Here is a 66430-nt window from a genome sequence, read left to right as displayed (position 1 = left end):
CAGTCTATATATGCAGTAAAGCATGCTTTTTTATATGCACTGTGGAACCTAAGGGGTTAATCCTGTGCATTGTGTAAAAAGGCCGTTTGACCCTGTCTTCTCTGATCCTCCCCTTCTTTTACTGTCCCCAATCCATCTGCTGACAGAACAGAGCCCTAGAAGGCACTCTGCACATGCTCAGTTTGGTGTGTATTGCTAGAGATTTTTTAAAATTTTTTGTTTGAAGGATGCATGTGATCAGCACACGGCCAATCAGCACTGTCCAAACAGACAGTCAGGGGTCATGCAGCCTCATAGGCAGTCAGAGTAGAACAGTGGCAGGATAACACAATTGGTAATATGGGAAGTCATTACTTTGCAAAAAAACTCACCGATTTCAGGCACAGGGGCACTCCTGGGTCGCTCTTATAGAGCTGCTCACTCTTCCTCTGCGGCTGCACAGAGAGTCTCCTTTCTTGCTGCTGTGTATTTGCCATTCGCAGTACTGGTCCTGGGAGCACAACAACAATATAATTACTTTTCTATTACAGCCAAGACACTCCACCTGCTTATCTATATCTCAGCACTTACACTGCTGCAGGCCTCACAGTCACATAGGGTTGCCACCTGTCCAGGATTCACCCGGACAGTTCGGGTTTGGAATCTTGTGTCCAGGTTTCAGTCTGCCTGAAACCCGGACACATTATTTAAACTGGGCTTTGACTCCCCAAGTAACTGAGATACAGTGGAACCTTGGATTATGAGCATAATCCGCTCCAGGAGAATGCTTGTATTTTAAATTGAGTCAATGGAAATAAAGATAATTTATTCTGCATTGACTTCTATTGCATGCAGTACCACATGTGGCCAGAGGTGGGGGCACCGAAAATACTCTGGGATAGCTCGGCTAAACTCGGAAAGCCTTCGGGAAGGCTCAGAAACACTCGGGAACTGAGTATTTTTTGAGTGTTTCCGAGTGATTCTGAGTATTTCCAAACGGCTCCGAACGGTTCTTGTTGCTTGTCTTTCAAAATGCTTGTTAACTGCGTTACCCGTTAACCAAGGTTCCACTGTAGTCGCACAAAAATCTGTTGCCATTTGGGAGCTGCAGGTCGCTGTCTGGGGGGGGGGGCAGGTTTGGCATCACTGGGGGGAACCATGATGTCAGAAAGAGCAGTTTGGCCACACCCACATTTTACCGCAGCGAGCTACATTACCACCACTCTCCTTGGGGCACCCAAAGGTGTCCCAGGTCTTTTATAATCATATTGTGTATACCACGAAAACTAATGTACCCTGTGCCGCTAAAGTGTTCGGGTTTGGCTTGAAGAAAAGGTGGCAACCCTACAGTCACAATACTCCTCGCACAACTGACAGTGACTCTGGGAAAGAATCAGAGGCATGTCTTGACAGAGTTTTGCCCAATCCACACCTAGTCTGTGGTGACACGTGTGGGTCTTGGAGCACCAACCGCAGCTCTGATCTACCAGGCAGGCCAAGCAGGAAAGGTAGATACAGTCTTCAGAGCGATGAGGTTCCAGGAACAGGAAAGAGATCTCCTATACAGCAAGCAAAAAGAAGTAAATAGTGATTCAATATAGCAAAACCTTGTTGAAATCGAGGTTTTGACGTCCTGATCAGAGGTGTGGCCCCCACTTTTATTACATAATTCCCCCTTAAATCACTGGTGTATTTTTAAAATCAGAATGTTAAATAAAGTTTAATATAATAAAAGAGAAGTATGAGTTTCCTTTTATTTTGCTTACTCCTATTCCCTGTGAGCTACTAATACATAAAAATCTTTCCAATCCTCTGAGAAATGCATCCTTTCTGTTAAAATCAAGGTAAATACTAGTGGGAGGAGCTACAGCCTTCTCATGCTGACAGTCTTGTTGGGATCCATCCCCATTCCTTCTCCTGACTCTGGTGTTGTCTGATCGCTCTCTCAAGAATTCACACAGCACAGCTCCTCTCCCCTTCCTGCCCTCACAGCACACAGCTCAGATCAAATTCTACAGACACACTCTATCTGCACACTGTGTATCTGGATGATATGCAGCACAGCTGTTTTTAATATAGGAACTTCACAGTTCAGAACTGCAGCATAGCATGCAGCTACACAGTGTGTAGCTAGAGGATGCCTGTAATAGAATCCATCTGAACTGTGTGCCTTGTGAGGAGGAGGAGCTGTGCTGCCTGTGCCAAGACTGAGAAGGAGCTCAATGGGCACAGAATCCATGGACGATGGAGGCAAAGCCCTCCCCAACACCCCCCCCCCCCCCTAGATCCAGCCATGTCTATGCCATGTATGTATTTTTCCACTTTTTTTTGCACAGAAACAGCACAGTGCCTGAACTTGTGTACTACTCAGGTGTGAGCATGCTCACTAAGCACCACCACATCTCCTGGTGGAGGAGGGACAAAATGAGGGGGGGGGGATTGTTAGAGTTGTAACCGCCCCCTCTAAATTTTCAAACAGCAAACGGATCATTACTGGGACCTACATGACAGATAAGGGGTTTATTTACTAAAGGCAAATCCACTTTTGTGGAAGTGCAGTCGCTGTAGATCTGAGGGGGGTATGCAAGGATGATAAAAAAAACTGCATATTTGCTTGTACATGATTGGATGATAAAATCAGCAGAGCTTCCCCTCATTTCAGCTCTAAAGCGACTGCAATTCCAAGTGCACTTGTGGGGCAAAGTGGAGTTGCCTTTAGTAAATCAACCCCCAAGTATCCCTGCTGGAAAAACAAAAGCAGGGAGGAATGAAATAACAGCTGATTCATGATTGTGGTAATATTTGGTAATTATTTAGCCTATCCCATACTTAAAATAAAGCAGGAGAACACAACAGAGTTAACCTGATACTCTCTATTGCTGCCTGATGGATGTAGTATTAATAGATGTACATGACGGGTGAAGGTAGAATCATTCTTAGATCTGACCATGTAGATCTATCAGCTGGTTCATACTGATGCGGTGCAGGAAACGCAGCGATTCCTGTGCCTCTCCCACACCGCATACCAATGGCGCTGTGCTTATGCGATCTGTTGCAGGTGTCAATTAAAAGTTATCGACTCCCCAAAAGCAGGCCACAAAGCGCAGCACGTTTTCCTGTAATGGATTGCATAGGTGTAAACATCCCTGCGATCCAGTTCCAGTGCGAACGAAGAACAGCAGCCCACACTTTAAAGGCTAAGTTCACCTTTGGGACATGTTACCGTGTTACACATGTATTTGATTGCAGGCACAATGCTCTGCAGGCTCCTCTGGGGAAAAATAATAACTGTACATTTCTTTCCTGCATTTATTATTTTTTCCTTAAAGGTGAACCTGGCCTTTAAAGAGGAAGTAAACCCTGATGAGTTTACTTCCTCTTTCATTCCCTGCAAAGGCAAAGCATAATGGACTACTATGCATCGCATAGTAGCCCATTATGTGTCACTTACCTGACACAGGAGCCAGCGAAGTCGCCGCTGTCCCATGTAGTCCGCCGCATCCATCTTGTTGGTGGGGTCTCGCAGCTCTGCCGCTGTCATTCGGCGAAGCCGCGATGACGTCACTCCCGTGCATGTGCACGGGAGCCGACACGCGCGTCAGCTCCGTCGCTGAGAATGCCGCGCTCAGTGTGCCTGTGCGCCGCTGTCTACGGCGCATGTGCCGTAGACAGCGGTGCCCGTTTTCGGGCAAATATCTCCTAAACCATATAGGTTTAGGAGATATTGCTTGGACCTACAGGTAAGCCTTAATCTATGCTTACCTGTAGGTCAAAGTGGTTTGTAAGGGTTTACAACCACTTTAAAGATTGGGTAACGTCAAATGCTGAATGCTTGTAGTATGTACTGTCAAACTGCATAACTGGCCCCAACAAATCACTGCTGGAAGATGAAAACAGACATGCTAGTTAAATTATGACTTGTTTACACTCTGATTATATAAGTTCATGAGAAAGAAGGACAGCAATGAAAAAAGGACAGTAAAGCCTAGTACACACTGGCCGAATGTCAGGCAACATCGGCCAGTTTAATAAAAACTAGCCAACATTTGTCCCGTGTGTATGGCGGACGCATCGACAGAAGCCTTCTATCAGACGAGTGTTTTGGTGAGGGGCTGTCCCCCTGTCAGAACACAACAGCTCAGTAGGGGAGATCACTGTACTAACATTGTATAGTTAGTACAGCGGCTCTGAGCTGAGCTGTCAGGTTTTTTTCATTCAACCAAAACCTGATAGTGTGTACTAGGCTTTAGCTACTTCGTTTCTTATGAAGGGAAAAGGACATCAGCTTACACTTCCACCATGGACGCCTGTACGGTCCCATGTCAAGCTCAGTTCACTTGTGTGTCCATTTCCTGTATTATTGAGATAACCTTCAATCTGCACTGCATAGCGGCTTCCACGTTTTGCATTAGGAAACAGCCGCTCTCCACTGTTTCTCTGCAGAGCCCGCCTCTCCTTATTCTGGTGTACTGACCAGCGGCCCACTTCCTCCTGAGGAAAGAAGGTGAAACATGGCAACGATTTCAACTCGCAAAGTAATGGCAGAGTCATAAAAGGAGTAAAAAAAATTCAATAATGACATTAACTCAAAACAGATGTTTCAGTTACTAGAGAAGTCTTGCGGTCAAAGTCATCTATTGGCTTTGTATATCTCTTGGTGACTTTCTTTTCAAAGCAAGGAGACCTCCATGCTATAACTTCAGACACTGCACCTCCCACCTAACTCTGCTGTCTCACTCCTCCTACTGTTATCTCAATGTCAGATAGAACTGGGAAAGCAAGACCTAATTGTAATAGATCTCAATAAAATCAGTCTGTATATGCAGTAAAGCATGCTTGTTATACTCAATGTGGAACCTAAGGTGTTAATCCTTTGCATTGTGCAAAAAAGCTATTTGATCCTGTCTTCTCTGATCCTCCCCTTCTTCCACTGTCTCCAATATACAAGATCTCCTGATATTTACAGAGCTAGGGGACAAGCTGCACACGCTCAGTTTGGTGTGTATTGCTAGAGAGTTTTTTTTTTTTCTTGGGGGATGCATGTGATCAGCGCAGGGACAATCAGCACTGTTTAGACAGAGGGTCAGGGGTCCTGCGCTCTCGTAGTACAATTGTAGGAGAATGAAAACTCCACGATTATCTTTTACCAGACACTGATAGAAGTCAAAAGACTGCTATATACTGTTGACGAGAAAAGGTATTTAGCACTTTATATTTACTAAAATGATTGCATTTCCATGTTCTGTGTACTGTGGGAGAGCAGATATAGTGAATGCAGGGTCCTGGGTTTAGTAACACTTTAACTCTAAAATAAAAGTTTTGGATGGACTAATTCATTATTTACTGCGCAAATGAACAACATTTACCATTAAGAAGAAACAATGCAGAAAAAGATGCAGAGGACAACACATAAAATCCTGAAAGGAATTACTAAATAGTGTAGGTAGGAATATGCCAAGTGCATTAACTCATAGGAACCAATAGAATTGTTATTTTACTGACTTCCGTAAAGAGAAAGCAAAGAGTAGAGATGAATGATTTATACTCTGAATGTCTAAGGTTAGATGTGTACCCCAAGGGTCAGTATTGGTGCCATTACTGTGTCTGCAGATTGCACACGGCTAAGTAGTGGAAAGAAGTCTCTACAAGATGTGTCTGACTTACAAGCTAAACAGGATGGTTTAATGTTGATAAATGTAAAGTTATGCACTTTATAGATAAAAACAGGCATGTTTTATGCAATCTAGGAGTAAATCCAATCTGGTTGAGTCAATGATGGAGAAGGATCCGAGTGAGCCGGTTGATCATAGATAAATATACAGTTCACAAAAAAAGATTGCAAAACTGAGTTACTATGGGGCTTCCGATGTCGGCTGCCACTCCTGCTCCCGCCTCAGCAATGAAGCCGATGCTGACAGCTCATTGTGGGACCGAACCAGAGTGGCTGCAGAATAGGTAAGTATAGTGATTTTTCTCTTTAAAGGGTTAGATAGATTAGGCTTAGAATGTGGCAGAGAGTAGGTTTAGTGCTAGATAGATTTTGAATAAACCTCCAATTTAACCTCTATATACAAAAAGACTTCTTTACAGTAAAAGCTCTAAAAATGTGGAATAGAATTCCATGGGATCTAGTTTTAGTCAAATAAGTAGATTTCTACAAAAATAAGGCTGGATGTGTTTCTAAATGCACAACATATGACTAACTATTAAAAATAATAAGAGAGATAACACTGTAGACCAGCTGTTGCAAAACTACAAGTCCCATCATGTCTCTGCCTCTGGGTGTCATGCTTTTGGCTGTCAGAGTCTTGCTATGGCTCATGGGACTTGTAGTTCTGCAACAGCTGGAGGTCCACTAATTGCATATCCCTGCTGTAGACTGTATAGTATCTGATTTCCTTTGAAGGATCAAGAAGTAGTTTTATTCCTTTGATTTTCAACCTGAGCAATCTGATTGGCTGCTAAGGGTTAGTGCACTATTGCACCTCACTGATATTTATATTGGTTTATTGTGACTAGCACTTACCAGTATCTGTGTGCTGCCAGGGTACCGCCCGAGGCGGTACCCTGAAAGCGAGCCCAAATGGAGACACGCTCAGGGGAGGAGCCTGTGCTCAGCATGGGGTATATGAATCCTTTATACACCAGAGAAACATCCATCTCTGTGCTGGGACTTAATGTAATGGTTGTACTGCGCACAATTGACACCTGCAAAAAGTAAAACAGGCTTTTACCTTGATGAAACTTAACTTATAGCAAGAAGCATTAGCTAAACGACACATTCCACGTGGCAACTCAAAGTGGCCAAGGAGAAGCCATTGGATGGCCACTGACAATGTGACTTCTACACATTCACACAGGATTTACATAATCTGCAGAACCTTGATCTATTCTCGGCATGTTAAGAATGAGTTGGGATGTACATTCCACAGTGCACAGGGAAAACAAAAACTCCAAGGCGTACAAGGCAAAGTTCTTTTTTTTGTATGAAAACAATTTTGTATGTCTCTTCTGCCAAAAAACTCTAGCTCCTTTCTATTTTTTACAGCAGGACTTTAGTTCAGTTTATAGCTTTGCTTACATCCATGCTGCTTCTCTTCTACATACAAAAAAAAAATGCTAGGACAAAAGCATCTCAAAAGCACTCACTTTTTATTAATTTGACTTGCTTCTGAATATGATGCCTCCATACATGCATTCTAAAAGTGTAAACAGAAATTTAGATCCTTAACCACTTGCTTACTGGGCACTTAAACACCCTTCCTGACCAGACCAATTTTCAGCTTTTGGTGCTCTCACACTTTGAATGACAATTACTCAGTCATGTAACACTGTACCCAAATGAATTTTGTGTCCTTTTTTTCCCACAAATAGAGCTTTCTTTTGGTGGTATTTGATCACCTCTGGGGTTTTTATTTTTTGCGCTATAAATGAAAAAAGACCGAAAATTTTGAAAAAAAAACGCATATTTCTTTGTTTCTGTGATAAAATTTTGCAAATTATAATTTTTTTTTCATACATTTTGGCCACAATTTATACTGCTACATATCTTTGGTAAAAATAACCCAAATTTGTGGATATTATTTGGTCTTTGTGAAAGTTAGAGAGTCTACAAGCTGTGGTGCGAATCGCACAAAATTGATCACACCTGATGTACTGGTGGCCTATCTCATTTCTTGCGACCCGAACAAGTCAGGAAAGTACAAATACCCCCCAAATGACCCCTTTTTTGAAAGTAGACATTCCAAGGTTTTTACTAAGATGCATGGTGAGGTTTTTGATGTTGTCATCTTTTTCCCACAATTCTTTGCAAAATGAAGATTTTTTTGTTCTCACAAAATTTTCAATGTAATAGGTTATTTCTCTCACATGGCATGTGTATACCACAAATGACACCCCAAAATACGTTCTGCTACTCCTTCTGAGTATTACGATACCAAATGTGTGAGACTTTTACACAGCCTGGCCACATACAGAGGCCCAATATTGAAATAGCACCATCAGGCGTTCTAGGAGCATAAATTACACATTTCATTTCTCAACCACCTATTACAGTTTTGAAGGCCCTGGAGCACCAGGACAATGGAAATGCCCACAAAGTGACCCCACGTGGCACTGACGACACGTGGCACTGACAGGTGGCACTGGAGGCAGATGGCACTGGAGGCAGATGGGGCTGGCAGATGGGGCTGGCAGATGTCGCTGGCAGATGGGGCTGGGGCTGGCACTGGGGCTGGCACTGGCAGATGGTGCTGGCTATTTGCTCTGGCTAATTGCTCTGGCAAATGGGGCTGGCAGATGGCACTGCAGCTGGCAGATGGCACTGGCGCTGGCAGGTGGCGCTGGCAGGTGGCACTGGGGCTGGCGGCACTGGGGCTGGCGGCACTGGGGCTGACGGATGGCACTGGCGCTGGCAGGTGGCACTGGCGCTGGCAGGTGGCACTGGCAGGTGGCACTGGCACTGGCAGGTGGCACTGGCACGTAGCACTGGCACGTGGCACTGGGGCTGGCGGCACTGGGGCTGGCGGCACTGGGGCTGACGGATGGAACTGGCGCTGGCAGGTGGCACTGGCGCTGGCAGGTGGCACTGGCAGGTGGCAGGTGGCACTAGCAAGTGGCACTGGCACTGGCGGCACTGGTGGTGGCAGGTGGCACTGGCAGGTGGCACTGGCGGCACTGGCACTGGGGCTGACGGATGGCACTGGCAGGTGGCACTGGCGCTGGCAGGTGGCACTGGCAGGTGGCACTGGCACTGGCGGCACTGACGGCACTGGGGCTGATGGCACTGGGGCTGACGGCACTGGGGCTGACGGCACTGGGGCTGACGGATGGCACTGGCAGGTGGCACTGGTGCTGGCAGGTGGCACTGGGGCTGACGGCACTGGCGGCACTGGGGCTGACGGCACTGACGGCACTGGGGCTGACGGACGGCACTGGGGCTGACGGGCGGCACTGGGGCTGACGGGTGGCACTGGGGCTGGCAGGTAGCGCTGGCAGGTGGCACTGGCGCTGGCAGGTGGCACTGGTGCTGGCGGCACTGGCGCTGGCGGCACTGGGGCTGACGGCACTGGGGCTGACGGCAGGCGCTGGCGCTGGCAGGTGGCACTGGCGGCACTGGCACTACTGGCAGATGGCACTGGGCTGACAGATGGCACTGGCACTGGGGCTGACACTGGCACTGGCACTGGCACTGGGGCTGACACATGGCACTGGGGCTGACACTGGCACTGGGGCTGACACACAGATCGCTCTCCCTCCTCACACGCTGTCTCTGTGTGAGGAGGGAGAGACACGGCAATGGGAGATGATCTCATATGTTTACATATGAGATCATCTCCCATTGGCAGCTGCGATCGCGCTGTGAACGGCCGCTTTGATTGGCTGTTCACGGCGATCTGTATTTGCCTGTCTCCGGGAGACACGGCGAATACAATACTTCCGCGATGCGTGCCCCCGGCGGCGCGCATTGCGGAAGTAAACACCAGGCCGTCCAGGGACGGCCAGGCGAATGAACCCGCCCGCTCTAAGGCTGTCATTCGGCTATAGGGCGGGTGGGAGGAGGTTAAAGGGGTTGTAAAGGTAAATGTTTTTTCACCTTAATGAATTCTATGCATTAAGGAGAAAAACATCTGACACTGCCTGCACCCCCAACCTTCCCGTTTTACTAACCTCACCCCTCGAAAATCCCGCGCTCGCCCCCGCCGCCCTCTTCACCGCTCAGTGTGGCCGCTGATCGGCTGGAGTGGATGGATGGAAAGCAGCGCAGCCATTGGCTCACACTGCTGTCAATCACATCCACTGACGTGGAGCGCCGGGGTCGGGACCATGTGATACAGCGAGCGGCTGTAGCCGCCGGCTGTATCACGGGAGTGCGCCCGCAGATGCTTCTCACCATGCGAGGGAGCTCGCATGAACGTGAGAAGTACCTGCGGGAGGAAGCAGAGACAGCCGCCGAGTATAACATGTTTGTTATTTAAAAAAAAAAAAAAAGTTTACTTTACAATCCCTTTAAAGTGGATGTAAACCCACCACTCACCCAGTATAAACTAATGGCACAGCATTAACTAATTATAAATAAATAGATATTATAAATATATATATATATATACACACACACGCCTGCATGCATCCCTACCTTGCAAATGTCACTCCCTTCAGCAGTAGGAGCCCCACAAAACTCTGGAAACGGTAGGTGGGTCTCTTTGCCGGAGCTCAGTGGGCGGAGTCGTGATGTCACAAGACCCCACGCACCTCTACACTCTTCTCTTCCTGAGTCTTGAGTAACATCCATTCAAAACTCAGGAAAGGCACCACATGAATTTCATACATATGCGGGCTCAACTTATTTTTCTTTTTCTTATTCTTTTTCTCAACCCCACACCATTGGATGGCGGAAGCGATGTCAACAGTCACTTCCGCCCAATGGTCTTAAAGGTAAAATGTATTTTTTTATTTTTTTACTGCATTTTTGTGTAAATGTACATTTAGGAGGTCCTGTCATGCTTTTTTTTCTATTACAAGGGATGTCTACATTCCTTGTAATAAGAATAAAAGTGACCCAAATGTATTTATTTTTTTAAAGGACAGTGTCAAAATAAAAAGTAAAATAAATAAGAAAAAGAAAAATAAGTTGCGCCCGCATATGAAAACAGTGTTCAAACCACACATGTAAAGGATTGCCGTGTTCGGTAGAGTGAGAGCAATAATTCTAGCCCTAGACCTCTTCTGTAACTCTAAACATTCAACCTGTAGAATTTATGAAACATTGCCTATGGAGATTTTTAAGGGTAAAAGTTTGTCGCCATTCCACGAGCGGATGCAATTTTGAAGCGTGACATGTTGAGTAGCAATTTACTTGGAGCCAAACAAATTGGGCTAACTTTACTGTTGCCTTAATTTTTAATTCAAAAAAGTGTATTTTTTTCCCCCAAAAAAATTGTGCTTGTAAGACCAGTATGACAAAGTATTGCAACGATCGCCATTTTATTCTCTAGGGTGTCTAAAAAAAAAAAAAAATATATATATATATATATATATATATATATATATATATATATATATATATATATATATATATATTAGTGCCTTGCGAAAGTATTCGGCCCCCTTGAACTTTTCAACCTTTTGCCACATTTCAGGCTTCAAACATAAAGATATACATTTTTTTTTTGTGAAGAATCACCAACAAGTGGGACACAATTGTGAAGTGGAACGAAATCTATTGGATTTTTGAAACTTTTTTAACTAATAAAAAAATGAAAAGTGGGGCTGCAAGTCGCTTGGGGTATGTCTCTATCAGTTTTGCACATCGAGAGACTGAAATTCTTGCCCATTCTTCCTTGCAAAACAGCTCGAGCTCAGTGAGGTTGGATGGAGAGCGTTTGTGAACAGCAGTTTTCAGCTCTTTCCACAGATTATCGATTGGATTCAGGTCTGGACTTTGACTTGGCCATTCTAACACCTGGATACGTTTATTTGTGAACCATTCCTTTGTAGATTTTGCTGTATGTTTAGGATCATTGTCTTGTTGGAAGATAAATCTCCGTCCCGGTTTCAGGTCTTTTGCAGACTCCAACAGGTTTTCATCCAGAATGGTCCTGTATTTGGCTGCATCCACCTTCCCCTCAATTTTAACCATCTTCCCTGTCCCTGCTGAAGAAAAGCAGGCCCAAACAATGATGCTGCCACCACCATGTTTGACAGTGGGGATGGTGTGTTGGGGGTGATGAGCTGTGTTGCTTTTACGCTAAACATATCGTTTTGCATTGTGGGCAAAAAGTTCGATTTTGGTTTCATCTGACCAGAGCACCTTCTTCCACATGTTTGGTGTGTCTCCCAGGTGGCTTGTGGCAAACTTTAGACGAGACGTTTTATGGATATCTTTGAGAAATGGCTTTCTTCTTGCCACTCTTCCATAAAGGCCAGATTTGTGCAGTGTATGACTGATTGTTGTCCTATGGACAGACTCTCCCACCTCAGCTGTAGTTCTCTGCAGTCCATCTAGAGTGATCATGGGCCTCTTGGCTGCATCTCTGATCAGTCTTCTCCTTGTCTGAGCTGAAAGTTTAGAGGGACGGCCAGGTCTTGGTAGATTTGCAGTGGTCTGATACTCCTTCCATTTCAAAATGATCGCTTGCACAGTGCTCCTTGGGATGTTTAAAGCTTGAGAAATCTTTTTGTATCCAAATCCGGCTTTAAACTTCTCCACAACAGTATTAGGGACCTGCCTGGTGTGTTCCTTGGTCTTCATGATGCTCTCTGCGCTTTCAACAGAACCCTGAGACTATCACAGAGCAGATGCATTTATACAGAGACTTGATTACACACAGGTGGGTTCTATTTATCACCATCAGTCATTTAGGACAACATTGGATCATTCAGAGATCCTCGCTGAACTTCTGGAGTGAGTTTGCTGCACTGAAAGTAAAGGGGCCGAATAATTTTGCACGCACCACTTTTCAGTTTTTTATTTGCTAAAAAAGTTTAAAATATCCAATAGATTTCGTTCCACTTCACAATTGTGTCCCACTTGTTGGTGATTCTTCACAAAAAATTAAAAATTTATATCTTTATGTTTGAAGCCTGAAATGTGGCAAAAGGTTGAAAAGTTCAAGGGGGGGGCGAATACTTTCGCAAGGCACTGTATATACACCACCTGTGTTGCTGTCTGTTTTTAATTGTACCTAACTTATTTTTTTCCATCAGAACGTTCAAACTGTCGTGTAGGTCAGATTTCAGGCACGTATGGTTGGTGGGGCACCCATAACACCTTCATCACTTCTCTGGATGATTGTTGAGTCAACAACTTCTTGCCTGGACTTCACCTAATCACCTATCAGCAGCCACGCAACGAGTCTCAGCCTGACCGGGTAACAGCAATGATCTCATAGCTCTATGATGTGTGGTGATTTGTGGTGCGTGCAGGAAAAAATGTATAATCTGCATTTACAGTGCCTTGCGAATGTATTCGGCCCCCTTGAACTTTTCAATCTTTTGCCACATTTCAGGCTTCAAACATAAAGATATAAAATTTTAATTTTTTGTGAAGAATCACCAACAAGTGGGACACAATTGTGAAGTGGAACGAAATCTATTGGAAAATTTAAACTTTTTTAGCAAACAAAAAACTGAAAAGTGGTGCGTGCAAAATTATTCGGCCCCTTTACTTTCAGTACAGCAAACTCACTCCAGAAGTTCAGCGAGGATCTCTGAATGATCCAATGTTGTCCTAAATGACTGATGGTGATAAATAGAATCCACCTGTGTGTAATCAAGTCTCTGTATAAATGCACCTGCTCTGTGATAGTCTCAGGGTTCTGTTGAAAGCGCAGAGAGCATCATGAAGACCAAGGAACACACCAGGCAGGTCCGTAATACTGTTGTGGAGAAGTTTAAAGCCAGATTTGGATACAAAAAGATTTCCCAAGCTTTAAACATCCCAAGGAGCACTGTGCAAGCGATCATTTTGAAATGGAAGGAGTATCAGACCACTGCAAATCTACCAAGACCTGGCCATCCCTCTAAACTTTCAGCTCAGACAAGGAGAAGACTGATCAGAGATGCAGCCAAGAGGCCCATGATCACTCTGGATGAACTGCAGAGAACTACAGCTGAGGTGGGAGAGTCTGTCCATAGGACAACAATCAGTCGTACACTGCACAAATCTGGCCTTTATGGAAGAGTGGCAAGAAGAAAGCCATTTCTCAAAGATATCCATAAAACGTCTCGTCTAAAGTTTGCCACAAGCCACCTGGGAGACACACCAAACATGTGGAAGAAGGTGCTCTGGTCAGATAAAACCAAAATTTAACTTTTTGCCCACAATGCAAAACGATATGTTTGGCGTAAAAGCAACACAGCTCATCACCCTCAACACACCATCCCCACTGTCAAACATGGTGGTGGCAGCATCATGGTTTGGGCCTGCTTTTCTTCAGCAGGGACAGGGAAGATGGTTAAAATTGAGGGGAAGATGGATGCAGCCAAATACAGGACCATTCTGGATGATAACCTGTTGGAGTCTGCAAAAGACCTGAAACTGGGACAGAGATTTATCTTCCAACAAGACAATGATCCCAAACATACAGCAAAATCTACAAAAGAATGGTTCACAAATAAACGTATCCAGGTGTTAGAATGGCCAAGTCAAAGTCCAGACCTGAATCCAATCGAGAATCTGTGGAAAGAGCTGAAAACTGCTGTTCACAAACGCTCTCCATCCAACCTCACTGAGCTCGAGCTGTTTTGCAAGGAAGAATGGGCAAGAATTTCAGTCTCTCGATGTGCAAAACTGATAGAGACATACCCCAAGCGACTTGCAGCTGTAATCGCAGCAAAAGGTGGCTCTACAAAGTATTAACGCAAGGGGGCCGAATAATTTTGCACGCCCCACTTTTCATTTTTTTATTAGTTAAAAAAGTTAAAAAAAAAACAATAGATTTCATTCCACTTCACAATTGTGTCCCACTTGTTGGTGATTCTTCACAAAAAATTAAAATGTTGTATCTTTATGTTTGAAGCCTGAAATGTGGCAAAAGGTTGAAATACTTTTGCAAGGCACTGTATAGATAGATAGATATATATGTAGATATAGATATATATAAAAATGTTGGGGTGTTCTAAGTAATTTTCTAGCAAATCCACGTCACTGGATTTGATTCACAGCAGCAGGAGCCAATGGCTGCACTGCTATCATTCTATCCAAACAAGAGCAGGGACCCCATGGAGAGAGGGAGAAAGCGTCTCTGCCGACAGAAATACAGGGCCCAGGTAAGTAAAATGGGGGGCTGCCAGGTCTTTTTTCACCTTAATGCATAGGATGCATTAGGGTAAAAAAACACAAAGGGTTTACAACCCCTTTAATGCATAGATAAGCCAATTTTAGTAAAATATAAAAGATGATGTTACACCAACTGAATAGATACCAAACATGCCACGCTTTGGAATTGTGCACATTCGTGGAATGGCACAAAACTACAGTACGTAAAACTCTCCATAGGCGACGCTTTCAATTTGTTTACAGGTTACCAGTTTAGAGTTACAGAGGAGGTCTAGTGCTAGAATTATTGCTCTTGCTCTACTGTTCAAAGCAATACCTTACATGCATGGTCTGAATGTCGTTTACACCTGCGGGCAAGACCTACGTATGCATTTTCTTCTGCGTGCAAGCACGAGGGGACAGGGGTGCTTTAATAAAATGTTTTCATTATTTTTATTTATTTTATTCTCATTTTATATTTTTACACTCTCTTACATTTTTTTTATTTATTACTTTTATTACTATTAGAAGAAATGTAAACATCCCTTGTAATATGCCTAAGGCATGACAGGTCAATAAGACCCCAGATATCTCCTCTACCCTGTAAAGCATGACAGCAAAAAAACCCGAAAAAAACCATTGGTCTCTGCTTTAAATCCGCCAGCGTTGGAAGTGACATCACTTCCGCCCTCCCAGGAGCATAGAGATGGTCGTGGACCAATCCGCAATTCCACGATTTACAGTAAATGCAGATTATAAATTTTTTCCTGCACGCACCACAAATCACCACACATCATAGAGCTATGAGATCATTGCTGTTACCCGGTCAGGCTGAGACTCGTTGCGTGGCTGCTGATAGGTGATTAGGTGAAGTCCAGGCAAGAAGTTGTTGACTCAGCAATCATCCAGAGAAGTGATGAAGGTGTTATGGGTGCCCCACCAACCATACGTGCCTGAAATCTGACCTACACGACAGTTTGAACGTTCTGATGGAAAAAAAAGTTAGGTACAATTAAAAACAGACAGCAACACAGGAAATCCCACACAAGAAAAGACAGTACCTGAAACTGGCATACAGGTTTCATTCTGCACACACCAGCCAAAGGAGCGTGGGACATGGGAGAAGGTGGTCAGGTTGGAGCTGAACGCCAGACATGATTGACAATCAGAGAGGAGTCTCGCCAGACCTAGGCAGCTCTTGTCTGGGCACTGCCAAAAAAACAGACACAGATTAGGGCAAAGATAAATATAGTAAGGTTCATACAACCACTACACTTGCATCAAGATGTAATCCAAAATCCAATCTAGGATTCCTTTATTCCACACTGGCCTCCACTGATTGAGGCAACTGAAACGTTTAATTGATCATTGCTCACTTGACTAAGTTTTGATTAACCACTTGCCGACCGCCGCACGACGATGTACGTCGACAGAATGGCACGGGCAGGCATATGGGCGTACATGTACGTCCCTGCCTTCCCGCGGGTGGGGGGCCTGATCGGGCCCCCCCGGTGCCAGCGGCGGTCGGTATCCGTTCAGGAGCGATCCGGGATGAGGGGGCGGCCATTCATTCATGGCCACCCCCTCGCGATCGCTCCTGACGAATGGAAGTGCAGCATTACATCACTTCCTCTCCTGTAATGTAAACACAGGCAGAGGAAGTGATGTAATCTCTCCTCGTGTCGGACTTTTTCGTTCCGGCACCGAGGAGAGAGGATCGGTGAGTTGCACCTAACACTACACTAACAGTAGAACACGCCAGGCACACTTTTCACCCCCCTTCACCCCCCGATCACCCACTCAATCACCCCTGCACCCCCAGTCACAGTGACACCAATTGCATTTTTTTTTTTATTATTATTGCATTGGTGTCATTTGTGACTGTAATAACTGTTAGGGCAGTTAGGGTTAGCCCCCTTTAGCTCTAGGGTACCCCCCTAACCCCCCCCAATAAAGGTTTAACCCCGTGATCACCCCCCGTCGCCAGTGTCACTAATAAGCGATCGTTTTTCTTATCGCTGTATTAGTGTCACAGGTGACGCTAGTTAGGCAGGTAAGTATTTTGGTTCGCCGCAGCTTTTTATAGCGTCAGGGACCCCCATATACTACCGCATAAAGCCCCCTGATTGCCCCCTAGTTAACCCTTTCACCAGTGATCACCATATAACTGTTACAGGTGACGCTGGTTGGTTAGTTTTTTTTGTTTTTTTGTTTCAGGGCACCCGCCATTTATTACCTAATAAAGGTTTAACCCCCTGATCACCCGGCGGGTGATATAAGTTTGAGGGTCAGATAAGGTCTGCGTCGCCCCAGGCAGCGTCAGGTTAGTGCCAGTACCGCTAACACGCACGCTCAAAGCATACACCACCCTTAGTAATATAGTATCTGATCAGATTTATATTAGCGTTGCCAGCATTTTAGGTTTCCCAAAACGCATTGTTAGCGGGATCAGCCCAGATACCTGCTAGCACCTGCGTTTAGCCCCTCCGCCAAGCCCAGCCCAGCCCAGCCCACCCAAGTGCAGTATCGATCGATCACTGTCACTTACAAAAGACAACACACATAACTGCAGCGTTCGCAGAGTCAGGCCTGATCCCTGTGATCGCTAACAGTTTTTTTTGTAGCGTTTTGAAACAGTCGCTGACAGGCTAGGTGCTTTTTTACCTGTGAGTCTCACTAGTGTACCCCTAAATTTAGAGCCCAAAATGGCAAAGCGAAGGTACACTAGTGAAGAGGCCTACACGTTTCTGAGCATGACAGATAGTGAAGAGGACGTCACTCATCTGTCAGATTCAGGCTCAGAATACGATCCTGTAGAGGACAGCGGCTCCATGACAGATATCTCTGGCGACGGAGATGAGGTCCCTGTTAAGGGCAGGTGTACCCGATCCCGAATGTTTTCTGTTTAGGTGGAGGAACCGCAGGTCACTCGTATGGAGCAGAGACGTACTAGACCCGCTCATCCTTCTGGTGAACTGGCAAGCACCAGCGGCCTAGTACACCCTGGACGTACATCCAGCACTGCAGTAACACGTGGTGACGTGGCGAGTCCCATAAGTGTAGTTCAAGCTGGCGAGGTGGCAAGCACAAGTAGTGTCCCGCTGCCACCAAGACAAAGACAAAGACAGGCCCGTCGTACCCATAGTGCCCTTCCTGCAGAATTCGCCAATCCTAATTGGGTGCCCACCACTTCTGCAGAACCCGTACTTCCCCCATTCACTGGCCAACCTGGCATTAACGTGGAAACAGTTGATTTTACGACACTTGACTTTTACTCACTGTTTTTCACCGAAGATCTCTATAGATCTATTGTGGACCAAACCAATTTGTACGCTGGTCAACACATCGCCACTATTCCCCAGTCCGCCCTTGCCAGACAATGGAAACCAGTTACGGTTTCCGAATTTAAAATCTTTCTGGGCCTCTCCCTCAACATGGGCATAACCAAAAAGAGTGAGTTGCGGTCATATTGGTCCACTGACCCAATTCACCATATGCGCGTGTTCTCTGCTTCCATGTCCAGGGCACGATACGAGCAGATTTTGCGGTTCATGCACTTCAGCGACAATGAACTCTGTCGTCCTCATGGAGACCCTGAATACGATCGGCTCTACAAAATTCGGCCCCTCATAAACCACTTCAACCAACGTTTTGCAGACTTGTTTACTCCCCATCAAGTTGTCTGCGTTGACGAGTCCCTGATTAAGGTTTTCTGGTCGCTTGTCATTCAAACAATACGTTCCCAACAAGCGTTCCAGATACGGGGTCAAGATGTATAAGCTCTGTGACAGGGCCACAGGCTATACACGTAGTTTTATGGTTTATGAGGGTAAAGATAGTCACGTAGAGCCGGAGAACTGCCCTGACTACATAGGAAGCGCTGGCAAGATAGTGGGACATGGTGTCACCCTTATTCGGAAAGGGGTACCACTTGTACGTGGACAATTATTACACAAGCGTGCCACTGTTTAGTCACTTGTTTGATCAGCAGATTGGAGCATGTGGCACCGTGCGACCTAATAGCCGGGGCTTTCCCCAGCGGCTTGTAGAGTCCCGTCTTAGGCTGGGGGAGAGAGCCTGCTTGCGCAGTAATAATTTGCTCGCTATGAAGTGGAGGGATAATAAGAATGTTTTCGTTCTTACCTCCCTTCATGCAGACACAACGGTTCAAATTCCTACGGCGACTGGTATTGTGGAGAAATCCCTCTGTGTCCACAAATATAACCAAAATATGGGAGGGGTGGACCTCAATGACCAGTTGTTGGCGCCGTATCTAGTTGCCGTAAGGCCAGACGCTGGTACAAAAAAGTGTCTGTTTATTTATTCCAATTGGCTATACTGAATGCTTATGTGCTACACAAAGCTTCAGGACGGACTGGATCCTTCCTTAAATTCCAGGAGGATATCGTCAGAGCCCTTCAGTATCCAGGCGGTGCTCCACCTCACGTTCCCCAACCAGATGCAGTAAGCCGGCTGCATGAGAGGCATTATTCTTATGTCATCCCGAGTACCCCTACCCAACGAGCCCCCCAAAGAAAATGTTGTGTCTGCAGAAAGCGCGGATATAGGAGTGACACCCGTCGTTATTGTCCCCGCTGTCCTGACAATCCTGGTCTTTGCATTGGTGAATGTTTTGAACGCTACCATGAACTAGTTGAGTTTTAGAGTAGGGTACAGCATTGCACAGGCTAGGCACACGTTCACAGGGTCTCCCAAGATGCCATCGCATTTTGAGAGACCCAAACCACTGGAAACGTTACAACAGAAGTGTTAAAGTTACATAAAAAAGTGTTTAAAAAAATAAAAAAAAAGGAAAAAAACAAAAAAAATATAAAATAAAAAAAACAAAAATAGTTGTCGTTTTATTGTTCTCTCTCTCTCTATTCTCTCTCTATTGTTCTGCTCCTTTGTACTGTATTCTATTCTGCAATGTTTTATTGTTAACCATTTTTTGTTTTCAGGTACGCCATTCAGCTGTAGCGTGGATTTATTTATCTTGACAGCAACAGCGTTTGCTCTCACGATACGTAAAGCCGCAACTCCAGCACTGTCAGAGGTGATTTCACCACCACAGTTAAAAAAGAGCATATATGCCGAAGCATGGGGGCATAAGGGGTGTAGGAGCGATCTGCTCCTACCTTTTGCGGGAGGATGCCCCCATGCTTCGGCATATATAAATGGGGCATGTATGCCCACCATTAGAAGTGGGTGGATGAAGGGAGGTATTCTAATGGTGGGCATACCCACCGATCAATATTTTTTTTTCGTTCAGCCCACAGGCTGCATGAAAAAAAAATTACAATATATGCCCAACCAGTTCCAGCAACATACTGGTATGTTGCTGGACTTTGAGTGCTTATACCAGAATGATGCCTGCAGGTTTAGGTATCATCTTGGTATCATTCTTTTCAGCCAGCGGTCGGCTTTTACGTAAAAGCAATCCTAGCGGCTAATTAGCCTCTAGACTACTTTTACAAGCAGTGGGAGGGAATGCCCCCCCCCGCACCATCTTCCATGGTTTTCTCAGGCTCTCCTGTCCCAACAGGGAACCTGAGAATGCAGCCGGTGGTTCCGCCAGCTGACCATAGAGCTGATCAGAGACCAGAATGGCTCCAATCATCTCTATGGCCTAAGACACCGGAAGCTACGAGCATTTCATGACTTAGATTTTGCGGGATGTAAACAGCGCCATTGGGAAATTGGGAAAGCATTTTATCACACCGATCTTGGTGTGGTCAGATGCTTTGAGGACAGAGGAGAGATCTAGGGTCTGATAGACCCTAATTTTTTCAAAAAAGAGTACCTGTCACTACCTATTGCAATCATAGGGGATATTTACATTTCCTGAGATAACAATAAAAATCATTAAAAAAATATATATAAATGAAAGGAACAGTTTAAAAATAAAATAAAAAAGCAAAATAAATAATAAAGGCGCAACGTCGAACGCAAGCGTTGGTCTGGTGTCATATGTAAACAGCAATTGCACCATGCATGTGAGGTATCACCACGAAGGTCAGATCGAGGGTACTAATTTTAGCAGTAGACCTCCTCCGTAAATCTAAAGTGGACACCTGTAAAGGCATTTAAAGGCTTTTAAAAATGTACGTAGTTTGTCGCCGCTGCACGTTTCTGCGCAATTTTAAAGCATGTCGTGTTTGGTATCCATGTACTCCGCCTAAGATCATATTTTTTATTTCATCAAACATTTGGGCAATATAGTGATTTTTAGTGCATTAAAATAAAAAAAGTGTGTTTTTTCCCCCAAAAATGCGTTTGAAAAATCGCTGCGCAAATACTGTGTGAAAAAAAAAATGAAACACCCACCATTTTAATCGGTAGGGCTTTTGCTTTAAAAAAACACTTCATGTTTGGGGGTTCAAAGTAATTTTCTTGCAAAAAAAAATATTTTTTCATGTAAACAAAAAGTGTCAGAAAGGGCTTTTTCTTCAAGTGGTTAGAAGAGTGGGTGATGTGTGACATAAGCTTCTAAATGTTGTGCATAAAATGCCAGGACAGTTCAAAACCTCCCCAAATGACCCCATTTTAGAAAGTAGACACCCCAAGCTATTTGCTGAGAGGCATGTCGAGTCCATGGAATATTTTATATTTTGACAAAAGTTGTGGAAAAAAGACATTATTATTATTATTATTTTTTTTTTTTGCACAAAGTTGTCATTAAATGATATATTGCTCAAACATGCCATGGTTATATGTAAAATTACACCCCAAAATACATTCTGTTGCTTCTCCTGAGTACGAGGATACCACAAGTGTGAGACCTTTTGGGAGCCTAACCGCGTACGGTACCCCAAAATCCAAGCACCACCTTCAGGCTTTCTAAGGGTGTAAATTTTTGATTTCATTCCTCACTGCCTATCACAGTTTTGGAGGCCATGGAATGCCCAGATAGCACAAAATCCCCCCAAGTGACCCCATTTTGGAAAGGAGGCACCCCAAGCTATTTGCCGAGAGGTATGGTAAGTATTTTGCAGACCTTCATTTTTGTCACAAAGTTTTGAAAATTGAAAAAAAGAAAAAAAATATACATTATTTTTTTCTTCTTCATTTTCAAAAACAAATGAGAGCTGCAAAATACTCACCATGCCTCTCGGCAAATAGCTTGGGGTGTCTACTTTTTGGGGGGTTTTGTGCTATTTTGGCATTTTATGGCCTTCGAAACTGTGATAGGTAGTGAGGAGTGAAATCAAAAATTTACACCCTTAGAAATCCTGAAGGCGGTGCTTGGTTTTCGGGGCCCCGTACGCGACTAGGCTCCCAAAAAGTCCCACACATGTGGAATCCCCGTACTCAGGAGAACCAGCAGAATTTATTTTGGGGTGTCATTTCACATATGCCCCTGGCATGTGTGAGCAATATATCATTTAGTGACAACTTTGTGAAAAAAAAAAAAAAAAAAGTTTGTAATTTTCCCGCAACTTGTGGCAAAATATAAAATATTCCATGGACTCAACATGCCTCTCAGCAAATAGCTTGGGGTGTCTACTTTCTAAAATGGGGTCATTTATGGGGGTTTTGTGCCATCTTGGCATTTTATGGCCTTCAAAACTGTAATAGGTAGTGAGGCGTGAAATCAAAAATTTACGCCCTTAGAAAGCCTAAAGGCGGTTCTTGGCTTTCGGGGCCCCGTACGCAGCTAGGCTCCCAAAAAATCCCACACATGTGGTATCCCCGTACTCAGGAGAAGCAGCAGAATTTATTTTGGGGTGTCATTTTACATATGCCCATGGCATGCGTGAGCAATATATCATTTAGTGACAACTTTGTGAAAAAAAATAAAAATAAATAAAAGTTTGTAATTTTCCCGCAACTTGCGGCAAAATATAAAATATTCCATGGACTCAACATGCCTCTCAGCAAATAGCTTGGGGTGTCTACTTTCTAAAATGGGGTCATTTGTGGGGGTTTTGTGCCATCTTGGCATTTTATGGCCTTCAAAACTGTGATAGGTAGTGAGGAGTGAAATTACAAATGTATGCCCTTAGAAATCCTGAAGGCGGTGCTTGGCTTTCGGGGCCCCGTACGCGGCTAGGCTTCCAAAAAGTCGACCACATGTGGTATCCCCATACTCAGGAGAAGCAGCAGAATGTATTTTGGGGTACAATTCCACATATAACCATGGCATGTGTGAGCAATATATAATTTAGTGACAACTTTGTGTAAAAAAAAAAAAATATTTTTTTTTTGTCATTATTCAATCGCTTGAGGCAAAAAAATAAAATATTCAATGGGCTCAACATGCCTCTTATCAATTTCCTTAGGGTGTCTACTTTCCAAAATGGGGTCATTTGGGGGGGTTTTGTACTGCCCTGCCATTTTAGCACCTCAAGAAATTAGATAGGCAGTCATAAACTAAAAGCTGTGTAAATTCCAGAAAATGTACCTTAGTTTGTAGATGTGACAACTTTTGCGCAAACCAATAAATATACTATTATTGACTTTTTTTTTTACCAAAGACATGTGGCTGAATACATTTTGGCCTAAATGTATGACTAAAATTGAGTTTATTGGATTTTTCTAATAACAAAATGTAGAAAATATCATTTTTTTTCAAAATTTGCGGTCTTTTTACGTTTATATCGCAAAAAATAAAAATCGCAGAGTCAGTCAAATACCTTTAAAAGAAAGCTCTATTTGTGGGAAGAAAAGGACGCAAATTTCGTTTGGGTACAACATTGCATGACTGCGCAATTACCAGTTAAAGCAGCGCAGTGCCAAATTGTAAAAAGACCTCTGGTCATTGACCAGCAAAATGGTCCGGTCTGAAAGTGGTTAAAGCAGACAAATGGCAGCATCAAATTAAAAAATAAACTCAATACTCTACATTATTTAAACTTGCACTTAGGCCTCATTCACACCATGGTACAAAGACAGCATTTCTGCATGCGTTCTGCAAGGGCACAACAAAAACCAAAACAATGGTTTTCTTTGTGCCCTGTTCACACCACACAGTGTGGATTTTTTCTGCACAGGAAACTGCAATGTGTATGCAGTTTTCTGCAGGGGAAAAGAACTGACATGACATCAACATTGGTGTGAATAGGTCACATAACATGCACATTGAAAACTGGTGTCAACATGCATAAAAACTGATGTAAACTGATGTCTCTGCAAGTGAAATATGCGCAGTTCTCCCATCAGTTTTCACACACTTATGGCGTGAACGAGCCCTTAAAGTGGAAATAAACCCTCCTATCATTTTCAGCCAAGGAAGCTGCCATCTTGGCCTCTATTTAATCTTCAGCTGCCATGATGCTGCACAAGTGATCAGTTATGACACCAGCCATTGGATGGTTTGACAGTTTGGTTGAGAGCACAATCAATGTGACAGTTACATTCCCAGCATATGCCAGAAATTTAAAGTGGTTGTAAACCAAGCCTAGATTAAGGCTTACCTGTAGGTCCAAGAAATATCTCCTAAACCTACATGGACTACAGGGGACAGCGGTGACTTCACTGGCTGCTGTGTCAGGTAAGTGACACATAATGGGCTACTATGCGATGAATAGTAGCCCATTATGCTTTACCTTTGCAGGGAGACAAAGAGGAAGTAAACCCATCAGGGTTTACTTCCTCTTTAACCATTTTTTGAAACTGGGTTTACTTTCGCTTTAATAGATCCAACATTTCTGAGCTACCCAACTTCTTTTTTTATTTAACTTAATAAATACGTATTGAAAGTAATCCATTGGTCCAAACAAAAATTCCAGAAGATCATACAACTTGCCTCATATATATTATGCCACCACTAGAATTCATAACATGGCATTAGGTGACCAAATAATAACAAAACAAGTGAAAGACCATAAGGAAGAAAAAAACTGGTATCATACAATTTTGTTAGGCTGAGGGGTCTGGCAGCTCGTCTGACACCAGGTGCATTCTGGATCCTTGGAACAAATGGTCTCATCCGTGTACATGGAGCAGTAGTCTAGGTGATACTATAAATCCCAAAAAATTGTTATTTATGCATATATATATATTTATGGTCGGAGCCCTCCGCTGTAAGAGATATGAAAGAACACATAAACACATCACAAGACTAACAACATAAAATAGACCTGAATTGTGCACTTGGTCTGCTGTAAGGTAAGCCCTGGTGAGCTGGGCGGTGAGCCCTGGTCTGCTGGGCGATATGCCAAGAGAAGGCCGCATACCTTAAGAAAGTAAATGGATGTTTCTGTAGAGAAACGTGTTTTAAGTGAAGTACTCTGAGAAGGGAAATGGGTGGGTGGGTACCTTGCACTGGAACCGACACAGACCGCTGTGGGTGGTCTGATTATATACCCTCCGGGCTCCTCCCATAATTACGGGCCACCATACTGGCCCTCTTATTTATGGTCGGAGCCTTCCGCTGTAAGAGATATGAAAGAACACATAAACACGTCACAAGACTAACAACATAAAATAGACCTGAATTGTGCCCTTGGTCTGCAGTAAGGTAAGCCCTGGTGAGCTGGGCGGTGAGCCCTGGTCTGCTGGGCGATATGCCAAGAGAAGGCCGCAAAAGATTTGGTTTAGGGAGGTAATTATTAATTTATGTACAACAAGACACTACGGGCAAAGTTGCTGAAGGCTCAGGACATTTCCACTTGTGGATTGGAGATGTATCGAGTAAAGCAGGTGGATTCCCGCCTGCCCATCTTTGATCGCGTGGACTGGGACCCCATTTCGTGAGGCTGCTGATGCTGCTCCAATGCGAAAGAATGTCCAAGAAAATGACCAAGGTCCTGGCCTAATTTGCTTAAAAGGAACCTGACGTGACTAATGAACTGGTTGCTGCCTGGGGTACTAATCGGGAACGGTAGTAATGGGCCGTCCTGCGAGGGATCAAACATATGGGCCAAAAATTGATCTAGGATGGACACGGGCACCAGGCTTTGAGAGTTTGGAAAGGTTTGATGTCAACCCCTGGACCGGACTATTGTGTTTTGGACACCCTGAGGAGCAAGATGAAGTAAGTCTGATGGCATGTGAGGTGGCGTCTACGTAACACTTTACAACTGGGATGGTGACAGTATTCACTGGGGCGTAAGAAGCTGTAGAAAGCCAGGTAGATGGCTGCTTGAACGACCAGGCTGAATTTAACCAAAGGGGAATGTGACAGGATGAAAGACACGTCTCGGAATATGGCGCTGGTGACGGGTAGCCGTTTGATACTGATTTGGGGTCATTGCCTGTGAATACCACACAACATGGTCTTGACCGTATGGACGGCAAACAAGACGGTTTGTTAGGATCTCATAAGGGGATGAAATACTGGATGTCAGCTGAGTGGGGTCTAAGGTATTGTGTGACAATGCCAACTGTGTGTGGTGGCATAATATGAAGACCAGGATGTGATGGAGAACTCTTGGTATTGCTCTGGGGTTTGAGGCTAGTAACCTGACATAGAACCTCTAGGCTGCACGGTAGGCCTTCAGGGTGTTGTGAGATGGTGAAAGATTAATAAGGCAGGTAGCGTCGTGAAAGTGTTGTTTGAATCCGAGGTTAGCTACGACCAGTGTGGGATAAGAGACATGGTCGGGTCGGTTCCAGGTTCCTGCAAAATAACGAAGCAAAGTTAACGGGTAGTGCGTCGGCCAGATTATTGCGTTTGTCTGGGATGTGGACACATAGGACGTTAGATTGGTGCTGTGGGCATAGTGGCACCAGCCTGCGCAGGAAGGCCACGATGGCAGGCTACTAGGACCTCCTTTATTCATAATACTGGCTGTGGCTTGGTTGTCTGTGGCGAACGTCACTGTTTGTCCTGCCCAGTTGTTGCACCAGACTTGAGCTGCTGCGACAATGGGGTAGAGGTCGAACAAAGAGGAGGACTAACTGAACCCAGGAATCAAGAGGATTTCTGACCGCCATGGCCCTATCAACCCAATTTGGCCAAAATTGAGGCGAGGACCTGTGGAGGCTGTGGTGACCATGACTACCTGAGATGAAGAGAGATGCTGAGGGAATACACATTGGCATGCCATTCCAATTTGTGAGAAATTCGACTCCCATGGGCAGATCTACTATAGCTGGCACATCTTAATTTAAGGATTTAGTCAGGGTCTTTACCTGGAAGAGAAACACTAAAAGATGGGAGGTAAAGGATCCCCTTGAGTCTGGCTGCTGCCTTGGCTGAAAATGAGCGGTGATAGTCAAAGGATGGGCACCCTACGTACTTGTGACCTGCTGCATGCAGATACGGGTCCAATTCTACCCTCCTGTTGGGGTTGCTTTGCCTAGCATGTCTCTGACTGTCCCCATGGCCAGCACAAACTCTGTGACAGTGAGCTTGCGATTAAGTAAAGGGTCTCTGGCCTTCAGGATGACAGAGACATCTCCCCGCGAATATGATTTGTTCTAGGCCAAGTTGTGTACTGCTATGAGGAGGGATGCTAAGTTAACATCGTTGTCATCCAAGATGTCCTCCTAGATGCCCTGCTAGGGCAAGGTGTGCAGGGAAGACGATGGTGCAGAAGTTGGGTGTATCTGTAAGTGAAGGTACGGGAATGACGGTGGTGACTGGAGCTGGTAGGGGCACGGCTGGGCGTACCTCCAGGGCTGTCACTCTGCTTGGACTTCGGCGACTGCTGTTGACAGTGTGATTACCCAGGAGTGCAGCTGAGTAGTCGCAAAGAAGATAGACTGAAGTGGTGCCTGGAAGGGCTGCCACTGGCGGTGGAAACAGTAGCCTAAAGGCTTGGTTTCCTGGCTGCGGCAGGGTAGGATTTACTCCTGCGACACCGTTCTGCTAAAAAATATATATATATATTTTTTTTTTATTGGTCCAAGCTCTTGTGAGACTGTAAACCGCCGCTTGCTGAGCCCGTAAAGGGTGATGGCAGGGCTGAGGCAAAGTCCTCACCGTCTGCGACATGGCATCAACTAAAAGCAAGGGGGGGGTGCGTATGTTTGAGGTAAGTTGCAAAGGTAGGAGGGGATAGTTGCATTTGGGTAGATAAGATGAAAGGCGGAAGGAAACAAGAAGAATAGGACAAGGAACGACAGCCATAGTGACAGTTGGTTTGCGTTCGAGCGCTGTTGAGTGTGACTTTAGAAAACTCAAAAGAATGCGTGACAACCGAGGTGAGCCAGGAGATGACTGGCTAGGTAACCGATAGCTCGGGTGTCAGTCTGTGCTCGGCACAGACTAATGAACCAGAGCGCCCCAGGGCGGACTGGGGTGGGTAGCTGAAGTCTGGTATACTAAGTAGGAATGTTGCGATCTGTAGTTAATTGACGTGGGTTCGGTCTACTAATGCTTGCACTGCCAGCAAGTATGGAGATTAGGCGACCTTGTCTGCGTATTGAAGGCTTGTGCTTCGAAAACAGAGTGAAGTGCACAGAAGTATGTGACAGTTGCTAACGCCTCAGGAGCAGGTCAGATTCTGTACGTGAAGTATACATATGTAGTGAAAGAGTGTTTAAGAGAAAGGGGGAATCCCATTGAACTAAACACCTGACTTTATGCACTAGTTGTGAAGTCGACTGGTTGGGGTCGAGAACTGAGTTGACTAGGAGCCTGTAGTAAGGTGACATGAGAATTTGTTTTGACAAGGGGGATTGCAAAGCTGGCCCCCTGGTGAAGATGCAAGCCCTCGACAATGGGTTTTTTTTTTTTGGGAGATACTGTCCAAACCTGGTGCAGGGTGGACTAACTGGTGTTCTAACTGGCCTAAAAAGGGGAAAGCGACAGGGAAAATGATGAGCAGCCGTGTTGCTACTGGAGACGATGAGTGGCAGTTTGAGCCAATTGCTGAAATGCTTGCAGCGATTGCAAGGAAGCGGCCTTATTTGAATTATGAGGTGAGAATAAATGAATGGATGAATGAGGTGAGCAGCTGTGTTGCTACTGGAGATGAGTGGCCGTATTAAGCTATTGCAGAGATGCTTGCAGCGATTTGCAAGAAAGCAGCTTTATTTGAATCTATAAATTAAATTATAAGAGTGTAGGAATGAGGAGGCTTTGTTGAAAGTCGAAAGAAAAGGTTATAGAGGAAATGTGATTATGTAGGAATGACCGTGCGCGACACTGAGCAAATTGGTGGAGAAAATTGTGTATGATCATGTATGGATAGACTGAGAAAGTCAAACGTAAGTACTGCTGAATTCGTACTGTTGATGTGACTAGTTTGAACAGGGTTATAGCTATGGAATAGTCTGCAAAGATTTGACTTATTTGAGTCGGTGATGCAACAGGATTCGGCTTGGTTGTTAGAGTTGCGTTTGGCAAGGACTGGAATCGTTGCGCCGATGCTGCGACTTAGACTCGAATCCTCCGTAGATGCGACTGAGAGGCTCGTATATGGGATCCGACCGTATAGCTGCGGACATGGCTGGGTTCGGATTGATTGAATTGTGATGGTGGTTGAAGGGGCTGGTGATTGCCAATGATCCGAAACATAGAAGCGAAGTTGCAACTAGATTCGAATCGGCCGTAGATGCGAGGTGACTACAGGGCTCGTATGACAGATCTGCCCGTATTGCCGATGATATGGCTGGGTTTGAATCGATTAAATGGTGATGGTGGTTTGAAGGGGCTTGTGATTGCCAAGGATTCGAAACATAGAAGGGAAGTTGCGACTAGATTTCGAATCGGCCATAAGTGTGAGGTGACTACGGGGCTCGTATGACAGATCTGACCGTATTGCCGATGATATGGCTGGGTTCGAATCAACTAAATGGTGGGGGCGGTTGAAGGGGCTTTGTGATTGCCGAGGATCCGAAACATAGAAGCGAAGTTGCAACTAGATTCGAATTGGCCGTAGATGCGAGGTGAGTAAGGGGCTTGAATGTCGGATTTGACCGCATCGCCGTGAAGTGAACAGCTCGAGTAAACTCGCGTTGGGTAGAAAGCATGAAATACATGAAAGATGACAGAAAGACTTACGGTGGCGTAAGTGCGACTTTTGCAAAACGAACATGATAACGTAACTACTAGAGTTTAGAAGAGCGGTAACAACAAAGTCCTACCTGTGACAGCGAGTGTGTAGCGGTCCGAGCGTGGGACAATCGATGAATATATACGACCAATCTCGAAAGTACAACTACGTGGACACGCAGTGAGTTGGCAGAGTCAGCCTGTGCAATGCATTTGACACGAATCAGCTTAAAAAATGTATGAGATGAATCTGATATAAATTGGCAGTAAGGAGTATCTGATACGAATTGGTTGTAGAGTGTATGCCATTCCTTACTGTGAAACCAAAGGCCTATCAACCACCCATCCCCCCCAGGCTAGTCAAGTGCAGGAAAAACATCAGGTGGGTTTAATTACACCTCAATCAGCCACAGAAACCCATACAAACAATACCTGTTTATCTCAAAAAAGGATGAGAACAGTGAATCTTATAACCAGTGAAGCCTATGGCGAGTGATAACGACCGACAGCGACTCGGAGGCTTGGATCTATGAATGAATCGTATGTTTGGTAGAAGGAATTTACGAATGTACTATGCCTATGCCGAAAGATGTCGGGACATGAGTGTCAACAACTCAGAGGTAGGTTTTCCGAAAGGGGTGCAGGATAGTAAGCATGATAAGCAGCAAGTTTGCACATGATATGAAAATATTCGGATACTACTTATCTGCGACCATGAGCGGGAACCGCCGACGAAGACCACGAATGAAGAAGCCGAAGTGCACCTGCGATTGGACGCACAGATAGTCGACCGAGAGGGAGCTGAGAAGAGTCGGCCACTTGATGTGCAGTACCTTGCACTGGAACCGACAGAGACCGCTGTGGGTGGTCTGATTATATACCCTCCGGGCTCCTCCCATAATTACGGTCCACCATACTGGCCCTCTTATATATATATTACATAGTTACATAGTTAGTAAGGTTGAATAAAGACACTAGTCCATCCAGTTCAACCTGAGTGAGTGATTACAATTGTCCCTATCCCTGTACATTGCACACTCACATCGGTCCCTACCCTCAAGGAGCCCACAATCCAAGGTCCCCATTCATATACCAGGGCCAATTTTGGACAGAAGCCAATTAACCTACCTGCATGTCTTTGGATTGTGGGAGGAAACCGGAGTACCCGGAGGAAACCCACGCAGGCACAGGGAGAACATGCAAACTCCAGGCAGGTAGTGTCGTGGTTGGGATTTGTGGTTGGTGGTTCAATCAGGATAAAGCAACTCCTTTACGGTAGTAATGATCTGGAGTGCTCACCTAAGAGATGGTGGGCCAATCAGGATGAAGTGACTCCTTTTCTGTAGTAATGCTCTGGAGTGCTCACCTGAGAGGTGATGGCTCAATCAGGATGAAACGACTCCTTTTCGGTAGTAGTGGTCTGGAGTGCTCACCTAAGAGGTGGTGGTTCAATCAGGATAAAGCGACTCCATTTTGTTAGTAATGGTCTGGAGTGCTCACCTGAGAGGTGGAGGTTCAATCAGGATAAAGCGACACCTTTTCGGTAGTAACGGTCTGGAGTGCTCGCCTGAGAGGTGGTGGTTCGATCAGGATGAAGCGACTCATTTTCGGTAGTAATGTCTGGAGTGCTCACCTGAGAGGTGATGGCTCAATCAGGATGAAACGACTCCTTTTCGGTAGTAGTGGTCTGGAGTGCTCACCTAAGAGGTGGTGGTTCAATCAGGATAAAGCGACTCCATTTTGTTAGTAATGGTCTGGAGTGCTCACCTGAGAGGTGGAGGTTCAATCAGGATAAAGCGACACCTTTTCGGTAGTAATGGTCTGGAGTGCTCGCCTGAGAGGTGGTGGTTCGATCAGGATGAAGCGACTCATTTTCGGTAGTAATGTCTGGAGTGCTTACCTGAGAGGTGGTGGCTCAATCAGGATGAAGAGACTCCTTTTCAGTATTAATGGTCTGAAGTATATTTTTTTCTAAGCATTTTCTACTTTTAGCAGAAAATAACAAAAAATATAGATACTGGTATGCATACCCCATGATGTTTTCAGGGCACCTGGAAAGAAGGGTGTTACACTATTGTGGGTGTTGTTCAGCATACCTGTCTCCAGGGGAGAGCAGCTCCGGTTTTCTGCCTCATCCTGTCTCCTCTGAAGTTGTTCTGTGAGCAATTTGAGCCTCTCCGCCTTCCTGACGGGATCGCCTTCCACGGGATCGACGTCATGATGGCATGGTGGTGGTGACTGATGCTGGTGTACCTGAAAAAAATAAAAATGTTTAATAGAGATAATAATAATAATAGCAATATATACAATAATAATACGATAGCAAAATATTTTAATAAAAAACACTTATATTCGCAGGAGACACAATCTGGTCATTTTAGTGACTGGGTATACCGGGCATAATTCTCAGCATCTGTTCTTATTCTGTATGCATGGACTCTCCACAGTACCACTTCTCTTGTCATGTATCCTGGGTGTTTTTTTCAGTACCATACTTACCTAGGTGGATGTTGTATCTGCCCCTCGGCGCCTCTACACTGAGAACCAATCGATCAAACACTGCCGATCGCTCAGCGACTCCTTTTCTGGAGTAATGCTCTGGAGTGCTCACCTGAGAGATGGTGGTTCAATCAGGATAAAGCGACTCCCTTTCGGTAGTAATGGTCTGGAGTGCTCACCTGAGAGGTGGTGGTTGAATCAGGATGAAGCGACTCCTTTTCGGAAGTAGTGGTGGAGTGCTCACCTGAGAGGTGGTGATTCAATCAGGATGAAGCGACTCCTTTTCGGTAGTAGTGGTCTGGAGTGCTCACCTGAGAGGTGGTGGTTCAATCAGGATGAAGCAACTCCTTTAGGCTGGGTTCACACTGAAACAATGCGGGAACGCCGCGAATCCACGGTGGGTTCCCGCATCGCATGCCTCCCACCGGCAGTTCACACTGCCCTATGCGGACTGCTGGGAGTGTCAGTGAAACCTTAATGACACCCCCAGATCAGTTCGCATATCGCAGTGCGATCTGCAAACTCGGACAGGAATCGGATAGCATGGTGTGAACACCCATGCGATCCGATTCGGCTGCGGACCAAAAAAAGGGTCCTATGCGAGTTTGTGGCGGGTGCGATGCGAATTCATCCATACTATCTGTATGGCTGATCTCGCATCGCACAGAGATCGGATGTGATTTGCACTGCAGTGCGTTGCGAATCACATCCGGGTCTCCTAGCCGCAGCAGTGTGAACCCAGCCTTAGGGTAGTAATGGTCTGGAGTGCTCACCTGAGAGGTGGTGGTTCAATCAGGATAAAGCGACTCCTTTTCGGAAGTAGTGGTCTGGAGTGCTCACCTGAGAGGTGGTGATTCAATCAGGATGAAGCAACTCCTTTTCGGTAGTAGTGGTCTGGAGTGCTCACCTGAGAGGTGGTGGTTCAATCAGGATAAAGCAACTCCTTTAGTGTAGTAATGGTCTGGAGTGCTCACCTGAGAGGTGGTGGCTCAATCAGGATGAAGCGACTCCTTTTCAGTAGTAATGGTCTGAAGTATATTTTTTTGTAAGCATTTTCTACTTTTAGCAGAAAATAACAAAAAATATAGATACTGGTATGCATACCCCATGATGTTTTCAGGGCACCTGGAAAGAAGGGTGTTACACTATTGTGGTTGTTGTTCAGCATACCTGTCTTGGGGGACAGGTTTTCTGCCTCCTCCTGTCTCCTCCGAAGCTGTTCTGTGAGCAATTTGAGCCTCTCCGCCTTCCTGACGGGATCACCTTCCATGGGACCGATGTCATGATGGCATGGTGGGGGTGACTGATGCCGGTGTACCTGAAAAAAATAAAAATGTTTAATAGAGATAATAATAATAATAGCAATATATACAATAATAATACGATAGCAAAATATTTTAATAAAAAACACTTATATTCGCAGGAGACACAATCTGACAATGTCACTCGGTCAGCTCCCAATACAGTAACGTTTTCAAACAACTGAAGTCCGGTTTGAACCGATTTGCAGCTCACTGTGACATCACACACCTCATACCAGCCGCCACATTTCAGACTTGGAAACTGATAGATTTAATATTTAATTAAACGGTACTATGGTCATTTTAGTGAGTGGGTATACTGGGCATAATTCTCAGTATCTGTTCCTATTCTGTATGCATGGACTCTTCACAGTACCACTTCTCTTGTCCTGTATGCTGGGTGTTTTTTTCAGTACCATACTTACCTAGGTGGATGTTGTATCTGCCCCTCGGCGCCTCTACACTAAGAACCAATCGATCAAACACTGCCGATCGCTCAGCGACTCCTTTTCTGGAGTAATGCTCTGGAGTGCTCATCTGAGAGATGGTGGTTCAATCAGGATAAAGCGACCCCTTTTCTGTAGTAATAGTCTGGAGTGCTCACCTGAGAGGTGGTGGTTCAATCGGGATAAAGCGACTCCTTTTCGGAAGTAGTGGTCTGGAGTGCTCACCTGAGAGTTGGTGATCCAATCAGGATGAAGCGACTCCTTTTCGGTAGTAGTGGTCTGGAGTGCTCACCTGAGAGTTGGTGGTTCAATAAGGATAAAACAACTCCTTTAGGGTAGGGATGAGCCGAACACCCCCCAGTTCGGTTCGCACCAGAACTTTCGAACGGACCCCAAATTCGAACAAACTTTAGAACCCCATTGAAGTCTATGGGACTCGAACGTTCGAAATGAAAAGTGCTAATTTTAACGACTAATATGCAAGATACTGTCCTAAAAAGGGTTTGGGGACCTGGCTCCTGCCCCAGGGGACATGAGTCAATGCCTAAAATGTTTTTAAAAATGGCCGTTTTGGCGGGAGCACTGATTTTAATGACGATTAAAGTGAAAAAAATAGTGAAATATTCCTTTAAATATGGTGCCTGGGGGGTTTCTGTAGTATGCCTGTGAAGTGCCACGTGTTTCCCGTGTTTACAACAGTCCCTGCACAAAATGACATTAAACGGAAATAACACCATTTAAAACTGCTTGCGGTTTTAATGTTATATCTGGTTCCTGCAATATGGTTGAAAATCATTGAGAAAAATGGCATGGGTAGCCCTCCCTGCCCATTACCAGCCTATTTGGGTCTTGTATGCATATTAAGGGGAACCCTGTACCCATATTAAAAAAAGGAAATGCGTGTGGCCCCCAGGCCCTATATACTCAGAACAGCAGTATGCAGGCGGTGCAAACAAGACAGGGACTGTGTAGGTTTGTTGTGTTAAGTTGAATCTGTTTGTAATTTTCAACTGGTACATTTTTAAAGTGTAGCTCCAGTCAAAAAAACTATTTTTAAGCTTTTTGGAAAACATAGGGAAGGGTTATCACCCCTGTATAATTTATTTTGTCGTCCATCTTTTTTCATCTCACTTGCTGTTGTCTCCTTCCGTTTGCAAGTAGGAGATGTTTGTAAATTGGATGTTTGAAAGTAGGGGCCTGCCCTATATGCTCTGCAGAAATGGCGGAACAAGGTGTTGGTTTTGCCACAACATTGTAAGCCCTCAAAGTGACTCTTGGTGGGCGCTGGAGCGCCCTGCTCTGAACGATTATATCAAGAATTGTAATTACATGCCATTGTTGAACAGTGGTAGAAAAATTGACCTTTGGTGGTTGTGGTGCTGGTGCCACAACACTATAAGTCCTCACCGTTACTCTGGGTGGGCACAGGAAGGGGCCCTCCTGTGAAATATTATATCAAGAATTGTAATTACATGTCCCTGTTAAACAGGGGCAGAAAAATTTGGCCTTAGGCACTGCTGCTGGTGCCACCACACTGCAACCTCTTCCATATACTCTAGTTTTATTGCAGGAATTAGCCCTGCTGCAAAGCATTGCATCAAAAATTGTACTTAAACGCCCCTGTTAAACAGGGGCAGAAAAATTTGGCCTTAGGCACTGCTGCTGGTGCCACCACACTGAAACCTCTTCCATATACTCTAGTTTTATTGCAGGAATTAGCCCTGCTGCAAAGCATTGCATCAAAAATTGTAATTAAACGCCCCTGTTAAACAGGGGCAGAAAAATTGGGCCTTAGGCACTGGTGCTGGTGCCACCACACTGCAACTTCTGCCATATACTCTAGTTTTATTGCAGGAATTAGCCCTGCTGCAAAGCATTGCATCAAAAGTTGTAATTAAACGCCCCTGTTAAACAGGGGCAGAAAAATTGGGCCTTAGGCACTGGTGCTGGTGCCACCACACTGCAACCTCTGCCATATACTCTAGTTTTATTGCAGGAATTAGCCCTGCTGCAAAGCATTGCATCAAAAATTGTAATTAAATGCCCCTGTTAAACAGGGGCAGAAAAATTGGGCCTTAGGCACTGGTGCTGGTGCCACCACACTGCAACCTCTCCCATATACTCTTGTTTGATTGCAGGAATTAGCCCTGCTGCAAAGCATTGCATCAAAAATTGTACTTAAACGCCCCTGTTAAACAGGGGCAGAAAAATTGGGCTGATGGCATCAACCAGAACCAGAAATGTTCTTCCAACATATCAGCGGAGGAGGAAGAGGATAGACAATCAACATAACAGGACAGTCACTCAGCATCATCATAGGCAGTCTTGAAGGGATGTGATATTTCAAAAAAAATTATTCTGTTACATCAGCTTCAGGTGCTTGGTAGCTGTGGGTGATCCAAGACTGATTCATCTTGATGAAGGTCAGTCGATCAACTGATTCGGTGGACAAGCGCACCCTGTGATCGGTAACAAAGCCACCAGCAGCACTGAAGGTGCGTTCCGAAAGAACGCTGGATGCAGGACAGGCCAGTAGCTCAATTGCATACTGTGCAAGCTCTGGCCAGTGATCCATCCTCAAGACCCAGTAAGCCAGAGGATTTTCGGTGGGAAAGGTGTCCAAGTCTGACCTTGCCCCTAGGTATTCCTGCACCATGTAAATCAGACGCTGGCGATGGGTGCTGGAACCGATCATACCTTAGGGCTGCGGACTAAAAAATTGTCTGAAAGCATCAGTCAGACGGCCACCTTCTCCACCGCTCCTTCTGACCGATGCCTCAGCAACACGTTGTCCAGGACCAGGAGTTTGTAACCTCCCAGTCTCTGGGAACGCGTTGCACAGACCTTTCTGCAAGGCCTCCCGGAGATGTCTCATCCTCTGCTCCCTCTGCGATGGCAAGATAAGGTCGGCAACCTTACCCTTGTACCGTGGATCAAGGAGAGTGGCCAGCCAGTAATGGTCCCTCTCCTTGATCCGAAGAATACGAGGATCCTTCCGCAGGCTTTGCAGGATCAGGGAGGCCATGCAGCGTAGGTTAGCTGAGGAATTCGGTCCGGAGTCCTCTGGGTCACTAAGGACAACATGATCCGCAGCTACCTCCTCCCAGCCACATACAAGTCCACGTGTTTCTTGGGACTGTAAATCATCCCTACAAGACTGCTGCTGCTGCTGCTGATGCTGATGCTGAGTGCCAGCCTCCACCTCCATGCTGACACAATCATCCTCCTCCTCCTCTTCCTCCTCCTCATCCTCTTCCTGTGTGATGGGTGGTACAGCAGGAACACTGTCTGGATAAAAGGGGCCTTGAGAGGCAAGGAAGTCCTCCTCTTCCTGCCTCTGTTCTGCCTCAAGTGCCCTGTCCATTATTCCACGCAGCGTATGCTCCAAGAGGTGGACAAGAGGTACAGTGTCACTGATGCATGCACTGTCACTGCTCACCCTCCTTGTGGCCTCCTCAAACGGTGACAGGACAGTGCATGCATCCCTGATCATGCCCCACTGGCGTGGTGAGAAAAAAACCGAGCTCCCCTGACCCTGTCCTGGTGCCGTAGTCGCACAGGTACTCATTGATGGCCCTCTGCTGCGTGTGCAGCCGCTGCAGCATGGCCAATGTTGAGTTCCATCTGGTGGGCATGTCACATATAAGGCGGTTCTTGGGCAGGTTCAACTCCTTTTGGAGCTCAGCCAGCCGAGCACAGGCATTAAATGATCGGCGGAAATGCAAACAGACTTTCCTGGCCTGCTTCAGGACATCCTGTAAGCCGGGGTACCTGCCCAAGAACCGCTGCACCACCAGGTTAAGGACGTGAGCTACACAGGGCACATGGGTCAGTTGTCCCTGTCGGAGGGCGGAGAGGAGGTTGGTGCCATTGTCACAAACCACCATTCCTGGCTTAAGCTGGCGTGGCGTCAACCACCTCTCGGCCTGCCCCTGCAGAACTGACAAAACATCCCCCCCAGTGTGGCTCCTGTCCCCCAAACAAACCAGCGCAAGCACGGCATGGCATCGTTTTGCCTGCGTACTTGCGTAGCCCCTGGAACGCCTACGGAGCACCGCTGGTTCTGAGGACAGAGCACTGGAAGAGGCCATGGAGGAAGAAGAAGAGGAGGGGGTGGAGGAGAGAGGTGTGTCACAACCAATAGTAGCATTTTGGAGGCGTGGTGGCGGAACAACCTCCAACACTACTGCACCTTGTCCTGCATCCTTCCCAGCTGCCAGAAGAGTGACCCAATGGGCCATGAAGGACAGGTAAGGTCTCTGTCCATGCCTGCTGGACCATGAGTCAGCAGTAATATGCACCTTACCGCTGACCGCCCTGTCCAGCGAGGCAAGGACATTGCCTTCCACATGCCGGTAGAGAGCCGGAATCGCCTTCCGTGAGAAAAAGTGGCATTTGGGGACCTGCCACTGAGGAACCGCACATTGTACAAACTCACGGAAGGGGGCCGAGTCTACCAACTGAAAAGGCAGCAGTTGAAGTGCTAGCAATTTAGCCAAGCTAGCATTCAACCGCTGGGCATGTGGATAGCTGGGAGTGAACTTCTTTCGCCGGTCCAGCAGCTGGGGCAGGGACATTTGCCTGCTATAATCGGACGTGGGTGTACCGCTAGCAGAGTTCCCGGAAGCACTTGGCTGTGACACACCTAATTCTACACCTTCATTCCTCTCAGAGCAGGTTTCAGAGAGGACTGAAGGTCTAGTGGGGTTGGAGATGCCAGCTGATGAGGAGCAAGGAGAGGTCCGCTTTGTTCTTTGGTTTGGGTCTTTGAGGTACGCTTGCCAACGAGCTGCATGGCAGGTCAACATATGTCTGGTCAAGCATGTGGTGCCCAAGCGGCTGATGTTTTGGCCACGTGAGATACGCTTGAGACATATGTTGCAAATAGCAGTGGTGCGATCTGATGCACTCGTCTCAAAAAAGGCCCACACCAAAGAACTTTTAGAATAACGCGCAGAGGCAGCGCTCTGCACAGGCGGAGCTCTGCGGTGTGATTCAGTCGGTGTGCTGCCCCTAAGCTGGCCCCCGGAGGGCATCCTGCCTCTTTGGACATGTGCCTCCTTCTCCTCCTCCTCCTCCTCTCTCCTTCCAGGCACCCACGTGGAGTCAGTGCCCTCATCATCCCCTCCCTCTTCATCGCTGTAGCAAACCTGGCAGTATGCTGCAGCTTGTGGAACATGACTGCCAGATTGCTGTCCTTCTTGAGCATCCCCTCTCTCTGCGCTCACGCTACTGCCTTCCTCTAGCTGAGTGTCATCATCAGAGCCCACAAAACACTGGGCATCCTCCTGGAGCATGTACCCAACACTGTGCTCAAAGAGTTCAGGAGACTCCTCAGGAGGACGTGGTGGGTCTAGGGAAGGAGTCACTGATGATGACATTGAGAGGAGGGAAGACGATGCGTTGGCAGCTGCTTTGCTAGTACCCTGAGACTGGGTGAGAGAGGATGAGGAGGATGAAGAGGGCTTGGTCATCCACTCTACCAAGTCATTGGCATGTTGCGGTTCAACATGTCCAGCTGCCGAAAAGAAGGACAAGCGTGTCCCATGGCCACGTGCTGATGACAATGCACCGCGTCCCCGACCAGCACTGTTGTCTCTAGACACAGAGCTTGCTTGCCCTCTTTTATCGGCTCACGCCTGTCTGCCTCTCCTTGCTGGCCTTCCAGACATGGTAATGGCCTGAAGGGAGTTGGGTAAAAAAGCAGTTGGGTAGTGTATATTGTGCTAGAGGCACACAACACCCACTAACTCCTGCAGATGCCTTTATTATAGAACACCAGAGATAAAGGGGTATATACAGATGTATACTGTGCTGTGCTGGAGGCACACACAACTTCCAATAACTCCTGCAGATGGCAAGTGGTCTCAAAAAGAGAAGAGCTATGTAGGTGGATATAGCGGTATGTACTGGGTACAGAGCACGCAGACAGCACGCACTATCTCCTAACACTACTGACTGCAAGCTCTATTATAAAAGATAGATCACTAGCTATATAGGTGAGGTGAATATAGCGGTGTATACTGCGGTCAGGGCACACAGACAACAACCACTACACAACAGCAAGATCAAAAAAAGTCCGAAAACGATCGGTGTGTACTGTGTTGAAGGTACACAGAACACCCACTAACTCCTGCAGATGCCTTTATTATAGAACACCAGAGATAAAGGGGTATATACAGATGTATACTGTGCTGTGCTGGAAGCACACACAACTTCCAATAACTCCTTCAGATGGCAAGTGGGCTCAAATAGAGAACAGCTATGTAGGTGGATATAGCGGTATGTACTGGGAACAGAGCACGCAGACAGCACGCACTGTGTTGAAGGTACATAGAACACCCACTGCTTCAGACGCCAACACACTACACAAGGCCGCCGCGCTGGCGGCCTTATATAGTGTGGGGCGTGCACTACACAGCCTGAGCTATGATTGGCCACAGGCATCCTGCCTGTGGCCAATCATGGCTCTCCTCGCTGCTGGCGCTGCGATCGGCCAAGCATGCAGGGTCACAGTGCATGCTTGGCCAATCATGAGCCAGCAATGCACTGCGCCATCGCAGTGCATTGTGGGCCGTGAGCGCCACACGAATTTGGCGCGAACGGACCAAAATGTTCGGACTTCGCCGAACGGACGAACAGCCAATGTTCGAGTCGAACGTACGAAGCTCATCCCTACTTTAGGGTAGTAATGGTCTGCAGTGCTCACCTGAGAGGTGGTGGCTCAATCAGGATGAAGCGACTCCTTTTCAGTAGTAATGGTCTGAAGTATATTTCTTTTCTAAGCATTTTCTACTTTTAGCAGAAAATAACAAAAAATATAGATACTGGTATGCATACCCCATGATGTTTTCAGGGCACCTGGAAAGAAGGGTGTTACACTATGGTGGGTGTTGTCAAGCATACCTGTCTCCGGGGGAGAGCGGCTCCGGTTTTCTGCCTCCTCCTATCTCCTCCGAACTTGTTCTGTGAGCAATTTGAGCCTCACCGCCTTCCTGACGGGATTGTCTTCCACGGGACCGACGTCATGATGGCATGGTGGGGGTGACTGATGCCGGTGTACCTGAAAAAAATTAAAATGTTTAATAGAGATAATAATAATAGCAATATATACAATACTAGTACGATAGCAAAATATTTGAATAAAAAACTGTGATAATCACAGGAGACACAGTCTGACAATGTGATTCGGTCAGCTCCCAATACAGTAATGTTTTCAAACAACTGAAGTCCGGATTGAACCGATTTGCAGCTCACTGTGACATCACACACCTCATACCAGCCGCCACATTTCAGGCTTGGAAACTGAGAGATTTTATATTTAATTAAACGATACTATGGTCATTTTAGTGACTGGGTATTCTGAGCATAATTCTCAGTATCTGTTCCTATTCTGTATGCATGGACTCTACACAGTACCACTTCTCTTGACCTGTATGCTGGGTGTTTTTTTCAGTACCATACTTACCTAGGTGGATGTTGTATCTGCCCCTCGGCGCCTCTACACTGAGAACCAATTGATCAAACACTGCCGATCGATCAGCGACTCCTTTTCTGGAGTAATGCTCTGGAGTGCTCACCTGAGAGGTGGTGGTTCAATCAGGATAAAGCGACTCCTTTTCGGAAGTAGTGGTCTGGAGTGCTCACCTGAGAGGTGGTGATTCAATCAGGACGAAGCGACTCCTTTTCGGTAGTAGTGGTCTGGAGTGCTCACCTGAGAGGTGGTGGTTCAATCAGGATAAAGCAACTCCTTTAGGGTAGTAATGGTGTGGAGTGCTCACCTGAGAGGTGGTGGCTCAATCAGGATGAAGTGACTCCTTTTCAGTAGTAATGGTCTGAAGTATATTTTTTTCTAAGCATTTTCTACTTTTAGCAGAAAATAACAAAAAATATAGATACTGGTATGCATACCCCATGATGTTTTCAGGGCACCTGGAAAGAAGGGTGTTACACTATGGTGGGTGTTGTCCAGCATACCTGTCTCCGGGGGAGAGCGGCTCCGGTTTTCTGTCTCCTCCTGTCTCCTCCGAAGTTGTTCTGTGAGCAATTTGAGCCTCACCGCCTTCCTGACGGGATTGTCTTCCACGGGACCGACGTCATGATGGCATGGTGGTGGTGACTGATGCCGGTGTACCTGAAAAAAATAAAAATGTTTAATAGAGATAATAATAATAGCAATATATATATAATAATAGTACGATAGCAAAATATTTGAATAAAAAACAGTGATAATCACAGGAGACACAGTCTGACAATGTGATTCGGTCAGCTCCCAATACAGTAATGTTTTCAAACAACTGAAGTCCGGTTTGAACCGATTTGCAGCTCACTGTGAGATCACACACCTCATACCAGCCACCACATTTCAGGCTTGGAAACTGATAGATTTTATATTTAATTAAACAATACTATGGTCATTTTAGTGACTGGGTATACTGAGCATAATTCTCAGTATCTGTTCCTATTCTGTATGCATGGACTCTCCACAGTACCACTTCTCTTGACCTGTATGCTGGGTGTTTTTTTCAGTACCATACTTACCTAGGTGGATGTTGTATCTGCCCCTCGGCGCCTCTACACTGAGAACCAATCGATCAAACACTGCCGATCGATCAGCGACTCCTTTTCTGGAGTAATGCTCTGGAGTGCTCACCTGAGAGGTGGTGGTTCAATCAGGATGAAGCGACTCCTTTTTGGTAGTAGTGGTCTGGAGTGCTCACCTGAGAGTTGGTGGTTCAATCAGGATAAAGCAACTCCTTTAGGGTAGTAATGGTCTGGAGTGCTCACCTGAGAGGTGGTGGCTCAATCAGGATGAAGCGACTCCTTTTCAGTAGTAATGGTCTGAAGTATATTTTTTTCTAAGCATTTTCTACTTTTAGCAGAAAATAACAAAAAATATAGATACTGGTATGCATACCCCATGATGATTTCAGGGCACCTGGAAAGAAGGGTGTTACACTATGGTGGGTGTTGTCCAGCATACCTGTCTCCGCGGAGAGCGGCTCCGGTTTTCTGCCTCCTCTTGTCTCCTCCGAAGTTGTTCTGTGAGCAATTTGAGCCTCACCGCCTTCCTGACGGGATTGTCTTCCACGGGACCGACGTCATGATGGCATGGTGGTGGTGACTGATGCCGGTGTACCTGAAAAAAATAAAAATGTTTAATAGAGATAATAATAATAGCAATATACACAATAATAGTACGATAGCAAAATATTTGAATAAAAAACAGTGATAATCACAGGAGACACAGTCTGACAATGTGATTTGGTCAGCTCCCAATACAGTAATGTTTTCAAACAACTGAAGTCCGGTTTGAACCGATTTGCAGCTCACTGTGACATCACACACCTCATACCAGCCGCCACATTTCAGGCTTGGAAACTGATAGATTTTATATTTAATTAAACGATACTATGGTCATTTTAGTGACTGGGTATACTGAGCATTATTCTCAGTATCTGTTCCTATTCTGTATGCATGTACTCTCCACAGTACCACTTCTCTTGACCTGTATGCTGGGTGTTTTTTTCAGTACCATACTTACCTAAGTGGATGTTGTATCTGCCCCTCGGTGCCTCTACACTGAGAACCAATCGATCAAACACTGCCGATCGATCAGCGACTCCTTTTCGGAAGAAGTGGTCTGGAGTGCTCACCTGAGAGGTGGTGATTCAATCAGGATGAAGCGACTCCTTTTCGGTAGTAGTGGTCTGGAGTGCTCATCTGAGAGTTGGTGGTTCAATCAGGATAAAGCAGCTCCTTTAGGGTAGTAATGGTCTGGAGTGCTCACCTGAGAGGTGGTGGCTCAATCAGGATGAAGTGACTCCTTTTCAGTAGTAATGGTCTGAAGTATATTTTTTTCTAAGCATTTTCTACTTTTAGCAGAAAATAACAAAAAATATAGATACTGGTATGCATACCCCATGATGTTTTCAGGGCACCTGGAAAGAAGGGTGTTACACTATGGTGGGTGTTGTCCAGCATACCTGTCTCCGGGGGAGAGCGGCTCCGGTTTTCTGCCTCCTCCTGTCTCCTCCGAAGTTGTTCTGTGAGCAATTTGAGCCTCACCGCCTTCCTGACGGGATTGTCTTCCACGGGACCGATGTCATGATGGCATGGTGGTGGTGGCTGATGCCGGTGTACCTGAAAAAAATAAAAATGTTTAATAGAGATAATAATAATAGCAATATATATAATAATAGTACGATAGCAAAATATTTGAATAAAAAACAGTGATAATCACAGGAGACACAGTCTGACAATGTGATTCGGTCAGCTCCCAATACAGTAATGTTTTCAAACAACTGAAGTCCGGTTTGAACCGATTTGCAGCTCACTGTGAGATCACACACCTCATACCAGCCACCACATTTCAGGCTTGGAAACTGATAGATTTTATATTTAATTAAACAATACTATGGTCATTTTAGTGACTGGGTATACTGAGCATAATTCTCAGTATCTGTTCCTATTCTGTATGCATGGACTCTCCACAGTACCACTTCTCTTGACCTGTATGCTGGTTTTTTTTTTCAGTACCATACTTACCTAGGTGGATGTTGTATCTGCCCCTCGGCGCCTCTACACTGAGAACCAATCGATCAAACACTGCCGATCGATCAGCGACTCCTTCTCTGGAGTAATGCTCTGGAGTGCTCACCTGAGAGGTGGTGGTTCAATCAGGATAAAGCGACTTCTTTTCGGTAGTAGTGGTCTGGAGTGCTCACCTGAGAGTTGGTGGTTCAATCAGGATAAAGCAACTCCTTTAGGGTAGTAATGGTCTGGAGTGCTCACCTGAGAATTGGTGGCTCAATCAGGATGAAGTGACTCCTTTTCAGTAGTAATGGTCTGAAGTATATTTTTTTCTAAGCATTTTCTACTTTTAGCAGAAAATAACAAAAAATATAGATACTGGTATGCATACCCCATGATGTTTTCAGGGCACCTGGAAAGAAGGGTGTTACACTATGGTGGGTGTTGTCCAGCATACCTGTCTCCGGGGGAGAGCGGCTCCGGTTTTCTGCCTCCTCCTGTCTCCTCCACAGTTGTTCTGTGAGCAATTTCAGCCTCACCGCCTTCCTGACGGGATTGTCTTCCACGGGACCGACGTCATGATGGCATGGTGGTGGTGACTGATGCCGGTGTACCTGAAAAAAATAAAAATGTTTAATAGAGATAATAATAATAGCAATATATACAATAATAGTACGATAGCAAAATATTTGAATAAAAAACAGTGATAATCACAGGAGACACAGTCTGACAATGTGATTCGGTCAGCTCCCAATACAGTAATGTTTTCAAACAACTGAAGTCCGGTTTGAACCGATTTGCAGCTCACTGTGACATCACACACCTCATACCAGCCGCCACATTTCAGGCTTGGAAACTGATAGATTTTATATTTAATTAAACAATACTATGGTCGGTTTAGTGACTGGGTATACTCAGCATAATTCTCAGTATCTGTTCCTATTCTGTATGCATGGACTCTCCACAGTACCACTTCTCTTGACCTGTATGCTGGGTGTTTTTTTCAGTACCATACTTACCTAGGTGGATGTTGTATCTGCCCCTCGGTGCCTCTACACTGAGAACCAATCGATCAAACACTGCCGATCGATCAGTGACTTCTTTTCTGGAGTAATGCTCTGGAGTGCTCACCTGAGAGGTGGTGGTTCAATCAGGATAAAGCGACTCCTTTAGGGTAGTAATGGTCTGGAGTGCTCACCTGAGAGGTGGTGGCTCAATCAGGATGAAGCGACTCCTTTTCAGTAGTAATGGTCTGAAGTATATTTTTTTCTAAGCATTTTCTATTTTTAGCAGAAAATAACAAGAAATATAGATACTGGTATGCATACCCCATGATGATTTCAGGGCACCTGGAAAGAAGGGTGTTACACTATGGTGGGTGTTGTCCAGCATACCTGTCTCCGGGGAGAGCGGCTCCGGTTTTCTGCCTCCTCTTGTCTCCTCCGAAGTTGTTCTGTGAGCAATTTGAGCCTCACCGCCTTCCTGACGGGATTGTCTTCCACGGGACCGACGTCATGATGGCATGGTGGTGGTGACTGATGCCGGTGTACCTGAAAAAAATAAAAATGTTTAATAGAGATAATAATAATAGCAATATACACAATAATAGTACGATAGCAAAATATTTGAATAAAAAACAGTGATAATCACAGGAGACACTGTCTGACAATGTGATTTGGTCAGCTCCCAATACAGTAATGTTTTCAAACAACTGAAGTCCGGTTTGAACCGTTTTGCAGCTCACTGTGACATCACACACCTCATACCAGCCGCCACATTTCAGGCTTGGAAACTGATAGATTTTATATTTAATTAAACGATACTATGGTCATTTTAGTGACTGGGTATACTGAGCATTATTCTCAGTATCTGTTCCTATTCTGTATGCATGGACTCTCCACAGTACCACTTCTCTTGACCTGTATGCTGGGTGTTTTTTTCAGTACCATACTTACCTAGGTGGATGTTGTATCTGCCCCTCGGTGCCTCTACACTGAGAACCAATCGATCAAACACTGCCGATCGATCAGCGACTCCTTTTCGGAAGAAGTGGTCTGGAGTGCTCACCTGAGAGGTGGTGATTCAATCAGGATGAAGCGACTCCTTTTCGGTAGTAGTGGTCTGGAGTGCTCACCTGAGAGTTGGTGGTTCAATCAGGATAAAGCAGCTCCTTTAGGGTAGTAATGGTCTGGAGTGCTCACCTGAGAGGTGGTGGCTCAATCAGGATGAAGCGACTCCTTTTCAGTAGTAATGGTCTGAAGTATATTTTTTTCTAAGCATTTTCTACTTTTAGCAGAAAATAACAAAAAATATAGATACTGGTATGCATACCCCATGATGTTTTCAGGGCACCTGGAAAGAAGGGTGTTACACTATGGTGGGTGTTGTCCAGCATACCTGTCTTTTGGGGGAGAGCGGCTCCGGTTTTCTGCCTCCTCCTGTCTCCTCCGAAGTTGTTCTGTGAGCAATTTGAGCCTCACCGCCTTCCTGACGGGATTGTCTTCCACGGGACCGACGTCATGATGGCATGGTGACTGATGCCGGTGTACCTGAAAAAAATAAAAATGTTTAATAGAGATAATAATAATAGCAATATATACAATAATAGTACGATAGCAAAATATTTGAATAAAAAACAGTGATAATCACAGGAGACACAGTCTGACAATGTGATTCGGTCAGCTCCCAATACAGTAATGTTTTCAAACAACTGAAGTCCGGTTTGAACCGATTTGCAGCTCACTGTGACATCACACACCTCATACCAGCCGCCACATTTCAGGCTTGGAAACTGATAGATTTTATATTTAATTAAACAATACTATGGTCGGTTTAGTGACTGGGTATACTGAGCATAATTCTCAGTATCTTTTAATATTCTGTATGCATGGACTCTCCACAGTACCACTTCTCTTGACCTGTATGCTGGGTGTTTTTTTCAGTACCATACTTACCTAGGTGGATGTTGTATCTGCCCCTCGGTGCCTCTACACTGAGAACCAATCGATCAAACACTGCCGATCGATCAGTGACTCCTTTTCTGGAGTAATGCTCTGGAGTGCTCACCTGAGAGGTGGTGGTTCAATCAGGATAAAGCGACTCCTTTTCGGTAGTAGTGGTCTGGAGTGCTCACCTGAGAGTTGGTGGTTCAATCAGGATAAAGCAGCTCCTTTAGGGTAGTAATGGTCTGGAGTGCTCACCTGAGAGGTGGTGGCTCAATCAGGATGAAGTGACTCCTTTTCAGTAGTAATGGTCTGAAGTATTTTTTTTTCTAAGCATTTTCTACTTTTAGCAGAAAATAACAAAAAATATAGATACTGGTATGCATACCCCATGATGTTTTCAGGGCACCTGGAAAGAAGGGTGTTACACTATGGTGGGTGTTGTCCAGCATACCTGTCTCCGGGGGAGAGCGGCTCCGGTTTTCTGCCTCCTCCTGTCTCCTCCGAAGTTGTTCTGTGAGCAATTTGAGCCTCACCGCCTTCCTGACGGGATTGTCTTCCACGGGACCGACGTCATGATGGCATGGTGGTGGTGACTGATGCCGGTGTACCTGAAAAAAATAAAAATGTTTAATAGAGATAATAATAATAATAGCAATATACACAATAATAGTACGATAGCAAAATAATTGAATAAAAAACAGTGATAATCACAGGAGACACAGTCTGACAATGTGATTTGGTCAGCTCCCAATACAGTAATGTTTTCAAACAACTGAAGTCCGGTTTGAACCGTTTTGCAGCTCACTGTGACATCACACACCTCATACCAGCCGCCACATTTCAGGCTTGGAAACTGATAGATTTTATATTTAATTAAACGATAACATGGTCATTTTAGTGATTGGGTATACTGAGCATAATTCTCAGTATCTGTTCCTATTCTGTATGCATGGACTCTCCACAGTACCACTTCTCTTGACCTGTATGCTGGGTGTTTTTTTCAGTACCATACTTACCTAGGTGGATGTTGTATCTGCCCCTCGGTGCCTCTACACTGAGAACCAATCGATCAAACACTGCCGATCGATCAGTGACTCCTTTTCTGGAGTAATGCTCTGGAGTGCTCACCTGAGAGGTGGTGGTTCAATCAGAATAAAGCGACTCCTTTTCGGAAGAAGTGGTCTGGAGTGCTCACCTGAGAGGTGGTGATTCAATCAGGATGAAGCGACTCCTTTTCGCTAGTAGTGGTCTGGAGTGCTCACCTGAGAGTTGGTGGTTCAATCAGGATAAAGCAACTCCTTTAGGGTAGTAATGGTCTGGAGTGCTCACCTGAGAGGTGGTGGCTCAATCAGGATGAAGCGACTCCTTTTCAGTAGTAATGGTCTGAAGTATATTTTTTTCTAAGCATTTTATATTTTTAGCAGAAAATAACAAAAAATATAGATACTGGTATGCATACCCCATGATGATTTCAGGGCACCTGGATAGAAGGGTGTTACACTATGGTGGGTGTTGTCCAGCATACCTGTCTCCGGGGGAGAGCGGCTCCGATTTGCTGCCTCCTCCTGTCTCCTCCGAAGTTGTTCTGTGAGCAATTTGAGCCTCACCGCTTTCCTGACGGGATTATCTTCCACGGGACCGACGTCATGATGGCATGGTGGTGGTGACTGATGCCGGTGTACCTGAAAAAAATAAAAATGTTTAATAGAGATAATAATAATAGCAATATATACAATAATAGTACGATAGCAAAATATTTGAAGAAAAAACAGTGATAATCACAGGAGACACAGTCTGACAATGTGATTCGGTCAGCTCCCAATACAGTAATGTTTTCAAACAACTGAAGTCCGGTTTGAACCGATTTGCAGCTCACTGTGACATCACACACCTCATACCAGCCGCCACATTTCAGGCTTGGAAACTGATAGATTTTATATTTAATTAAACGATACTATGGTCATTTTAGTGACTGGGTATACTGAGCATTATTCTCAGTATCTGTTCCTATTCTGTATGCATGGACTCTCCACAGTACCACTTCTCTTGACCTGTATGCTGGGTGTTTTTTTCAGTACCATACTTACCTAGGTGGATGTTGTATCTGCCCCTCGGCGCCTCTACACTGAGAACCAATTGATCAAACACTGCCGATCGATCAGCGACTCCTTTTCTGGAGTAATGCTCTGGAGTGCTCACCTGAGAGGTGGTGGTTCAATCAGGATAAAGCGACTCCTTTTCGGAAGTAGTGGTCTGGAGTGCTCAGCTGAAAGGTGATGATTCAATCAGGATGAAGCGACTCCTTTTCGGTAGTAGTGGTCTGGAGTGCTCACCTGAGAGGTGGTGGTTCAATCAGGATAAAGCAACTCCTTTAGGGTAGTAATGGTCTGGAGTGCTCACCTGAAAGGTGGTGGCTCAATCAGGATGAAGCGACTCCTTTTCAGTAGTAATGGTCTGAAGTATATTTTTTTCTAAGCATTTTCTACTTTTAGCAGAAAATAAAAAAAAATATAGATACTGGTATGCATACCCCATGATGTTTTCAGGGCACCTGGAAAGAAGGGTGTTACACTATGGTGGGTGTTGTCCAGCATACCTGTCTCCGGGGGAGAGCGGCTCCGGTTTTCTGCCTCCTCCTGTCTCCTCCGAAGTTGTTCTGTGAGCAATTTGAGCCTCACCGCCTTTCTGATGGGATTGTCCTCCACGGGACCGACGTCGTGATGGCATGGTGGTGGTGACTGATGCCGGTGTACCTGGAAAAAATAAAAAAGTTTAATAGAGATAATAATAATAGCAATATATACAATAATAGTACGATAGCAAAATATTTGAATAAAAAACAGTGATAATCACAGGAGACACAGTCTGACAATGTGATTCGGTCAGCTCCCAATACAGTAATGTTTTCAAACACCTGAAGTCCGGTTTGAACCGATTTGCAGCTCACTGTGACATCACACACCTCATACCAGCCGCCACATTTCAGGCTTGGAAACTGATAGATTTTATATTTAATTAAACAATACTATGGTCATTTTAGTGACTGGGTATACTGAGCATAATTCTCAGTATCTGTTCCTATTCTGTATGCATGGACTCTCCACAGTACCACTTCTCTTGACCTGTATGCTGGGTGTTTTTTTCAGTACCATACTTACCTAAGTGGATGTTGTATCTGCCCCTCGGCGCCTCTACACTGAGAACCAATCGATCAAACACTGCCGATCGATCAGTGACTCCTTTTCTGGAGTAATGCTAAGGAGTGCTCACCTGAGAGGTGGTGGTTCAATCAGGATAAAGCGACTCTTTTTCGGTAGTAGTGGTCTGGAGTGCTCACCTGAGAGATGGTGGCTCAAACAGGATGAAGTGACTCCTTTTCGGAAGTAGTGGTCTGGAGTGCTCAGCTGAAAGGTGATGATTCAATCAGGATGAAGCGACTCCTTTTCGGTAGTAGTGGTCTGGAGTGCTCACCTGAGAGGTGGTGGTTCAATCAGGATAAAGCAACTCCTTTAGGGTAGTAATCGTCTGGAGTGCTCACCTGAGAGGTGGTGGCTCAATCAGGATGAAGCGACTCCTTTTCAGTAGTAATCGTCTGAAGTATATTTTTTTTCCAAGCAATTTCTACTTTTAGCAGAAAATAACAAAAAATATAGATACTGGTATGAATACCCCATGATGTTTTCAGGGCACCTGGAAAGAAGGGTGTTAAACTATGGTGGGTGTTGTCCAGCATACCTGTCTCCGGGGTAGAGCGGCTCCGGTTTTCTGCCTCCTCCTGTCTCCTCCGAAGTTGTTCTGTGAGCAATTTGAGCCTCACCGCCTTCCTGGCGGGATTGTCCTCCACGGGACCGACGTCGTGATGCCATGGTGGTGGTGACTGATGCCGGTGTACCTGAAAAAAATAAAAATGTTTAATAGAGATAATAATAATAGCAATGTATACAATAATAGTACGATAGCAAAATATTTGAATAAAAAACAGTGATAATCACAGGAGACACAGTCTGACAATGTGATTCGGTCAGCTCCCAATACAGTAATGTTTTCAAACAACTGAAGTCCGGTTTGAACCGATTTTCAGCTCACTGTGACATCACACACCTCATACCAGCCGCCACATTTCAGGCTTGGAAACTGATAGATTTTATATTTAATTAAACAATACTATGGTCATTTTAGTGACTGGGTATACTGAGCATAATTCTCAGTATCTGTTCCTATTCTGTATGCATGGACTCTCCACAGTACCACTTCTCTTGACCTGTATGCTGGGTGTTTTTTTCAGTACCATACTTACCTAAGTGGATGTTGTATCTGCCCCTCGGCGCCTCTACCCTGAGAACCAATCGATCAAACACTGCCGATCGATCAGTGACTCCTTTTCTGGAGTAATGCTAAGGAGTGCTCACCTGAGAGGTGGTGGTTCAATCAGGATAAAGCGACTCTTTTTCGGTAGCAGTGGTCTGGAGTGCTCACCTGAGAGATGGTGGCTCAATCAGGATGAAGTGACTGCTTTTCGGAAGTAGTGGTCTGGAGTGCTCAGCTGAAAGGTGATGATTCAATCAGGATGAAGCGACTCCTTTTCGGTAGTAGTGGTCTGGAGTGCTCACCTGAGAGGTGGTGGTTCAATCAGGATAAAGCAACTCCTTTAGGGTAGTAATGGTCTGGAGTGCTCACCTGAGAGGTGGTGGCTCAATCAGGATGAAGCGACTCCTTTTCAGTAGTAATGGTCTGAAGTATATTTTTTTTCCAAGCAATTTCTACTTTTAGCAGAAAATAACAAAAAAATATAGATACTGGTATGAATACCCCATGATGTTTTCAGGGCACCTGGAAAGAAGGGTGTTAAACTATGGTGGGTGTTGTCCAGCATACCTGTCTCCGGGGTAGAGCGGCTCCGGTTTTCTGCCTCCTCCTGTCTCCTCCGAAGTTGTTCTGTGAGCAATTTGAGCCTCACCGCCTTCCTGGCGGGATTGTCCTCCACGGGACCGACGTCGTGATGCCATGGTGGTGGTGACTGATGCCGGTGTACCTGAAAAAAATAAAAATGTTTAATAGAGATAATAATAATAGCAATGTATACAATAATAGTACGATAGCAAAATATTTGAATAAAAAACAGTGATAATCACAGGAGACACAGTCTGACAATGTGATTCGGTCAGCTCCCAATACAGTAATATTTTCAAACAACTCCAGTCCGGTTTGAACCGATTTGCAGCTCACTGTGACATCACACACCTCATACCAGCCGCCACATTTCAGGCTTGGAAACTGATAGATTTTATATTTAATTAAACAATACTATGGTCATTTTAGTGACTGGGTATACTGAGCATAATTCTCAGTATCTGTTCCTATTCTGTATGCATGGACTCTCCACAGTACCACTTCTCTTGACCTGTATGCTGGGTGTTTTTTTCAGTACCATACTTACCTAAGTGGATGTTGTATCTGCCCCTCGGCGCCTCTACACTGAGAACCAATCGATCAAACACTGCCGATCGATCAGTGACTCCTTTTCTGGAGTAATGCTAAGGAGTGCTCACCTGAGAGGTGGTGGTTCAATCAGGATAAAGCGACTCTTTTTCGGTAGTAGTGGTCTGGAGTGCTCACCTGAGAGATGGTGGCTCAATCAGGATGAAGTGACTCCTTTTCGGAAGTAGTGGTCTGGAGTGCTCAGCTGAAAGGTGATGATTCAATCAGGATGAAGCGACTCCTTTTCGGTAGTAGTGGTCTGGAGTGCTCACCTGAGAGGTGGTGGTTCAATCAGGATAAAGCAACTCCTTTAGGGTAGTAATGGTCTGGAGTGCTCACCTGAGAGGTGGTGGCTCAATCAGGATGAAGCGACTCCTTTTCAGTAGTAATGGTCTGAAGTATATTTTTTTTCCAAGCAATTTCTACTTTTAGCAGAAAATAACAAAAAATATAGATACTGGTATGAATACCCCATGATGTTTTCTGGGCACCTGGAAAGAAGGGTGTTAAACTATGGTGGGTGTTGTCCAGCATACCTGTCTCCGGGGTAGAGCGGCTCCGGTTTTCTGCCTCCTCCTGTCTCCTCCGAAGTTGTTCTGTGAGCAATTTGAGCCTCACCGCCTTCCTGGCGGGATTGTCCTCCACGGGACCGACGTCGTGATGCCATGGTGGTGGTGACTGATGCCGGTGTACCTGAAAAAAATAAAAATGTTTAATAGAGATAATAATAATAGCAATGTATACAATAATAGTACGATAGCAAAATATTTGAATAAAAAACAGTGATAATCACAGGAGACACAGTCTGACAATGTGATTCGGTCAGCTCCCAATACAGTAATGTTTTCAAACAACTCAAGTCCGGTTTGAACCGATTTGCAGCTCACTGTGACATCACACACCTCATACCAGCCGCCACATTTCAGGCTTGGAAACTGATAGATTTTATATTTAATTAAACGATAATATGGTCATTTTAGTGACTGGGTATACTGAGCATAATTCTCAGTATCTGTTCCTATTCTGTATGCATGGACTCTCCACAGTACCACTTCTCTTGACCTGTATGCTGGGTGTTTTTTTCAGTACCATACTTACCTAGGTGGATGTTGTATCTGCTCCTCGGCGCCTCTACACTGAGAACCAATCGATCAAACACTGCCGATCGATCAGCGACTCCTTTTCTGGAGTAATGCTCTGGAGTGCTCACCTGAGAGGTGGTGGTTCAATCAGGATAAAGCGACTCCTTTTCGGAAGTAGTGGTCTGGAGTGCTCACCTGAGAGGTGGTGATTCAATCAGGATGAAGCGACTCTTTTTCGGGAGTAGTGGTCTGGAGTGCTCACCAGAGAGGTGGTGGTTCAATCAGGATAAAGCAACTCCTTTAGGGTAGTAATGGTCTGAAGTGCTCACCTGAGAGGTGGTGGCTCAATCAGCATGAAGCGACTCCTTTTCAGTAGTAATGTCTGAAGTATATTTTTTTCTAAGCATTTTCTACTTTTAGCAGAAAATAACAAAAAATATAGATACTGGTATGCATACCCCATGATGTTTTCAGGGCACCTGGAAAGAAGGGTGTTACACTATGGTGGGTGTTGTCCAGCATACCTGTCTTCGGGGGTAGAGCGGCTCCGGTTTTCTGCCTCCTCCTGTCTCCTCCGAAGTTGTTCTGTGAGAAATTTGAGCCTCACCGCCTTCCTGACGGGATTGTCTTCCACGGGACCGACGTCATGATGGCATGGTGGTGGTGACTGATGCCGATGTACCTGAAAAAATAAAAATGTTTAATAGAGATAATAATAATAGCAATATATACAATAATAGTACGATAGCAAAATATTTGAATAAAAAACAGTGATAATCACAGGAGACACAGTCTGACAATGTGATTCGGTCAGCTCCCAATACAGTAATGTTTTCAAACAACTGAAGTCCGGTTTGAACCGATTTGCAGCTCACTGTGACATCACACACCTCATACCAGCCGCCACATTTCAGGCTTGGAAACTGATAGATTTTATATTTAATTAAACGATAATATGGTCATTTTAGTGACTGGGTATACTGAGCATAATTCTCAGTATCTGTTCCTATTCTGTATGCATGGACTCTCCACAGTACCACTTCTCTTGACCCGTATGCTGGGTGTTTTTTTCAGTACCATACTTACCTAGGTGGATATTGTATCTGCCCCTCGGCGCCTCTACACTGAGAACCAATCGATCAAACACTGCCGATCGATGAGCGACTCCTTTTCTGGAGAAATGCTCTGGAGTGCTCACCTGAGAGGTGGTGGTTCAATCAGGATAAAGCGACTCCTTTTCGGAAGTAGTGGTCTGGAGTGCTCACCTGAAAGGTGATGATTCAATCAGGATGAAGCGACTCCTTTTCGGTAGTAGTGGTCTGGAGTGCTCACCTGAGAGTTGGTGGTTCAATCAGGATAAAGCAACTCCTTTAGGGTAGTAATGGTCTGGAGTGCTCACCTGAAAGGTGGTGGCTCAATCAGGATGAAGCGACTCCTTTTCAGTAGTAATGGTCTGAAGTATATTTTTTTCTAAGCATTTTCTACTTTTAGCAGAAAATAAAAAAAAATATAGATACTGGTATGCATACCCCATGATGTTTTCAGGGCACCTGGAAAGAAGGGTGTTACACTATGGTGGGTGTTGTCCAGTATACCTGTCTCCGGGGGAGAGCGGCTCCGGTTTTCTGCCTCCTCCTGTCTCCTCCGAAGTTGTTTTGTGAGCAATTTGAGCCTCACCGCCTTTCTGATGGGATTGTCCTCCACGGGACCGACGTCGTGATGGCATGGTGGTGGTGACTGATGCCGGTGTACCTGGAAAAAATAAAAATGTTTAATAGAGATAATAATAATAGCAATATATACAATAATAGTACGATAGCAAAATATTTGAATAAAAAACAGTGATAATCACAGGAGACACAGTCTGACAATGTGATTCGGTCAGCTCCCAATACAGTAATGTTTTCAAACAACTGAAGTCCGGTTTGAACCGATTTGCAGCTCACTGTGACATCACACACCTCATACCAGCCGCCACATTTCATGCTTGGAAACTGATAAATTTTATATTTAGATAAATAATACTATGGTCATTTTAGTGACTGGGTATACTGAGCATATTTCTCAGTATCTGTTCCTATTCTGTATGCATGGACTCTCCACAGTACCACTTCTCTTGACCTGTATGCTGGGTGTTTTTTTCAGTACCATACTTACCTAAGTGGATGTTGTATCTGCCCCTCGGCGCCACTACACTGAGAACCAATCGATCAAACACTGCCGATCGATCAGCGACTCCTTTTCTGGAGTAATGCTCTGGAGTGCTCACCTGAGAGGTGGTGGTTCAATCAGGATAAAGCGACTCTTTTTCGGTAGTAGTGGTCTGGAGTGCTCACCTGAGAGGTGGTGGCTCAATCAGGATGAAGCGACTCCTTTTCAGTAGTAATGGTCTGAAGTATATTTTTTTTCTAACAATTTCTACTTTTAGCAGAAAATAACAAAAAATATAGATAATGGTATGCATACCCCATGATGTTTTCAGGGCACCTGGAAAGAAGGGTGTTACACTATGGTGGGTGTTGTCCAGCATACCTGTCTCCGGGGGAGAGCGGCTCCGGTTTTCTGCCTCCTCCTGTCTCCTCCGAAGTTGTTCTGTGAGCAATTTGAGCCTCACCGCCTTCCTGGCGGGATTGTCCTCCACGGGACCGACGTCGTGATGCCATGGTGGTGGTGACGGATGCCGGTGTACCTGAAAAAAATAAAAATGTTTAATAGAGATAATAATAATAGCAATGTATACAATAATAGTACAATAGCAAAATATTTGAATAAAAAACTGTGATAATCACAGGAGACACAGTCTGACAATGTGATTCGGTCAGCTCCCAATACAGTAATGTTTTCAAACAACTGAAGTCCGGTTTGAACAGATTTGCAGCTCACTGTGACATCACACACCTCCTACCAGCCACCACATTTCAGGCTTGGAAACTGATAGAATTTATATTTAATTAAACGATAATATGGTAATTTTAGTGACTGGGTATACTGAGCATAATTCTCAGTATCTGTTCTTGTTCTGTATGCATGGACTCTCCACAGTACCACTTCTCTTGACCTGTATGCTGGGTGTTTTTTTCAGTACCATACTTACCTAGGTGGATGTTGTATCTGCCCCTAGGCGCCTCTACACTGAGAACCAATCGATCAAACACTGCCGATCGATCAGCGACTCCTTTTCTGGAGTAATGCTCTGGAGTGCTCACCTGAGAGGTGGTGGTTCAATCAGGATAAAGTGACTCCTTTTCGGAAGTAGTGGTCTGGAGTGCTCACCCGAGAGGTGGTGATTCAATCAGGATGAAGCGACTCCTTTTCGGTAGTAGTGGTCTGGAGTGCTCACCTGAGAGGTGTTGGTTCAATCAGGATAAAGCAACTCCTTTAGGGTAGTAATGGTCTGGAGTGCTCACCTTAGAGGTGGTGGCTCAATCAGGATGAAGCGACTCCTTTTCAGTAGTAATGGTCTGAAGTATATTTTTTTCTAAGCATTTTCTACTTTTAGCAGAAAAGAACAAAAAATATAGATACTGGTATGCATACCCCATGATGTTTTCAGGGCACCTGGAAAGAAGGGTGTTACACTATGGTGGGTGTTGTCCAGCATACCTGTCTCCGGGGGAGAGCGGCTCCGGTTTTCTGCCTCCTCCTGTCTCCTCCGAAGTTGTTCTGTGAGCAATTTGAGCCTCACCGCCTTCCTGACGGGATTGTCTTCCACGGGACCGACGTCATGATGGCATGGTGGTGGTGACTGATGCCGGTGTACCTGAAAAAAATAAAAATGTTTAATAGAGATAATAATAATAGCAATATATACAATAATAGTACGATAGCAAAATATTTGAATAAAAAACAGTGATAATCACAGGAGACACAGTCTGACAATGTGATTCGGTCAGCTCCCAATACAGTAATGTTTTCAAACAACTGAAGTCCGGTTTGAACCGATTTGCAGCTCACTGTGACATCACACACCTCATACCAGCCGCCACATTTCAGGCTTGGAAACTGATAGATTTTATATTTAATTAAACAATACTATGGTCGGTTTAGTGACTGGGTATACTGAGCATAATTCTCAGTATCTGTTCCTATTCTGTATGCATGGACTCTCCACAGTACCACTTCTCTTGACCTGTATGCTGGGTGTTTTTTTCAGTACCATACTTACCTAGGTGGATGTTGTATCCGCCCCTCGGCGCCTCTACACTGAGAACCAATCGATCAAACACTGCCGATCGATCAGCGACTCCTTTTCTGGAGTAATGCTCTGGAGTGCTCACCTGAGAGGTGGTGGTTCAGTCAGGATAAAGCGACTCCTTTTCGGAAGTAGTGGTCTGGAGTGCTCACCTGAGAGGTGGTGATTCAATCAGGATGAAGCGACTCCTTTTCGGTAGTAGTGGTCTGGAGTGCTCACCTGAGAGTTGGTGGTTCAATCAGGATAAAGCAACTCCTTTAGGGTAGTAATGGTCTGGAGTGCTCACCTGAGAGGTGGTGGCTCAATCAGGATGAAGCGACTCCTTTTCAGTAGTAATGGTCTGAAGTATATTTTTTTCTAAGCATTTTCTACTTTTAGCAGAAAATAACAAAAAATATAGATACTGGTATGCATACCCCATGATGTTTTCAGGGCACCTGGAAAGAAGGGTGTTACACTATGGTGGGTGTTGTCCAGCATACCTGTCTCCGGGGGAGAGCGGCTCCGGTTTTCTGCCTCCTCCTGTCTCCTCCGAAGTTGTTCTGTGAGCAATTTGAGCCTCACCGCCTTCCTGACGGGATTGTCTTCCACGGGACCGACGTCATGATGGCATGGTGGTGGTGATTGATGCCGGTGTACTTGAAAAAAATAAAAATGTTTAACAGAGATAATAATAATAGCAATATATACAATAATAGTACGATAGCAAAATATTTGAATAAAAAACAGTGATAATCACAGGAGACACAGTCTGACAATGTGATTCGGTCAGCTCCCAATACAGTAATGTTTTCAAACAACTGAAGTCCGGTTTGAACCGATTTGCAGCTCACTGTGACATCACACACCTCATACCAGCCGCCACATTTCAGGCTTGGAAACTGATAGATTTTATATTTAATTAAACAATACTATGGTCATTTTAGTGACTGGGTATACTGAGCATAATTCTCAGTATCTGTTCCTATTCTGTATGCATGGACTCTCCACAGTACCACTTCTCTTGACCTGTATGCTGGGTGTTTTTTTCAGTACCATACTTACCTAGGTGGATGTTGTATCTGCCCCTCGGCGCCTCTACACTGAGAACCAATCGATCAAACACTGCCGATCGATCAGTGACTCCTTTTCTGGAGTAATGCTCTGGAGTGCTCACCTGAGAGGTGGTGGTTCAATCAGGATAAAGCGACTCCTTTTCGGAAGTAGTGGTCTGGAATGCTCACCTGAGAGGTGGTGATTCAATCAGGATGAAGCGACTCCTTTTCGGTAGTAGTGGTCTGGAGTGCTCACCTTAGAGTTGGTGGTTCAATCAGGATAAAGCAACTCCTTTAGGGTAGTAATGGTCTGGAGTGCTCACCTGAGAGGTGGTGGCTCAATCAGGATGAAGCGACTCCTTTTCAGTAGTAATGGTCTGAAGTATATTTTTTTCTAAGCATTTTCTACTTTTAGCAGAAAATAACAAAAAATATAGATACTGGTATGCATACCCCATGATGTTTTCAGGGCACCTGGAAAGAAGGGTGTTACACTATGGTGGGTGTTGTCCAGCATACCTGTCTCCGGGGGAGAGCGGCTCTGGATTTCTGCCTCCTCCTGTCTCCTCCGAAGTTGTTCTGTGAGCAATTTGAGCCTCACCGCCTTCCTGACGGGATTGTCTTCCACGGGACCGACGTCATGATGGCATGGTGGTGGTGACTGATGCCAGTGTACCTGAGAAAAATAAAAATGTTTAATAGAGATAATAATAATAGCAATATATACAATAATAGTACCATAGCAAAATATTTGAATAAAAAAACAGTGATAATCACAGGAGACACAGTCTGACAATGTGATTCGGTCAGCTCCCAATACAGTAATGTTTTCAAACAACTGAAGTCCGGTTTGAACCGATTTTAAGCTCACTGTGACATCACACACCTCATACCAGCCGCCACATTTCAGGCTTGGAAACTGATAGATTTTATATTTAATTAAACGATAATATGGTCATTTTAGTGACTGGGTATACTGAGCATAATTCTCAGTATCTGTTCCTATTCTGTATGCATGGACTCTCCACAGTACCACTTCTTTTGACCTTTATGTTGGGTATTGTTTTCAGTACCATACTTACCTAGGTGGATGTTGTATCTGCCCCTCGGCGCCTCTACACTGAGAACCAATCGATCAAACACTGCCGATCGATCAGCGACTCCTTTTCTGGAGTAATGCTCTGGAGTGCTCACCTGAGAGGTGGTGGTTCAATCAGGATAAAGCGACTCCTTTTCGGAAGTAGTGGTCTGGAGTGCTCACCTGAGAGGTGGTGATTCAATCAGGATGAAGCGACTCCTTTTCGGTAGTAGTGGTCTGGAGTGCTCACCTGAGAGTTGGTGGTTCAATCAGGATAAAGCAACTCCTTTAGGGTAGTAATGGTCTGGAGTGCTTATCTGAGAGGTGGTGGCTCAATCAGGATGAAGCGACTCCTTTTCAGTAGTAATGGTCTGAAGTATATTTTTTTCTAAGCATTTTCTACTTTTAGCAGAAAATAACAAAAAATATAGATACTGGTATGCATACCCCATGATGTTTTCAGGGCACCTGGAAAGAAGGATGTTACACTATGGTGGGTGTTGTCCAGCATACCTGTCTTTTGGGGGAGAGCGGCTCCGGTTTTCTGCCTCCTCCTGTCTCCTCCGAAGTTGTTCTGTGAGCAATTTGAGCCTCACCGCCTTCCTGACGGGATTGTCTTCCACGGGACCGACGTCATGATGGCATGGTGGTGGTGACTGATGCCGGTGTACCTGAAAAAAATAAAAATGTTTAATAGAGATAATAATAATAGCAATATATACAATAATAGTACGATAGCAAAATATTTGAATAAAAAACAGTGATAATCACAGGAGACACAGTCTGACAATGTGATTCGGTCAGCTCCCAATACAGTAATGTTTTCAAACAACTGAAGTCCGGTTTGAACCGATTTGCAGCTCACTGTGACATCACACACCTCATACCAGCCGCCACATTTCAGGCTTGGAAACTGATAGATTTTATATTTAATTAAACAATACTATGGTCATTTTAGTGACTGGGTATACTGAGCATAATTCTCAGTATCTGTTCCTATTCTGTATGCATGGACTCTCCACAGTACCACTTCTCTTGACCTGTATGCTGGGTGTTTTTTTCAGTACCATACTTACCTAGGTGGATGTTGTATCTGCCCCTCGGTGCCTCTACACTGAGAACAAATCGATCAAACACTGCCGATCGATCAGTGACTCCTTTTCTGGAGTAATGCTCTGGAGTGCTCACCTGAGAGGTGGTGGTTCAATCAGGATAAAGCGACTCCTTTTCGGAAGAAGTGGTCTGGAGTGCTCACCTGAGAGGTGGTGATTCAATCAGGATGAAGCGACTCCTTTTCGGTAGTAGTGGTCTGGAGTGCTCACCTGAGAGTTGGTGGTTCAATCAGGATAAAGCAACTCCTTTAGGGTAGTAATGGTCTGGAGTGCTCACCTGAGAGGTGGTGGCTCAATCAAGATGAAGTGACTCCTTTTCAGTAGTAATGGTCTGAAGTATATTATTTTCTAAGCATTTTCTACTTTTAGCAGAAAATAACAAAAAATATAGATACTGGTATGCATACCCCATGATGTTTTCAGGGCACCTGGAAAGAAGGGTGTTACACTATGGTGGGTGTTGTCCAGCATACCTGTCTCCGGGGGAGAGCGGCTCCGGTTTGCTGCCTCCTCCTGTCTCCTCCGAAGTTGTTCTGTGAGCAATTTGAGCCTCACCGCCTTCCTGACGGGATTGTCTTCCACGGGACCGACGTCATGATGGCATGGTGGTGGTGACTGATGCCGGTGTACCTGAAAAAAATAAAAAAGTTTAATAGAGATAATAATAATAGCAATATATACAATAATAGTACGATAGCAAAATATTTGAATAAAAAACAGTGATAATTACAGGAGACACAGTCTGACAATGTGATTCGATCAGCTCCCAATACAGTAATGTTTTCAAACAACTGAAGTCCGGTTTGAACCGATTTGCAGCTTACTGTGACATCACACACCTCATACCAGCCGCCACTTTTCAGGCTTGGAAACTGATAGATTTTATATTTAATTAAACGATACTATGGTCATTTTAGTGACTGGGTATACTGAGCATAATTCTCAGTATCTGTTCCTATTCTGTATGCATGGACTCTCCACAGTACCACTTCTCTTGACCTGTATGCTGGGTGTTTTTTTCAGTACCATACTTACCTAGGTGGATGTTGTATCTGCCCCTCGGCGCCTCTACACTGAGAACCAATCGATCAAACACTGCCGATTGATCAGCGACTCCTTTTCTGGAGTAATGCTCTGGAGTGCTCACCTGAGAGGTGGTGGTTCAATCAGGATAAAGCGACTCCTTTTCGGAAGTAGTGGTCTGGAGTGCTCACCTGAGAGGTGGTGATTCAATCAGGATGAAGCGACTCCTTCTCGGTAGTAGTGGTCTGGAGTGCTCACCTGCGAGTTGGTGGTTCAATCAGGATAAAGCATCTCCTTTAGGGTAGTAATGGTCTGGAGTGCTCACCTGAGAGGTGGTGGCTCAATCAGGATGAAGCGACTCCTTTTCAGTAGTAATGGTCTGAAGTATATTATTTTCTAATCATTTTCTACTTTTAGCAGAAAATAACAAAAAATATAGATACTGGTATGCATACCCCATGATGTTTTCAGGGCACCTGGAAAGAAGGGTGTTACACTATGGTGGGTGTTGTCCAGCATACCTGTCTTTTGGGGGAGAGCGGCTCCGGTTTTCTGCCTCCTCCTGTCTCCTTCGAATTTGTTCTGTGAGCAATTTGAGCCTCACCGCCTTCCTGACGGGATTGTCTTCCACGGGACCGACGTCATGATGGCATGGTGGTGGTGACTGATGCCGGTGTACCTGAAAAAAATAAAAATGTTTAATAGAGATAATAATAATAGCAATATACACAATAATAGTACGAAAGCAAAATATTTGAATAAAAAACAGTGATAATCACAGGAGACACAGTCTGACAATGTGATTTGGTCAGTTCCCAATACAGTAATGTTTTCAAACAACTGAAGTCCGGTTTGAACCGTTTTGCAGCTCACTGTGACATCACACACCTCATACCAGCCGCCACATTTCAGGCTTGGAAACTGATAGATTTTATATTTAATTAAACGATAACATGGTCATTTTAATGACTGGGTATACTGAGCATAATTCTCAGTATCTGTTCCTATTCTGTATGCATGGACTCTCCACAGTACCACTTCTCTTGACCTGTATGCTGGGTGTTTTTTTCAGTACCATACTTACCTAGGTGGATGTTGTATCTGCCCCTCGGTGCCTCTACACTGAGAACCAATCGATCAAACACTGCCGATCGATCAGTGACTCCTTTTCTGGAGTAATGCTCTGGAGTGCTCACCTGAGAGGTGGTGGTTCAATCAGGATAAAGCGACTCCTTTTTGGAAGAAGTGGTCTGGAGTGCTCACCTGAGAGGTGGTGATTCAATCAGGATGAAGCGACTCCTTTTCGGTAGTAGTGGTCTGGAGTGCTCACCTGAGAGTTGGTGGTTCAATCAGGATAAAGCAACTCCTTTAGGGTAGTAATGGTCTGGAGTGCTTATCTGAGAGGTGGTGGCTCAATCAGGATGAAGCGACTCCTTTTCAGTAGTAATGGTCTGAAGTATATTTTTTTCTAAGCATTTTCTATTTTTAGCAGAAAATAACAAAAAATATAGATACTGGTATGCATACCCCATGATGATTTCAGGGCACCTGGAAAGAAGGGTGTTACACTATGGTGGTTGTTGTCCAGCATACCTGTCTCCGGGGGAGAGCGGCTCCGGTTTTCTGCCTCCTCCTGTCTCCTCCGAAGTTGTTCTGTGAGCAATTTGAGCCTCACCGCCTTCCTGACGGGATTGTCTTCCACGGGACCGACGTCATGATGGCATGGTGACTGATGCCGGTGTACCTGAAAAAAAGAAAAATGTTTAATAGAGATAATAATAATAGCAATATATACAATAATAGTACGATAGCAAAATATTTGAATAAAAAACAGTGATAATCACAGGAGACACAGTCTGACAATGTGATTCGGTCAGCTCCCAATACAGTAATGTTTTCAAACAACTGAAGTCCGGTTTGAACCGATTTGCAGCTCACTGTGACATCACACACCTCATACCAGCCGCCACATTTCAGGCTTGGAAACTGATAGATTTTATATTTAATTAAACAATACTATGGTCATTTCAGTGACTGGGTATACTGAGCATAATTCTCTGTATCTGTTCCTATTCTGTATGCATGGACTCTCCACAGTACCACTTCTCTTGACCTGTATGCTGGGTGTTTTTTTCAGTACCATACTTACCTAGGTGGATGTTGTATCTGCCCCTCGGTGCCTCTACACTGAGAACCAATCGATCAAACACTGCCGATTGATCAGTGACTCCTTTTCTGGAGTAATGCTCTGGAGTGCTCACCTGAGAGGTGGTGGTTCAATCAGGATAAAGCGACTCCTTTTTGGAAGAAGTGGTCTGGAGTGCTCACCTGAGAGGTGGTGATTCAATCAGGATGAAGCGACTCCTTTTCGGTAGTAGTGGTCTGGAGTGCTCACCTGAGAGGTGTTGGTTCAATCAGGATAAAGCAACTCCTTTAGGGTAGTAATGGTCTGGAGTGCTCACCTGAGAGGTGGTGGCTCAATCAGGATGAAGTGACTCCTTTTCAGTAGTAATGGTCTGAAGTATATTTTTTTCTAAGCATTTTCTACTTTTAGCAGAAAATAACAAAAAATATAGATACTGGTATGCATACCCCATGATGTTTTCAGGGCACCTGGAAAGAAGGGTGTTACACTATGGTGGGTGTTGTCCAGCATACCTGTCTCCGGAGGAGAGCGGCTCCGGTTTTCTGCCTCCTCCTGTCTCCTCCGAAGTTGCTCTGTGAGCAATTTGAGCCTCACCACCTTCCTGACGGGATTGTCTTCCACGGGACCGACGTCATGATGCCATGGTGGTGGTGACTGATGCCGGTGTACCTGAAAAAAATAAAAAAGTTTAATAGAGATAATAATAATAGCAATATATACAATAATAGTACGATAGCAAAATATTTGAATAAAAAACAGTGATAATCACAGGAGACACAGTCTGACAATGTGATTCGGTCAGCTCCCAATACAGTAATGTTTTCAAACAACTGAAGTCCGGTTTGAACCGATTCGCAGCTTACTGTGACATCACACACCTCATACCAGCCGCCACATTTCAGGCTTGGAAACTGATAGATTTTATATTTAATTAAACGATACTATGGTCATTTTAGTGACTGGGTATACTGAGCATAATTCTCAGTATCTGTTCCTATTCTGTATGCATGGACTCTCCACAGTACCACTTCTCTTGACCTGTATGCTGGGTGTTTTTTTCAGTACCATACTTACCAAGGTGGATGTTGTATCTGCCCCTCGGCGCTTCTACACTGAGAACCAATCGATCAAACACTGCCGATCGATCAGTGACTCCTTTTCTGGAGTAATACTCTGGAGTGCTCATCTGAGAGGTGGTGGTTCAATCAGGATAAAGCGACTCCTTTTCGGAAGTAGTGGTCTGGAGTGCTCACCTGAGAGGTGGTGATTCAATCAGGATGAAGCGACTCCTTTTCGGTAGTAGTGGTCTGGAGTGCTCACCTGAGAGGTGTTGGTTCAATCAGGATAAAGCCACTCCTTTAGGGTAGTAATGGTCTGGAGTGCTCACCTGAGAGGTGGTGGTTCAATCAGGATAAAGCGACTCCTTTTCGGAAGAAGTGGTCTGGAGTGCTCACCTGAGAGGTGGTGATTCAATCAGGATAAAGCGACTCCTTTTCGCTAGTAGTGGTCTTGAGTGCTCCCCTGAGAGTTGGTGGTTCAATCAGGATAAAGCAACTCCTTTAGGGTAGTAATGGTCTGGAGTGCTCACCTGAGAGGTAGTGGCTCAATCAGGATGAAGTGACTCCTTTTCAGTAGTAATGGTCTGAATTATATTATTTTCTAAGCATTTTCTACTTTTAGCAGAAAATAACAAAAAATATAGATACTGGTATGCATACCCCATGATGTTTTCAGGGCACCTGGCAAGAAGGGTATTAAACTATGGTGGGTGTTGTCCAGCATACCTGTCTCCGGGGGAGAGCGGCTCCGGTTTTCTGCCTCCTCCTGTCTCCTCCGAAGTTGTTCTGTGAGCAATTTGAGCCTCACCGCCTTCCTGACGGGATTGTCTTCCACGGGACCGACGTCATGATGGCATGGTGGTGGTGACTGATGCCGGT

At 45.1% G+C, this 66430-nt stretch overlaps 1 protein-coding gene across 2 annotated transcripts; it reads right to left on the bottom strand.

The window, feature by feature from the left end:
* Positions 1 to 6537: 6537 nt before the first annotated feature.
* On the bottom strand, positions 6538 to 33438 carry LOC143933170 (uncharacterized). 2 transcript variants are annotated; one of them, XM_077456104.1, is made up of 5 exons: positions 33294 to 33438; positions 31721 to 31877; positions 15799 to 15946; positions 15560 to 15723; positions 6538 to 6687 (listed from the first exon to the last, which is right to left on the bottom strand). In XM_077456104.1, exons 1-3 carry the CDS (start codon positions 33405 to 33407, stop codon positions 15903 to 15905), a joined length of 315 nt encoding a protein of 104 aa, XP_077312230.1. In that variant the 5' UTR covers positions 33408 to 33438; the 3' UTR covers positions 6538 to 6687; positions 15560 to 15723; positions 15799 to 15902. The 2 variants fall into 2 exon arrangements, 1 of the variants encoding a protein (XP_077312230.1); XR_013263021.1 differs by lacking the exons at positions 31721 to 31877; positions 33294 to 33438 and adding an exon at positions 24592 to 24699.
* Between the last annotated feature and the right edge of the window lie 32992 nt (positions 33439 to 66430).

Source organism: Lithobates pipiens, unplaced genomic scaffold, assembly GCF_037356315.1.
Source record: "Lithobates pipiens isolate NorthernLeopardFrog02 unplaced genomic scaffold, aLitPip1_a1.2 Scaffold_27, whole genome shotgun sequence".
Lineage (NCBI taxonomy): Eukaryota > Metazoa > Chordata > Amphibia > Anura > Ranidae > Lithobates > Lithobates pipiens.
Note: the sequence above shows the minus strand (reverse complement) of the source record. Positions and strands in the feature narration are given on the sequence as shown.

What these genes read in the sequence shown, in the direction of transcription:
- LOC143933170 (XM_077456104.1), bottom strand. Translation starts at nt 33,407, where the DNA reads ATGACATCGGTCCCATGGAAGGTGATCCCGTCAGGAAGGCGGAGAGGC. An exon ending in AAACCTGTCCCCCAAGACAG is followed by an intron (nt 31,878 to 33,293) that starts GTATGCTGAACA and finishes TATTTTTTTCAG; the next exon opens with GTACACCAGCATCAGTCACC. An exon ending in CTGCTCTCCCCTGGAGACAG is followed by an intron (nt 15,947 to 31,720) that starts GTATGCTGAACA and finishes TTTTTTTGGCAG; the next exon opens with TGCCCAGACAAGAGCTGCCT.